At 31.7% G+C, this 72,089-nt stretch overlaps 3 protein-coding genes across 5 annotated transcripts in view; 1 reads left to right on the forward strand and 2 right to left on the reverse strand.

Moving 5' to 3' along the window:
- Positions 1–20,474: 20,474 nt before the first annotated feature.
- Positions 20,475–23,746, reverse strand: LOC133197866 (spondin-1-like). Its single transcript, XM_061334050.1, has 5 exons — positions 23,710–23,746; positions 21,462–21,590; positions 21,126–21,254; positions 20,715–20,885; positions 20,475–20,485 (listed from the first exon to the last, which is right to left on the reverse strand). Exons 1-5 carry the CDS (start codon positions 23,744–23,746, stop codon positions 20,475–20,477), a joined length of 477 nt encoding a protein of 158 aa, XP_061190034.1.
- A 1,036-nt stretch (positions 23,747–24,782) lies between these two features.
- On the forward strand, positions 24,783–44,035 carry LOC133197965 (ras-related protein Rab-27A-like). 3 transcript variants are annotated; one of them, XM_061334127.1, is made up of 6 exons: positions 24,783–24,869; positions 34,128–34,247; positions 35,905–36,011; positions 40,109–40,194; positions 41,465–41,692; positions 42,034–44,035. In XM_061334127.1, the coding sequence occupies exons 2-6, from the start codon at positions 34,142–34,144 to the stop codon at positions 42,224–42,226; spliced, it is 720 nt and encodes a 239-aa protein (XP_061190111.1). In that variant the 5' UTR covers positions 24,783–24,869; positions 34,128–34,141; the 3' UTR covers positions 42,227–44,035. The 3 variants fall into 3 exon arrangements, with proteins under 3 accessions (XP_061190111.1, XP_061190110.1, XP_061190112.1); XM_061334126.1 differs by lacking the exon at positions 35,905–36,011 and adding an exon at positions 38,717–38,823; XM_061334128.1 differs by lacking the exons at positions 24,783–24,869; positions 35,905–36,011 and adding an exon at positions 38,717–38,823 and having other exon boundaries at positions 34,120–34,247; positions 42,034–44,034.
- Positions 44,036–69,599: 25,564 nt separating this feature from the next.
- The window catches only part of LOC133197867 (uncharacterized), a 3,370-nt gene continuing 880 nt past the window's right edge, over positions 69,600–72,089 (reverse strand). Inside the window, exons 2-3 of the mRNA XM_061334051.1 lie at positions 70,728–70,861; positions 69,600–69,632 (exon numbers count right to left, since the gene is read on the reverse strand). Of these exons, the coding sequence (XP_061190035.1) occupies positions 69,600–69,632; positions 70,728–70,861 (167 nt within the window). The remainder of the gene's footprint in view (positions 69,633–70,727; positions 70,862–72,089) is intronic.

The raw sequence follows: 72,089 nt of genomic DNA on the forward strand, positions 1-72,089 counted from the left end.
TTTCTTTATTTCCTTAAGCCAACTGGCTCATTAGAATAATAATACAATTATTTAACCGTCACGGTAGCTCTGTTGGTAGATCGCTCTCTCAAAGATCGGAAGTCGGGAGTTCCAATCTCGGCCGCGACTGAGCTAAGTCAATAACAAAAATAGGTAGAACTGTTCCTATTCCAAGAGCTAGACACTTTGGAGTGATTGATTGCCATAAAACAAAGTAGCTCAAAATGTAAAAAGCAGCATTTGTGTTTATCTTAAAACGACTGTCATTCCTATTATTTGTTTCAGGAGCTTTCTAGAAAAAATCTTGATGGACGCACTAGGTTTGCAAAAATTGCGATGGCCATTAATGATGTATTAACGCAAATCTTTAGAGACATTTTAGAAAAAGAGATTCCCTCTTCACACATTTTAGGCAATGTGAAGTCAACAAAACGATATAAAGACCTCAATTCTGAACAAAGAAATCTTTTACAGGATGCCAAAAATTCTGGTTATAAACATTTCGATATTACACTTTTGTACACACTTATAAGAAATGTTTGCTCAAATATCCCGAAACCAACAAATTCTTGGGGCTTGCCTTCAATGCCTTCAACATCAGACACAACTGTTGGTGACGACATTGAGAGGATTCGACTTATTCGAAACAATGCCCTTGGTCACGTTTGTTCAGCTTCAACTTCACAGGCAGTATTTGATGAAAACTGGTCAATCATCCACGATATCTGCAACCGACTTGAAAACTATACTAGTAAATTCTACTTGAAGGAACTTGATAACATTAAAAACCTTTCCTTGGAAGAAAATAAGAGAGAGGATATAATAAAACAAATTGAAGATGAATACAAGCATAAAATGCATTCCATGGACCTTTGTATACATTCATTAAAGTCAGATGTGCAGTTCATGAGGGAAGACATGCAAAAAATTAAAGTAGCGGTGACCTGTGCGAAAAAAGGTATAATTAGCATTGCAGTGATACCTGTCTAATCCGAATTTGTGTATTCCGAAATTTGTATAAAACAAAGTAAGCTTTAAAATAAGTTTCATAAAAATTCGGTTATTTAATATGTTTTTAATCAGTTTCTGGTCAAATCTGACCAATTTCTATGACACCAGTAATGACCGGATTAGACAACTTGAACTGTACTTGTGTGTATGTTATGTCTTCTACATGTAGCAGCTGGATGCACTGGGAAAAGAGCCATGACAAAATGATAAATTATTGAAAAAAAGGACAAGCAGGAAAATTATTTGATACCGAAAAACAGATCATAAAAAGTTGATTAACTTATTGAAACAATATAAGAAAAATAATTATATATTTAAAAGAAATTCCTGTATCAAATTTTGAATACATATCAGAGTTCATGAAATTGGAAAAGATGTATTATTTCAATAACTTGCATCCCCTCTTACCTTCAGATATAAATAAAGTGGGATTTTAATGTTGAGATATTATAATCTCACAGCTAGGTTATATGTTCGGTTATTTTCAGACAAATATTCCCTGTGTTTGAATTGCCATGTATTCACAGAGTCACGTGGTCTGCTGTTTATTATGTCCTCTAACATAAATGATTTATCTTTGTGATTTTCATTTAAGATGAACTTTCAAATGATGATACATTTATAAAAAAAAAATATATGAAATATCTGACAATGTAAAACATTGAAACATGCAAAAAAAAAAAAAAAAAATGAAGAGTACGTGTTTTCCAATGTAACAAATTAGAACAGCGACTTATTAATTTCCATTTAAAATCTTTTTCCTTATACTTTTTGATGTATTATTAAGATATTTTTATCTTCTTTTTTCAGATGTACAACCGAAACGGCGAAAATGCTGTAGAATCCTCTGATTATATCCATTGTAATGTTTTCTTCACAAAGACCCACTATAGTTCCTTTACGTAAACATGACATCATCGAGACCTAATGAGGAAATACTGTTTTAGATTTTGAAATTTGTTAACATCTTTACTTCTTAAGAAAGCTTTCAAAACCTTCAACTTTAAATTTCTGATGAACAAGTGACCTTAATTATATACGTTTTTCTTAAATACAACTTAGATTTTAGTTCCCCTCCCCCTTTTGGTTGTTTTTTTTTGTGTTTGTGATATACACTTGAAGCAATTCCCAACTGATACATGATTTTGTTTTAAATGTATAATGTTGATAATATATATTTTTTTTATTATATTTAGTTCACCGACTGATTTTAGTTGATCTGGCTAGTCCACCTGTTTTGGCATGTTGTTCTTGCTAATAGCTTTCATAGGTGTCTGCTTTTGGTGGCAGCTTCTTGTTTTGTCATGTTTGTGTTTGTGTACTTTTTTATTTGGCAAAATAATTCTGCCATATTGATGATTGCTTGCAAAGGGGGAGATCCCATTGCAAAATTTATCTGCCTCTTTACTAAGGATATTTGTTTCTGATTTTATTCCAGTGATCTCCCCTTCACTATAACTTTTTTTTATATGTTTATTGTCTTTAAATGAATTCAAATTCTCATTTTTATATTGCTAGATTTTGTTATGTTTCAACTACATCTTGAACAGTAGCCTATTTCATCTTCTCAGTTCAATTCACAATACACAATATATTATGACCGTGCAAAATGTATATTTTGCATATTCGTAAAAATTTTGTATTTTCGGCTTGTTTATGAGTTAATATATTTTACATACGCAATCTTATGAAATTCTTCTTGATAGAACGTAAATTAATGTTTATAAAAAGTCTTAACTGTAACAATGAAATAGTAAATCAAAGATACTAAATATTGCTTAAGGGTAAATACTTATAAGATAGTGAGGTCAAGGTGTAGAGACACCACAAAACGGGCGGTTATAATAGCGTCACTTTACTGATTTACAAATGTCAACAAGATAACAGAATTTTTCAGAGTAATTTACACAAACTTTCATACCCCTTTATACTCCGTGAAATATTTTGTTTGATAACCTGTTCACATTTGTAATGTTGTATGTCATTAATGTCATTATGTCCTTTGTTTTTGCCATTTTACTTCTCAAAATAATTTTACAATTTTGTTTCGTTAACTTTGTGTTTTGTGTTCTTTTTATTTTGCAAAAATAATTCTGCCAAACTTATAATTGCTTGCCAATTTTACATTTCTCCATACGAAGGAAAATTTTTGCTGTCATTATCCCGGTGATATTCCCTCAACTATAATTGTGGTATAAAGTTATTGTCATTTTATAAATGATAACTCTCACTTATCATTGTTTGTCTCTGTAATGTTTCAATTACAACTTAGACAATCACTAGGATTTCTTTAATACAGCATTCTTGTATATAATAGCTTTTATGTAATTTGTGGTATGTAGAGGTTGTTAATCAATTAATGGAGTCTGTTCATGATAGAGAAAAGTTTTAATTTCTCAATCATAGTATTTGTTAAAATCACATGCTTCACTGATTTACACGTGTCGGTAATTAAGATTACAGAATTTGTCAGAGCAATTTACCCACACCGCTCCCATTCCCCTTCACTATCGGTGAAATATCACTAAAAATCAGTGTTTACATTTAATATGTTGTATATCATTGTGTTCTATGTTTGTGCCATTTTTCTTGTCAAAATGAATTTAAAAGGCAGCTTTTTATTTTGTCAACTCTGTGTTTTGTGTACTTTTTTATTTTGTAAAATAATTCTGCCAAATTGATGATTGCTTGCAAAAAGGGGAGATCCCATTGCCAACTTTATCTGTCTCGTACTAAGGAAAATGTTTCTGTTAGAGTGTACATGTATTGTCCTGGTGATCTCTCCGTTGCTAAAATTTTGTTGTATGTTCATTGTCTTTTTACATAATATCATTGTGCACTTGTCTTATATCTCAATTTAAAAATATTGTAAACGTAAAGTGCAAATTTTACTAAGTTCAACATCTCTGTTATATTTAACCACAAAAGAGGGATTTCTTTCTTTCGATTTCATCTTCTTGTTAATAAGTTGAATCTGATTCCTCAAGAAATATTTCTTAAAAAAACACTGTTATCTGAATGATGAAACCACGCACATACTCCAGCGGGATAGAGGTTAGAAAGCCAACATTGCTTGACGACGACTGATATTCTTAAATATATTGACCTTGCAAAATTTCTGTGCGCAAGTTTTATTGTTATATGTATTTGTAATAAACATTTAGGGTAATATAATAAATATTGCATGTAGGTAAGGGTATCATTGAAAAGTTTAACTCTATAAGAAAACCACTTTTAACCGAGACGCAGCCGATAGGCAATGTTGCCCTCAATTAAATGCAATATTTATATAATAATGACATAGAATATTGCTTTCTGTCTTGAGAGTTTTTACGGGTCAATTTCCTCACCATCTTTAAATTCTTAATTAAGCAGCATTAAAGAGGTATAGCCGCACATAGTATACAACATGGTAAAATATAAAATTTACATTTCCAAATATTTTTCCTAAAGATTCTTGGCAAATTAGAAGACTATTCATTTTCTCATGAGGCACAATGGATGAGCATGAATATCTCCATTGCTACGTCATAATACCGTACTTAACGTCAAAACTATAATGCAAACTGTTTTGCTTAAAAATGACAGTTGAATGATGTAATTTGTGGTAACTCATCAGATAAAACTTAATATGAGAAAGGAATTTAATTTTTGAAAATTCATGAGGTACGTGAACTACAACGCTTCACGCTCTCATATTTATCACGAAGTGCTAACGCGCTTCATGAAGTATGCCGGCGTGAAGCGTAGTAGTCCATGTCCTCATGAATCTTCAAAAATCAAATTCATTTCTTAAATGACCTGACTAGTTAACTGTGTTTATACTACGACTGCACATCGAGGGAAAGCGGACTTTGCTTATATCAAACACGGCCGTTGATCAGCGAATATACCGTGAAACGTGACAATTGAGATTCAATCAGCTGATGATCAATATCTTGATAGTTAATTTCCTGTACACATGCAATTTCAGGTAACGCCAATAAAGGCGAAATAACGCCTTTTCACTTCTCATTATAACCCCTTTTAAAAAAGCATAATTACTATTTCGAAAACGCGTAATTACGCCTATTAAAAAGACATTATTACGTGAAAAAAGGCGTTATTACGCTTTTCAAAAAGGCTTCAAGTCGTCACGGTAGCACAGTCCGTAAAGCGCTCGCTCCGTGATCGGAAGGTCGTTTGTTCGAATTACGGCAGCAACTGACCTAAGTCGATAAAATCGATAAGAAAAAGGTAGCAAATGTTCCTTCGCCAAGAGCGGGGGGGGGGGGGAGGGGGGGTATAAGTGAGGGCGGACTTTTTCTAACTTTTTAGTAAAACTTTTAAAATATAATGATTTGCCAGAGCTCGACCATAATGCAACAAAATGTGCTGGAGCCTAGCGGTCTTAAATTATTATTTTTTTTTTTAAATATTAAAACTAAAGCAATACTGTTTTCTCAAAAAGTTGGGTTAAGATTCCCCTCCCTTTTTTTACTACAAAAAATTGAAAGGAGATATTATATGTTAATAATTATGAGAATGGTAGAATCAGAGCCATCTTTATTCATGCAATATTTAGAGATATTTTCTATACTGTTGTACATCTCGCAGACAACTACTGAGTATTTGCATAAGTATTAAAAAACATCAACACTCTACTGGTGAAAATCCAGAAAAGGGGTTTTGTTGGTCGTAAATTTAAAATTTATTTCACATTTGGAAAACTTTATCTTTCCTCTTGGAAAAAAAAACCAGGAAAAGTATTTGCAAGGGTATAATGAGAAATTAGCCTCCACCAAAATTGTGAAATCCATGACCCTTACTCCAGGTGACTGCCATTAGAGAAGGACTAACTAAAGTTTGTTTAACATTGAAAATTTGTTACACATTTAAAAATCTCTCTCCTGAATATCTAACTACAATTTGTTGAAATTATTTTTTTTTTCTTTTTGAAAAATTAGTCCTTAGCCAAATCGTGGAATTCATGTCCTGAGGGTCAACATTTCAGCCCCCGGGGTGGGCTTAGTTTGTCATGTATTGAAAATAAGAAATAAAAGAAGAATTAAAAAATGGGAAGTATTGTGATAAAGCTGAATTCCATAACTGTTGTACACATCACAATAACGCAAAAAAGTGCAAAATATAGACACAAAGTACAAGTTTAAAGGATTTTATTATGGCGAAATTGTGCATGGCTGTAATTCCAGAAGCACAAATAATCATCAATGCTATTATGTTCTTTGGCAAACCAATAGATGGGCCAGCAAACACAACGGGTAGGCCCTGCAACACAACAATGGACGGACCTACAAATCAACGGGTAGGCCAAGCAACACAAAAAAGCAACATTAATTAAGGACCAAAATATATAGTAAAGAACAAATTTCAAAAATATTGACCCTGGGTCAAAGACGTTTGTTCATATACAGAAACTTTGCACACATACAAAATGGCGACACCTAAGAGAAAGAAAATGGAAAAAGATGTCAAAGTAAGCAAAAGTTGCATTGCTTTCATTACCCCCTATTATTGGGGGGAGGGGGTAACAACCATTCCTTGACAGGAAAAAAAAAAGATCGTCAAAATTAATTATTTAATACTCATGGGGTAGGGGGACGAGAAATTAGAATTTGTTTTTCTTCCTTTACGGTATATTGGGATTATGACAAAAATGACAAGAGGGTACGACCAATTCCCATCGGCCTGCTATGGAAAGAATAATAATTATTCTAAATACAATATTGTATGGACTATCACAACACATCAAAAATGAGTCTACGCTAATCACACAATAACTTGCTACGTAATTGTTGCCTCAAAAATCTGTATGTATGGTTTTGCATCAGATATAAGTAAGGTAAACAGCTAGGGGCGTAGCTAGAACTTTGATGAAGTATAGGCACAAACAAATTACCCTGTGTGCGGCGATGGGTCTGGGGGCCGCCCAAGGTCCCCAGCGGGTCCAGGGCAGCGCCCTGGTAGGGGGTTCAGGGGGGGGGGGAAGCTCCCCGACGGAAAATGGATTTCACGATTTTGAGACCCCTGGGTGACAAATTCTTGGCGTTTAAAATACAAAATTCTGGGTCTTTTTAAAATGAAATTTCATATCAAGTAGAAAAGCTAAGAAAGTGTAGTCACACTTTTTAACCAGAAATCTTAAGTTAGAAGAGTTTTCATATTTTTTCGGCGTAATCAAATTTAGAACACGAAGAAGAAAGTTATTTAAAAAGTTTTCAAAAATAATCAGACACAGAGCAATGTTTTCACAATAAATAATGAGCAGATATACTTTTTTCAGAAAAAAAACTAGTCTACCCACAAAGAAGTGGTAAATTCGGGTGGACAGCCATAAAAAAATAATTGCTGGTAATTCAAATTTATTAATTATTAATCAAAATGAAAATTAATACCTCACATAATATATCTTGTGAGCGTCAAGGAAGTTTAATATCTATATTTAATTACATATACTTATTACATATACAGTAAAACTCGGTTATTACGAAGTCACTGGGACCTGTGAATTTTTTTCGCTATATCCGTAGTTCGTTATATCCGTAAAAGAAATTCGTTAAATTTATATAGCTGGGGATCCAAGAAAAATTCGCTATATCCGTGAATTCGCTATATCCGTATTCGTACTAAACGAGTTTTACTGTACTTATTACATATATACTTGCATATAGAAATTTTCAAGATATGTTATAAGAAGTCCTACAGTGAAACAGCCGGTTAGCTATTGCAGGTTATTACTTTGCACAGATCGGTGGTTATTATACATTCATGATCTCTCTAGCAATGGCTAAAATGATATTTAGTCATTCATTTTCTTTCTTTTCTTACAGTTTTGTTTCTAAGTTGTTGTTTTTTTCTTCTGAAAATCTATCTCTGCATTCTACTAGACATTACTAGACAAAATTTCGCATTGCAAGACACAGCCAATCAATATGTCTACTGACTAAAAATGTATTTGGGAAGAAGAATGTGTGACAGATGGACAGGCCAGGATAAAAGCAACATATTTGATCATTCTTTTGAAAGCGTGGGCTGATTAAGGCTTAAATTTCAGCGTTAAAAATGACAGCCCAACTTTCTTACCTTTATTTTTTATTAAATTGTGTATGAGAGATAATAAAGAAGTATTCATCTTATCTGTATCTACAGCAGCAAAATATATCCAGTAACCTCTGGAAACATGCTAAAAAAATATATATCCTTAGAAATTCCATTCATATATGATTAATGTCCTAGGACCCAGAACGACCCTTTCGGTGGAATAATTCCACCCACTCTAAACGTCACGCCCTCTTTCCCCTTTCTAAAAAAGCAAACTCAACAAGTGAGGAACTCAATTTAATATTGTGGTAAAATGTGCAATGTGAGTCATACACAAGTTAGCATTATGGTGATTGTAGCCATATTCTCCTGATAGCTTCCTTTATGGCAAGAGGCCCCTTTTTTTTAAGTCTCATGCTGACAGTTTAACTTAGAATTTATGATTGTTTGGATAAACAATGGTCTGAGTCCAGAGAGCATTAGTCAACATAGTTTCAAAATGAACACAAAGATAAGTAATGATATACATGTAATTGCATTACTCAACAAAAGGCCCATTATTTATCTATTATTTACAACTCTGACCATCATAAACTATGGAAGTACTTTTTGTATTATATATATTAACATGCATTCTCTGTAAGCACCAAAAAATTTACTATAGGGCTTGGAAACGACATCTCTCCGATTTTGATGAAATTTGCACCATAGGTGCATCTTGGCACAAAACTAGGAAATATGGTGTTAGAAGTTTCACACGTGCACCCGGTTGCCATGGAGACGGGTCAATTGAATTTGGCCATTTTTGGCCCTTTTTGACCAAATAAAAACATGAAAATTGAGGAAATGTAAATGCATTTTTGTCTTTATGTAGTAAACTCAAACACAAATCATTGTATCATAAGAAAACATCAACTTTTAAGGTATACAGGGCATATAATCGGTTATTCCAGAATTATTCCCACTCTAAGAAAAAGGTCCTGTAAAATGACATTGTTTCTGAAAATGTGAAAAATGGGAAATTTGGTATTTTTTGAGAACTTTAAGGTTAAATAAAAAAAATTGTCTACGGATATTTTTCAAATCTTATGTGTGTTTTATACTTCAGAATTAGGAGTGTCACCTCATGAAAAAATTGGAGTGGGATCTCAATTCTATTTTTAGTAACATGTATCTATAAATAGACATATTTCAGAAAAATCTAAAAAATCAAATTTGGGCAGAGTTTAAGATGCCATTGGTAGGTATTTAAGAAATATACTGTAAAAGTCAATATGTTAATGACAGAAACTGGACACCAATAACTACTATGCATATTATTTGAAGGGAGTTCCGTTTTCTATTTATAGCTTCAAATGCCTTAAAATAGACTTGTCTCATAATATGTGTAAAAATGACTATTTTCTATCATTTAGAAGCTCCACTAAAACATAAGTGATAAACATACTGCTATCACCAATATTTCATCAATTAGAACATGGGATAATACAATAACTCACACATTATTGAGGATAGGCTCTCATTTCTATAAATAGTACAAATGTCTAAAATTAGACACATGGGAAATTAACGACGAAATGTAGATTTTTGCACTAGTTCTCACATTAGAGATGAACAATTTGCATACTAACTGTCATTAACTGTAACTGACATAATGTGACTGACAAGTACAGGAAAGCATTAACTGAAATGCAGAATAATAAGCGGAGGTTTCCATTTCTATTTATAGTAACAATTGTTTAAAAATAGACATTCTGCAAATTATCAAGAAAATGTAGAATTTTGCACTATTTTCTCACATTAGGGATGGACAATTTGCAGACAAACTGCTATTAATTGTTAATAACATAAGGGGAACAACAAGTACAAGAAAGCATTAACTGAAATGCAGAATAATAAGCGGAGGTTTCCATTTCTATTTATAGTAACAAACGTTTTATAATTATGGAAGAAATGTAGAATTTTGCACTGTTTCTTACATTAGGGATGGACAATTTGCAGACTAACTGCTATTTACTGTTATTGACATCAGGTGACCGACAAGTACAAGAGAGCATTAACTGAAATGCAGAATAATCAATGGAGGTTTCAATTTCTATTTATAGCAACACATGTCTAAAAATAGACATATTGCAAAAAATCAAGAGAATATAGATTTTCGTACACTAGGAATGGAAATTTTGCCGATTAACTATTATTAACTGTTATTGACAAAAGGTGAATGACAAGAACAGGAAAGCATTTACTGAAATGCAGAATAATCAGCGGAGGTTTCGATTTCTATTTATAGCAACATACGTGTATGTCTAAAAATAGACATAGTGCAAATAATCAAGGAAATATATATAGATTTTTGCCCTATTTCTAACATAAGGGATGCTCAATTTGCAGACTAACTATTATTAATTTAATGTGACTGACAAGAACAAGAGAGCATTAGCTAAAATGCAAAATAATCTGCGGAGATTATTTCCATTTCTATTTATAACACCAAATACTTAAAAATACATATGTCTCAGCATATGAGAAAAAATGAAAATTTCCCCCAATTACAACCTTCACAAAAATATTTAAAATAACATTGCTCTCCAAAATATGCCATCTTCAAGTGCATGTGGTCATACAACACTTCACACATTAATGAGCATGGGCTCACCATTTTTTACTACAGTAACAATAAACTAAAAATATATGTAATGTATATATAGGAACTCCCATGGTTTGTGCTTGAATATGATTTTTATCCAACCAGTTGTGTGGTTTTTTTACTCCCGAGCCTTAGCGAGGGGATAAAAAACTCACAACGAGTTGGATAGAATTCATATCCAACCACAAATCATGGGAGATTCTTTTTATCCTATGTTTTATACATCACAATCAATGTTTTACACTGTTTTTATATAGGAATCTACTTCATTTTACTTCTCCACTCTCACGCTTAAACGCATTGTGACGTCATTACTGTGGGATATCAAAAAAAAAAAAAAATCCAATGAGTGATATCCACGGGATAAAGGGGTAAACATGTGTAAGATCACCTATTTTTCGTGGGGTTATTTTTTCGTGGTTTGAAGAAAAAATGAGTTGGTGAAGGGGATTTTCTTTGTGAATGAAGAAAAGCTTGGTTGATATATATCTGAATTTTACATTTCGTGGAGGACATATATTTGTGGGTCTCTCTATGCCATAAAACACCCACAAAATTTAATGATTTTACAGTATCTCAAATAATTTAGAAAATGTAGGTTCTTGCACTATTTCAAACATAAGAAGTGGAAAATTTGCAGATTTTCTGTCATAACCATATTGTGACTTACAAGAACTAGTCAATATTAATTGAAATGCAGAATTACCAGTACTAGTAGAGGTTTCCATTTCTATTTATAGCAATAAACATCAACAAAAACATACCCCTCAGCATATAAGGAACCAGAAGTCTCTGACGAGACTGTAGCTCTACTGGTATTTATTTAACAAAGGAAGAGAAAAGTAGCTAGCACTTGGACTTGACAGTAAATAAAAAAAATATATCCTTATTTAGCTTCTTTTTGTGTCAAGATTGCAGTTGGTCAAAAACTGTAATAGGAGTAGCTTTTGAAAGAATTGACGAAATTTCCTTTTTTATTTTTTTTTGGTTACCATGACAACACTGTTATCTAAAACTAAAATCTAATGTGCAGGATTATGTGTCTTCTTGGAATCAGATCAAAGCAGTAGAAGAGGCTTCCTGATAGAATTTGACAGGAATTTTTAATTTTAGTCACCATTTCAACGCCATTCATCAAAACCAAAAACTGATAAGCAGAGTGATGTATCTCAGTGTAGTCTACTTGTATATAATTTAATTTTGGTTTTTACTCGTCATTTGATTGGATAAAAAATTAGTTTATACTATATAACCTGTGTTGCCTAGGTTACACTGACTTAAGTCAAAAACGTATCGATCCGCTTGATGTTACATTTTAATTATGTACAATTTGAAGGAGAAATTGTTATTTTTTCACACTTAGTGCCCGCTGAAATATGGCTAAAATAATAATGCCTTGGCATTAAACAGTAATCAATCAATCAATTACACTTGGTGAAGGAATATTAAATAATAAGGATTGAATTTAATAGCTACCCAGTATTAAAAGTAAGTCCCAATAAAGCTAAAAATGACAATCTTACACCAATTAGAAAATTCGTAGAAATTTTTTTTTTACAGTTCTACCAATCTCCACTATATTTCACACATTATTGAGAATGGGTTCTCCAGTCTTTTTATAGAAATATGTCTAAAATAGACATATTGTGATTTTTTGAAAGATGAAGATGCTCAGTATTTTAGACATTATGGATGGAAAATCTGCAGACTGTCATAAACATCATTTGGCTTACATGTACAATTATAAGTCACAGTTAATTGAAATAATTCAATAAACAAAAATAATTTACAAACATTTACCAATATCTTTAAAAAAAAATTAAGTATGGTCCTTCATGCATATATTTCCATTGTATCATTTTTAGTGTTTGGTGGCAAAATTAACAAGAGGTCCAAGAGCTTTGAATCGCTCTTCTGATAAACTGTACAACCTATCACTTCTATTTGAAGCCTCTAAGTATCCTGTATATTTAGATAAAGTCTTGAAATTCCAAATCGTCATCTTGACCTACATTTTAGATGAAACACTCTGAGAACCCAAGATGATTCTAAGCCCATTAGTATCCGAAATATTGAATTATAGTCATATAAATTGAAAAGTAGGTCACGGTGACTTACTTTTCAGTCAATTTACTCCGAGGACCCAAGATGCATCAACTGACAAAGTTTGATGATGCTAACCCAATTAGTACCCGAAATATTTAATTAGAGTGATATAAATTGAAAAGTAGGTCATGGTGCCCTACTTTTCAGCTGACGTTTTTCGAGGACCCAAGATGCATCAACTTACAAAGTTTTATGATCATAGGCCTTAAAATGTCCAAATTATGCCTCTAAAACGCTTTGAAATCGAATGCCTGCAAAGTTCAAAAAGTAGGTCACTGTGACCTACTTTTTAATAAATATGTTTTATGGCCCCAAGATGCATCATCTTACAAGATTTAATGATTCTAAACCTCTCAGTATTCGAATTAATGACCTTAATTGTTTTAAAAAAGATTAGCCATAAAATTCAAAAAGTAGGTCAAGGTGACCTACTTTTTAGTCAACGTACTCCGAGGACCCAAGATACATCAACTGACAAAGTTTGATGATCATAGGCCTTAAATTGTTCAAAATATGCCTCTAAATCATTTTGAAAAAGAATGGCTGCAAAATTTAAAAAGTAGGTCACCGTGATTTACTTTTGAGTCAACATGATATGAGGTCCTCAGATGCATCAACTGACAAGATTTGATGATCCTAGTTCTTAAAATAAACAAAATATCAACATTATAATATAATGTAATTTTTGGTCAACTTTGAAGAGACCTTGAGACCATGCCCTTTGCCCCAGGGTGATTTCCCGTGCAAATTTTAATCTACAACATATCCTTATCCTTTTGTGTAAGTTGGTGATAATCTGCCCAGTGGTTTTTGAGAAGAAGATTTTTTAGCATTCAGTACTTTTGTTTCTATTTTCCTAATTATCTCCCCTTTTTTAAGGGTCACAACCCTAGTTTTAGTAAAAATGGGAGTTGTTGGGCCAAGGATACCCTGTAACAAATTTGACAATAATTGGCCAAGGGGTTCTTGAGTTATGGCCCATATTCTATAAAGCTTACACACATCGCACAAATGGCCATAGCATTAGCTCTTTGAGCCTTTGGCTCAGAAGAGCTAAAAATGGAAACCTCCACCGATTATTCTACTTTTCAGTTAATGCTGTGTTTTTCTTGTCGAATACATAACCTTTTTAACAATAAGTCTGCAGATTTCCCATCCCTCATGTGAGAAATAGTGCAAAATTCTACATTTCGTCTATAATATGATTTTTAAAACATTTGTTACTATAAATAGAAATGGAAACCTCTACTGAATGTAATGCATTTCAGTTAATGCTGTCTCGCTCTTTTCAGTCGCCTTATGTTAACAACAGAAAATAAGAGTTAGTCTGCAAATTGTCCATCCCTAATGTGAGAAAATAGTGCAAAATTCTACATTTTCTTGATAATTTTCAGAATGTCTATTTTTAAACAATTGTTACTATAAATAGAAATGGAAACCTCCGCTTATTATTCTGCATTTCAGTTAATGCTCTTCTGTACTTGTCAGTCACATTATGTCAGTTACAGTTTATGACAGTTAGTATGCAAATTGTTCATCTCTAATGTGAGAACTAGTGCAAAAAATCCACATTTCGTCATTAATTTCCCATGTGTCTAATTTTAGACATTTGTACTATTTATAGAAATGAGAGCCTATCCTCAATAATGTGTGAGTTATTGTATTATCCCATGTTCTAATTGATGAAATATTGGTGATAGCAGTATGTTTATCACTTATGTTTTAGTGGAGCTTCTAAATGATAGAAAATAGTCATTTTTACACATATTATGAGACATGTCTATTTTAAGGCATTTGAAGCTATAAATAGAAAACGGAACTCCCTTCAAATAATATGCATAGTAGTTATTGGTGTCCAGTTTCTGTCATTAACATATTGACTTTTACAGTATATTTCTTAAATACCTACCAATGGCATCTTAAACTCTGCCCAAATTTGATTTTTTAGATTTTTCTGAAATATGTCTATTTATAGATATATGTTACTAAAAATAGAATTGAGATCCCACTCCAATTTTTTCATGAGGTGACACTCCTAATTCTGAAGTATAAAACACACATAAGATTTGAAAAATTTCCGTAGACAATTTTTTTTATTTAACCTTAAAGTTCTCAAAAAATACCAAATTTCCCATTTTTCACATTTTCAGAAACAATGTCATTTTACAGGACCTTTTTCTTAGAGTGGGAATAATTCTGGAATAACCGATTATATGCCCTGTATACCTTAAAAGTTGATGTTTTCTTATGATACAATGATTTGTGTTTGAGTTTACTACATAAAGACAAAAATGCATTTACATTTCCTCAATTTTCATGTTTTTATTTGGTCAAAAAGGGCCAAAAAGGGCCAAATTCAATTGACCCGTCTCCATGGCAACCGGGTGCACGTGTGAAACTTCTAACACCATATTTCCTAGTTTTGTGCCAAGATGCACCTGTGGTGCAAATTTCATCAAAATCGGAGAGATGTCGTTTCCAAGATTTTTTGGTGCTTACAGAGAATGCATGTTAATATATAAAATATATATAATATATATTTTGTATTATATATATTAATATATAAAAAATTATATATAACTCTGTTATTCAATTCTCTTACTGAACTGACCTTTCAAATACATTATTTATAATTTTATGATAAATAGCAAAAGGGAATATCTTCTCTCAATAGACTACAAATCAGTAGAGGCCAGCCAAGCACCAGAATACTTGACCAAGTGGTCCAGAATTTCAAAACAATTGGTAAAAATAGCCTTGCTTATTAGAACCCTGTGCTCTCTTTGCCTCCTAGTTGCCCAGGAAGAGAAAAGATATTCAAAGATTAATGCATATTCACTACTGATTCAACACAACCCCGCCCTAACACCAGAATCCTTTTCTTACCCAAAAGCCATGAAATACACAATTTTGGAAGAGGCACGCTTCCTCATCATAAATATGTTCAAATTTAGTTTGCTTAATACCAAGTAGCAGGAGAGAAGATTATATATATATATATATATATATATATATATATATATATATATATATATATATATATATATATATATATATATATATATATATATATATATATATATATATATATAAGAAAATAATGCATTTTCACTAAATAATCAATAATCCTCCTCCCCTGACCCTTGGACCACAAATTTCACAATTTTGGAAGAGAAACCTTTGCTCATCATAACCATGAAATATGTATATATGTCGGAAAAGTCTATGATCAAGTCATCAAGAGAATGTGTGCACTATCGGGGGGAGGGGGGAGGAGGGAACAGTGTCTTCATCTCTTTAATCTTATCGTAGGCAAAGTAGAATTTCCTGTTCCAGTGTTAACCAGTTGCGTCTATTGGTTCATTTATGCCCAATAAGAAACTTATCGTATTATATCCCAAAGGTAATGAAGATAACAGGTGACCTAAATAACTCAATATATAGAGGTTCTACAAGAAAATCAGTGTCTTGAGTTATTGAGTTATAATGAGGACTGCTATTAGTTTTACCATTTGTCTTGCATATGCAGGTAGGTTTCAAAGTTTTAGGACTTCAGAATGACGTTAAATTATTAAGTTAGAGTCTTGGCCTTGATTTTAAATGTCTTCATTAAAGATAATTCATGTATTTAGTTCTTAGTTTTCAACAAATTATTAAAAGCACATTAATTCTACAAACGGATAATTTTAAAAAAGCAACAATATACAATGATCTGCATGTAGAAATTAATATATATATATATATATATATATATATATATATATATATATATATATATATATATATATATATATATATATATATATATATATATATATATTAAAATAATTATGTTTTCATGGGTTTTTTTTCCATTTCTCTCCAATCTCTATTGTTTTTTTATTTGTTTTATACATATACCTTTTGGAATTAGAAATTTGTAAACATTGTAAACATTCATAATGACATTTTCCATAATATATGCAAGGGTTTTTAAAGTATTGCCATGGTGAAGCGTGCATGGATAAAATTCCAGACTGTGCAGATTATACTTTAGATTCGTGCAAACCTCCGTACGCCAATTGGGCCTACGAGAACTGTGCAGCTTTTTGTGGATTCTGTCGTAAGTAAAACATTAGTATTCTTAATTGTCAAAAATCGTTTTGGACAAAAACGAAAAATCATAAGGTATCTAATTTATAGTTTAATTCATATCTTATGTGCGTTTGCTCTAGAGTCGCGGAGTAAGTATTTGATCCCTACGTCGCGGGTTCTAATCCCACTGTGGGACGTGGAGACCGATCCTTCGGATGAGACCGTGTAGACAAGGTTCCGTACGCGTGTTGCAGTAGGTGCTGGCACAAAAAAAATCCTTCACTGCTCAATGGCCCTACGTGCCGAGTATAGGTCAAAATTTGCAGCTCTCCGTCATCAAGTGGTGGCGTCTCCATATGAGTGAAAAAATTCTCATATTCAACACGGATCCCCCGAAAACATCAGAGGGGATCAGATTTCTAGGAGTTATACATTTTGAAACCAACTGTTGTCGAACGTTCACGCCTTTATTGATTATCAGTAGTCAAAATTAACGTGTAGTAAACAACAGTCTAACAATTGTTATGAAATAAATCAGTTGAAATTCGACCCTGCAATTGGTTGTATTTGCCACCAAGGTCATTCAAAAAGCACACAGAGCATGTTTGCCTGATCCTTAAACTTGCATATTTTATTCGGTATCATACCATACAACTACGGTGTAAAAAGAATGGATAGGCAACCATTCGATTCTATGTGGGACAAAATGTATTCTTTGTATGAGAACTTGTGAAAGAATGACCATAGAAATATTAAAATGTTCTCTTTATACAAGACTGATAAAAAACCGCTAATATCAACTTATGTATTAGTAGCCTGTCTGGGTTTATAAATTAATCATACACAGAACTGAAAAAAATACTTATCACGCAAGGAGTGTGGAATTAACATAACAACGACCAATTAATAAATAGTGTTCATCCCAATTAGAACATAAACTTTTTATTCCACTAGGTAAGCAGTGTGAAAATAAGAGAAGTGATTGTCATGAGTTCAGTAAATCAATGTGCCAACCACTGTATGAAACATGGGCAAAGAGGAACTGTGCAGAATACTGCGGTTATTGTGGGGCAGGTAATGGTCAATTCTACTTTGCATTCTCATCCCATTGTGCTTCATGATTACTCATCCTAAAAATTTCCGTGCATTATATATATTTGAAATCATGGGATGCTGTTTTAATGACATTGCATCCCACAGCTGTAAAGGTGCTTTTAAAGGTGAACGACTTCATCGTGAAAATATCTGAAATTCTGGTATAGTCTGTAAAAAAAAGATGGAAATTTAAGAAAAGAAAAAAAAAATCAGCATACATATATTGAGGGTAAACATTGAGACATAAAATTTAGCAGATAAACGGTTATGAAAGACGAAAATTACTAATCAAACGTGAGTTATCTCTCTTATTTAAACGAGTCATTCAATTTTTATTGGAAAATTGTAGAAGGTAAGTGTTTGTACAGTCCATGGATGACACTGGCTCCGTGTTCAAAGTCATGTGGAACAGGTTTTACCATACAAAGAAGAACTCAACATCCAGTTCCGAATGGTACACCTCTGTCAAAGGATTGTAATGACACATTGTTCAGGAGCAAACCTTGCAACACTAGCCCATGTAACTGAGTTCAATGAAATGAGTGTATTTGTTAGAATGTTTTAATCTGATTGCTTACATTCAGGGATTCATTGTTGTGCTCAATATAAATTTTTTTTCATTATTGAAACTAAGTTGCAATGTTTTTGTCAAGTGAAACATGTCACTGTCTACTTTCGACATTGCGTTCATGTCAAATTGTGACTGAGATTGAGATGATAAGATGAAATGTCAACTCATGGTCTAAAATTTGGGAAGTATCAATATATCATATATATTAACAAATTTTCAATCATTTATATGAAGTGATAATTTAAAATCATCATTACATGTACATACATTTTTATGTTTTAAGTTTAAAATTAAATTGTTTGTAATACACATTTCAGGTAAAGTTTTAGAACCAGTTGTGAATCCAGATTTAGTAACAATAAAGACCCCCGTTACTGTCACAGAGAAGACACCGGTCTTCATACCTGACCCTGTAATTGATCACAATCCTAGGCCTCCCGCAATTGATCCAGTAGATGTCGGTGCAGCTGTGGGAACAGCAGGAGTTATCGGTGCTATCGGAGCTTTGTTTGCAGAAATGTTGCCCGTTCTACCCCTTTTTGCTTTTGGGAAACGGTCCGCATCCGATGAAGCTGCAGCTTTTCAAAATCTCATTGAGGAAATTATTAAAGCTCAAAATGTGGACTGAAGATAAATGGACTGGTACAATAAATTGTTAGATGAACGTGTACATTTCCCTCGTTACCTTCCTTTTTTTCATGTGGTTTTCATAACAATACATTCAGTATAATATTCAAAGGCTACATGTTCTTAGTTTCAGTAGGAAAAAAAAAATACAAAATGCTTTGAATGTTCATTTATCATCCATTATGAATTACATGGAGAGTTGTTTGAATATTATAATACAAATTTTAATTTATGGACATTCTATCCTTTCTGCTAGATTTCCTTCATTCTGCACTAGCATTATGTATTTATTTTAAATAAAAAATCGAACGAGGACAGGCAGACTAGAACTTTCTCTTCAGATGCAAATGAAAAAGAAGAAATCAATCTAGTCTTCGATGAATCTCCCCCCCCCCCCCCCCCCATTTTTGTGGTCCTTTCTGATCAGGAGTGCCGTTAATCCAAATCAATACTTGTCTCCAAATAAGGGTCATTTAAGATTAGAAGGTTCATGCTATCATAGATAAAATTTTAGATAATAGTACGAGTATGTTTTATATATATATATATATATATATATATATATATATATATATATATATATATATATATATATATATATATATATATATATATATATATATATATATATATATATTATTTTACATCAAAAACATTTCTTTCAGGACATTCAATGTATTTCCAAACAATTGCTCTTATGACAATCTTTTAACAGATTTGAAACCTCTCAGAAAGTACTAATGAACATGCTAAAAAATGTCAATGCTCCAATTCATCTTTCAACTTAAATTTTCTGTATTTGCTATCTCTCTGTTACATGTGATGTATAAAAAAATCACATCAATCACAACTTTTCAAGAAATATTATGTACTGTAAACTTGGATATTTATATACATGTATATTGTTAATTACGCGAATAAGAACACATAACATTACGCGTATGGAGTGGGGGTGCATGGTGTGGGTGTTTATTTCGCGATACCAGAATTATGTTTGTTAAAATTGAATAAGATGTATAAAGGCGTCATTACACAGCTAGGGGAATATTTACGCAAAATTTGTCTTTTATCGTAAATTAATCCCACTCGTGAATTTCCACGTTCCACTCATTAGTGTGTGTTGTTTATTTCTACACAATGAAATCCAATAAATTTGAACTTAAAAAGAAAGGACAATTTGATTTTTAACAGTTTTACTAACTTGAAATACAATACAATGAAATATGTACATATGAAAATAGAATACGATGTACATGTACTACAAGATGAGAAAATGAGACTGTCAAATGAAATGCTTTTTGTCTATTCAGGACCTGGAAAGACGAAACATGAGTATATATATATTATTTTTTTCAGCAAATAATACTTTATTCCTTAAAAAATGAACTTTCGAATGTCTTATAAAGTAATTCATGTCAAGTATTTAAAATAAATAATTTAATGTTACATGTATAGGATGTCATTACAAGCTATAGATAGAAATTGCTGTCATACTCCATGAAAATCGTCTAACAATTCCCAATACAAACACGTTGTACTTACATGGGTCAAGTTCACATTTTGTATATCGTTCAAGTTCTTCTTTGCAGTCCTTTGATCCTGGCGTTTTCTCCTTGACCTTAAGAAATGACCTAACTTCTGTTTTGTAGCCACTGCCACAAGTTACGGAACAATCCGAAACTGTCATCCAATCACTATAGCTACACTGTGCTTCTAAGGAACAAAAAAAAGAACATTAAATGAAAAATGAATAAGGATACACAAAACACAAGATGAACTAATTGACAGGTGATAGACAGGAAAATGATTTATAACTTCTCTGCTATAAGGGGTCAGAGTTGTCACTGTGAATGTTTAAGAAATACAAATTTATGAATAAGCAAATCATTTCCATTTTTTTTTTCTTTTTTGATAATTATATTTTTCAAGGATTTGAAGTTATTGAAGACGTACTCTGTTTATTTTGTTCACAAAATCCACAATATTTGGCACAATTACTTATCGCCCATGAAACATACGGGGCTTTACAAGCGCTGCTTCCGTACTCATCACAGTCGGAAATGACGTCCTCACATGGCTTCCCTGGAGAAATTAGAATCATCTGTCAGATCATTTTATAATATTTCAATTTTGTTTGCAGGAAATGATACTAGACTGACGATGGAGGATTCCATAAATACATAATTTGATTTTTAAAAAAATCACAATGTAGGAGCATTTTCAAAGATAAGATTATATTTTCTTATCTGAATTTATGAAGTACATGTATATTTCAAAATTAAAACTCACGACAAAAACCGCAGTAAGCAGCACAGTTTTGATACGCCCACAGCCGGTAGGGGGCCTCACAAGCGGTGCGAGTGTACTCACGGCAATCCGGAAGTATGTCAACACAGGTGTCACAAAAACAACTGGTAGCTATTCAAAAAATAAGAAAAATAAAATAAAATTGATTATTTCTTCTTTTGAAGAAGAAAGGTAAATGCAAGGTGTTCAAAACATTTCATCTTCACTGTATACCTACAGTATATCGAAAACTCTATTCCATGTACATGAAGGACGGAAAAAAAGGAACTTAATTTCTTTATCTTAAAGAAGGTTATACATATACATGCATTTTGCAAATGCTGAAGAATGTAGTTTTGCTTTTCGTTCTTGAAAATATATGCGAAAAAACTTTGAAGTGTAGCATCATTTTCAAGTTTGCTAATAATTCAAATGGAATTAACAAATGGATAATTTTATTGAAAAGTTATGGTTATCGCAAAAAAATATGCTCCTATTTGATATTAACAGAATCAAAACACATGCAGTTAAATTGTGATAGTTTGTACTTGAGAACATCAAATGATGCTTGTTTGATCGACAACCTGCATTCATTTTTATTTCAAGCTGAAACAGAGATTAATAAATTACATCAATTTAACTAATTTTGTTCATTCTGATGAAATTGTATACACATTTCAGTTCGGGGAACACAGATCACAAGCTTGTCTGAAATTTCATGCTTAGATGTATATGAAATATGTAAATTAGGTAGGTCGGAAAGCTTGCACTGTGTTTCCCTGAACGAAAATGTCCCGTAAAATTGATTTTAAAAAATGGAACTTTTTAATATCGAAAATTGACAAATTTGTGACCCCCAGTGACCTTTGACCTGTGTAAGCTATCACTGAAAATCAATATCCATTTTGAAACAGGGGTGACAAAGGGACATAAAGATAGTACGTAGCTACATATGTGTGAACTATTGCTTAGTGTAAAGTGATCCCAAAATCAGGGGCCAATAAATGATCCGAGTCCATCTTGTCTTTCTTGGACTTAATGTATATAAGTGAATTTGCTGAAAGTTTTTGACAGCGGAGAATTCCACAGTTATCTGATAGTTAAGAACTTCAGAATGATTGAATACATATAAGCAATAGGAGGAAATTATTTCAGCCAATTGAGGATAACTTTAAAATTGTTAAACAACCAACTCTCTTTTATCAAATAGCTCATACGACTTGATTTCCCTTTTTTTTATCTCCCTATTGAAGTTTTTTTTTTTTTTTTTTTTTTTTTTTTTTTTTTTTTTTTTTTAATGAAACTTTTTAAAATGAATTCAGTGAGGAGATACAAATATAGTCATTCCGCAAAAATATATTTAAGAGAAATAATACTTACTTATACATATCAAAATAATATATGTCCATAGAGCCATGTTTCAAGTCGGGATAATTGGTGCCAGAAATGTAACTGCAATTTGCAATAAAATCCAGATTTATTTATATATAAACATGTTGGAATGACCTTCTTATCTAACTTATAAGTCAGCGACATTGTTTTATTTATAATCTATATAAACATGCTTTCCAAGGTCTTTAGGATAGGACTTCTCTGGTATTTGTCAACAGTGAATATGATATCTTATTACGCTGAGCAAGGAGAGAGGTCTATTTTTCAATAAATTGAAAAAAAAATGTAAAAATAGAATAAATAAATCAGATCAATATTCAGCATTTGTGAGTATAGTAAAAATATAGTATATAAAGAAGGGCCCCTTTGTGGTCAGCTTTCATTGATTCTCATAGGAATGGATGAGTGAGGCTTCAAGAACAAAATCAAGTATGGCTTTGAGACAGTGAAAGCGTGAAAGTAAGAATATCTGGAGTATACTGGATAAAAGAAATTCCAAGTGATGGGAATTAATGTTTTCCCCGCAAGACTCTAATTGTATTGTATTTCACGTGGTTCAGTATATTGTTCTGTGAGGTGCAAACTTTGAGTCCGTTCGCATGCAGGGATAGGGGTGGGACCTCCTCGAATCATCATATCCTTTTTAGAATTTTCATTCAGTGCGGTACAAGTAACGTTACTATACATATAAACATAATTTTCAATTGAAGCTCCAATCAGGGTAAATATCCACAACAGGAAACAATAATGCTCTCCTGGAGTTTGGCGAATATTTTTCATTTAATATTTTACTTTTTTTATTTTATTATTTAATGAAAAGATTCGGTCGTGATAGACGCACAGTGACAATAATTCTTACTTTGACAGTCGTACACGTGAGGGTGGGGGAGGGGCATATGGGATCGTACCCTTTACATCTATATACAGATATCGGGGATCTAAGGTAGCGATTCTGACCCTTTGCTGAATTAAATATCGAAGATCGAGTGACATATATAATTACAAATGCTGAACGACTGGGTAATTCTATATTTAGATATATGCAAAGCGATTTTTTTAAGTAACTTTTTTTTCATTTTATTACTTTGACGGGAATTTCAGTTACCTGATTTTGAAGGGGAAAAAAGATTTTATGTAGATTGTTTCCACCGAATAAATGTTATTTTAAGAACTGCCCAAAAATAGTAGTATACTCACAGATTATTGATAAGGAATGGAATTTAGAGAACAGAAGAGGTCGCTGGCATTTATTATAGGTTGATGTACTTTACATGCATGTATTCACGTTGTGACCAGCAGATAGCCACTTCAAGAGAAACATGTCCCTGAACTTCGGTGACTATCATCTTTTTGCTGAATCGCATCTCTCTCTCTCTCTCTCTCTCTCTCTCTCTCTCTCTCTCTCTCGGTATGATGAAACCATCTTCTTCAGCAACAGTGTGGAATATATCTTCAGTTTTCTTTAGACATAAAAGAGATTTTTTTCTGGATTTTCTTTATAGTTAGTGTATAATATTTTTGCCAAAATTTAAATTATACAAACTTATTTGAATTGTTATCATATAGACTGATTTCGGATAAGGATATGAGTGTGGAGGTATAGAAAAAAAAATGATTTTAAGGTTCCTTGGAATGTTTATTCACGACCATTATAAATTTAAAATGTTCTACCGACAAAAGTGGTGTTTGTTAATTTTCGGCCGATGAAAGGGGGGGGGGGACTTCACTTGCATCCGTTGTATGAATTCAAGAGTTAGCTGATTACATTATGTATATTTAAACATTTAATTATTACTTTGGCATATATAGAAGATTGTATACAGATGGGCTGTAGATCAAGCTAAAAGTCTGTAATTTTCTCCCCCGGAATGTACATGTCTAACCTTACCGGTTTAAATTTTCCCGGCTTAATTAGTTCTCTTCAACAATATCCGGTTTGACGTGTCGGAATTTCTAAAAGTGAAAGCTCGCCAAATGACAACCCCTTTTAAAGATAAATAAAAGAGCATTATTGTTCAGGTAAGTTATTTTGTTATACAATCTGTTAAATTTGTTTTTTTTGTTTTTTTTTCAAATATGCATTGCAGTGAATATGATGTTCTCGTTTTGTATGTTTTTTCCCGACCTGTCTGTTGTTGCCGTGTGTTACAAGAGTAGGAAAATATCTCGATTAAGCAAGTTCAACTGTCACAATATTACTCTCTTTCTCATCGGTCGCATTTTAGAAATATTAGTTTAGCCGCGTATGTAATATGTTGAGCACACTGCAAAATATGTAGGCCCTATTTCATGCCAAGTATTCTTAAAAGTTGTCTCCCTTTGGTCAGTGTAAGCAGAAACTTATCTAGTGTAAGTGACACTTTTTTTCTCACGATATCCTTTGTAAATGCTTAAAGCCTTCAAACAATTTTGTAAAGTTTTGTATCATTCCTTTAATATATATATATATATATATATATATATATATATATATATATATATATATATATATATATATATATATATATATATATATATAATAGTATCATAGAATGGGGCAACATATTACACATTAAAATAATATAACACATTTCTATATGGGGATGAACTGTTCAACATGAATTATTAATTTGATTAAGAATTATTCAATTTAGTTCCTTTTAATCAAATTTCTTTATTAATATGACATGAGGGATGAGGCAACATATAATATTGAATTAGAAAAATCATCATTTACACAGTGGTTTAACAGTGTTTTCCCTTTATTTCAAAGTAAAAGGTTAGAGATGATATCAATTGTAACAGACTTTGGGTTGAAGTTTATGACAAATCTCTATGGACCTTACAACAATCTAATTTTGATATTTTTAAATTTATATATATATATATTTTTATTTCGAAGCGGCATTTTTATCAATTGAAGCAGCCAATTTGGCCGGTAGTTGGTTCTTTTGGAAAACACAGTTTAATTTGATTTGTCAAACACTACCCAAAAGTTGGTAAGGTTAAAGAAGGAAAACAGTAACGTACACAGGTTGACCCAATGCTCATAGACCTTGCAAAGGACATAAAGTTATTTAAATGTGAAAGCTATTCATTGGCTAAAATGACTCTCATCATGCTCATAGATTACAACTGTATATTGGCCTTTAAATATGTCAATGGCAAATGTATTCAAACTGAAATTAAAAGACATTGGCCAGGCATTAGAAATTTAAGAAACATGACTATTTGAAAGGAAATAAATGTATTTGATTTTGGATCTGGTGCATTGATGAACGTTAAATCAGGATGCATTAAGCTATCAATTCAGAAAATTGTCACAGTCATGCCATTTAGTGCTAATTCTTCCATTTACTAATTGAAATGATATACTGATATTTATATTTTAACAGAAGCTGCCCAATTCATTATATCTGACTTTGTTGGACGTGTTCACAATGCACATATATGAACCTTAGCAGGGTTTGATTTTAAAACTTTAAAACAATTGTAGCCTAGCTATTAGCCCTGTTTATGAATAAGTTGCCCAGCAGCCAAGTTGAAAAAGCGATGAGGGGTACATGTAGGTGCTGGGAGAGGGTACAAGAGGCTCCTCAGAAAATTTTGAAAATGAAGATGCCAATTCCTGCATTCTGGCTGTATTTAATAAGAGCAAAACTATGTCACCAAATGAATAAAAGTCTTCATTAATGTACATGTAAATAAATTCTGTATAATAAAATTTATGATGAATATGTACAATGTACAGTGTACCATATGTATTCTGTCCAAGAAAATGAAACCCAAATTAAATATGATGTTTAAGAATTCAGTTGTGAAGAAGCTTAATTCCTCATACAAACCAGGTATTATTTTTGAAACTTACTGTCCTTCTAAATCTTTACCATTATCAAAATTATAAATTAAAATAATTATATGCAATCTCTGAAATGCAGAAATAATTTTATTGAATTAATTAAATAGTTATTCAACTTTAAGTATGTATATAATTTTTAGGGGCCTATATTCATGTTATTGTGGTGTCTTTTTTTCTATATGTATATCATTATCTAAAAGTAAATCTTGATAATAACCAGTCAAGGGCATCATGGAAACAAGTTATTTTTAAAATAATTTGCTTAAGTTATTGAATGTCATTATTTTGGGTTATCTTTCCCTGATTATGCTTTTCTTCAGTAACTTATCCCAGTTATTGATACTTTACTATTCATTATTGTAAACCTACTGGTATCTGAAAAGCTTTATTCATGCTGTACTTGAGTTATTAAGTAGATGGAAAAGGTTCATGACAGTAAAAGTAATCTATCTTTAAGAATTAACAAGTTGAAATTCAACAGATCATAACTCATTTCAGTTATTTCAACCTTAACCAACCTCACTTTAGAACTCTTGCACAAAAATCTACAACTTTGCACAAAAATTGTAAGACAGAGAGATTGTTCAATAATATCCAAGAATTTTAGGAAAATTAGTCTCACTGTTGGCAAAATTGGCAGAAGTTGTGTAATTGACCTCTGAAATGTTCATGAAATGGAATTATTTTTCCCTGAAAATATCATGATATTTTGATAAATATCATCATATCTGCTCAGGAGATATGAAGTCTGTTGAGTCTATTAAAAGAAGTACAAATATTTACAACTTTCTCAGCCTTACATCATCTTAAATCAGCAGCAAACTCAAAATATTGATGTTTTTTGGCAAAATTGATAGGCATTCTACATTTTAAGAATTAACTCAAATGACTTATTTCTTTGTTTAGTAATAAATAAGTGAAGTAACCTAAAAAAGTTATTTTAAAGAATAACTTGATTCCATCATGCCCCTGACTGATAACCAAGCTCATATCCTACACCAGAGAAAACTCCCTCGAGTTTACCATGAAAAAGACACATCAACAAATGATAAAAAAAGTCTTGGAACTATACATCAATCTTGGCCATTGTCATAAAGATCACAAATTACCCTGTCAAAATTTGTCACGGGGGACCCATGGGAGTGCGAAAAAGTCCTGCCATTATTCTGTTCCCCCCAAAAAACAAAAGAAAAATCAATTTCTGATCCGATGAGAACTCAGAATATTTATGTAGATTATCTACATTAAATGCCACTGGCTAGGTACATAAGCTAGAGTGTTATTGCTGAGAACGATTATGACTCGGTGACAAAATGGAGAGATTAATTGATTTTTTTACACTGTGACAGTCAGAATGTGACAGAGCTTGGACAGACTCTATGAATGGAATCATATCATTACGTCTACTTGCTGTATCAGCTCTTGTCAATTCAGCCACGGGACAAATTTCTATGCTTTCAGTGAATCTTATTTGATTAATATATTGTCAAATTGGATTTAATTGAGGATTATTTGGTTTGCATTAGACATGCTGAAGTTCTTTAATTAAAGGAAAAGATTGTTATAAATACTTAACATCTTACAAGAGGTAGGGGTTTGCATATATGTTGCACATTGTTCATTATCTCAATATTTCATTGTATGTATAATGTTCTGATTATCAATTATGATGCAGTCCAGTTTGATTTGAATTTCTTTGTTTGATTATTGCTTGCATATGGGGATCTAAAAAAAAGTGGGGGTCAGAGGGGTCCAGGCACCCCCCTTCCTCCTTGGATTTTAAGAGTTTTTAAATATTTATGTCGCCCACGTGGCGCAGTGGTTAGAGCGTTTGCTCTAGAGTCGCGAAGTAAGAAGTTGATCCTTACATTGCGGGTTCGAATCCCACTGTGGGACATGGAGACCAGTCCTTTGGATGAGACCGTATAAACAGAGGTCCCATGTCGCAGTAGGTGCTGGCACAAAAAAGATCCCTCACTGCTCAATTGCCCTGAGTGCCGAGCATAGGTCAAAATTTGCAGCTCTCCACCGGCAAGTGGTGGCATCACCATATAAGTGAAAAATTCTCAAGAGGGACTTTAAACAATAATAAACAAACAAAACAAATTTCTGTGTAAATTTATTAACAGAAAAATGACCATGGACCCTATCCGTACCCCCTAGGAAACATGGACTTCATAATATTGTTAGGAGAGCTATGTAGCTGAAGGAATTGACTAAGGAAAGTGACTTATTAGACTGATAACATAATTATTCCAAATTTAAAAGGGAAAAAATCAATCATTTTTATGTCCTGTGATCTTGAATTTTGAAAATTTGCAAATTTTTTTTCATGAAATATGGCCACTCAAACAAATGAATTATCTTGCATGCAATTTAAAAACATTGAATTTCCATAAAGTAAACAAATTTAACTAATAATTAGAAACTGTATAAAAAATATGTGTGTATTGATTTGGTATATTGTATATACATTGAATTTTTGTTTGGCTGTCATTCATTTGGTGAAATTGATACTAACTGCCTTGATACATTACCCAAAGTCAATACAATTCAGGAGTTTAAGCATTTAAACTTCTGTTAAAAGTTAGTTTAAGTTGTACATAGCATCAAATTTGTATGGTAGGGTATGATTCTAACAGACTGAATTTAGAATTGTTGGTAGACTTCTGTGTCTTGTATTGTTCTGTATAATTATAATTATGTTGTTTTAATTTTTTCAATAATCAGACAATGATGGATTAAATTAATTTTTTTAGATGTATATGGACTTGACATATATATTAAAAAGGAGATGTAGTACATGTACTCTCTTTTTTTTTTTTATGTCATTTGAATTGTATTAAATTTTCTTTTTAATAATTTTTTTGATAAATTCCCAGTTTGATAGAGAATTTCTCATATCATATGTGACAGCCATAATTGTTTTAATGTTTTAGCACATAGTGGAAAATTAGATAACCAATTGAAAAAAAAAAAAAAAAAAAAAAACTTCAATTACATTTAATGAAATTGACAGTATTTTCCATATTGATAGATTCAGGGAGTTAAATATTATACTCTTTATCCTGAAATTCATTATTTATTCATCACAATTCAACACACGGTTCTAAATGATATAATTCCATTGGAAATCAATTATGCCAGCAATTGTCTGCATTATCAACCACTTGTGTAATCAAGTTAATTAATCACCTCACTTTGATGTAGGTCTCATTTGCATATAGGAATACAGTAATTTGCATATAATTGATGTGAAATAACAATTGTCTTTTTTTTCTTTTTTTATGAAGTTTTTAGCAAGTTGTACATTATATGGAATATGGTAAGAGGAACATGAGGAAAGAAGGGTATTTCTTTTAATCACAAATGGTTAGATGGGTTTCTTGGAAAGATATCTTGTTGCAATAAATTATTTTCTTTGTATTTGTCTTGAATTGAGGGAAAATTAAAAGCAATAGCATTAGATCTTATTTTACTTGCAAAGCTTTGTTTTTCATGACAGCTGCAGACACATTGTAATGCAATTCTTCATATGGACAAGATACACTGGAGAAAATGATAGTCTAAGAGACTTCTTTTAAAAAATCTGAAAGTAATGGGGATTTTCAAATTCCATTTAAAATTGATTTTAGAAAATGCAGTGCATAAGTGTTAATCATGATAACCAGTTTATTTCTTAGGCTATGACTTCAGTTCTTCTTTCTAAAGAAAAAACAAAAACAAAAATTAATGTCTTGATGAATTGACAATGTTTAGTGAATGCTTGGTGCATTGACAATGATTTGTGAACATTGGTGAAAGCCACAATTTCTTTACTTTAAGGTTGCAGAGACAATTGTCAATGTAAAAGTTTATGGTTCTGAATCAATAACCTGCATCAACAATGCATGTATCGTAATTGCACAAGCCAACAAATTATTTTTAATTTAAGCATCATTTTATTTCTATAAAGGAAATTGGATATGGATTGGGTAGCACATTGTATAGCTGCCTATTTAAGCCCTCTCTGAAACAATTAAGGTTCAAGGTATAACAGAAGTATAAAGTAAACAATGTGCATTATATAGTTTGAGACAGGTGTATCATGTAGCCCTGTTAGTGGTGTACTTTTTTTTGTATGAGTTCAAGAGTTTGAATCCTGGCTTGGTCTGATTTGTTAGGACTTTACAATAGGCTTGCTCTGCATTTGAATTTTTGACAGCAAAGTTTGTTTCCAAAATTTTTAGCAGCATGTGCAAAATAGAGTTTCTTTTAATAATTTTTAATGAACCTTCTGCATGAAATGCAAATCGCATCTTCTTTTGTATTGGAAATACACATCAAATGTATTTACACAACTGGATGTTAAAATTTAATATACAATATGGAGTCGCTTCCAATTGATAAAAGTATTGGCTAGACAGAGTTGATTGTTCCCTCTGAAGTATATTTTCTGTGATATATCAATGTTTTCAATGAAGTTGAACTCCAGACTCTACAGATAAGAAATGTCACTATATTTATTTCCATGTTTATGCCTGTTATTTTTATGTACTTGTTGGATTGATCGATTGATTGTATGTTGTTTTCATTCGAGAATTTATAGAGACGTCACCATATACTATTGAAGGGCTTCAAATTTAGACCTATACTCAGCACTCATGGCCATTTAGCATTGAGGGTTCTTTATCATGCTAACACCTAACATGGGACTTCGGTTTTTTAAGGTCTCATCGGAAAGTTGCATGGCTTTCACTTCTAGTGACTGTGCTGGGTGCTTGACGAAGGAACAGTCACTACCTTATGTTTGATGCAGCATGACAAACAAGAATCAAACCTGGCCTTCCATTCATGAAGCAAATGCCCTACCACTAGGCTACTGTCACCTCTTTCACTTCTTGGAAATGCCAGTGGAGTTGCTATTGCATCAGATACACATACCTATTCGTTACAAATTAAATAATCCCTATGTCTTTATGTCAAGGCTTAAAATATACATGGTCACCTATTGATTTTTTCTGTGACCATTCATAAAGTTCTGGAAAAAGAGATTAAGAATAGTCTCAATTTTAATTAAAAGGTTATACTCCACCAAGTCACCCTATCATGCCTGAACAATAGGTTTCTTTGCCAAATAATCAACATAAAAACAATAAATTAAATAAAACAAAATTCTATATTATATTTAAATGGATTTTGTTAAGTTCTGATTGAAGTCTTTTGGAGGAAAATTATCATACAATGTACGTATACATTTTAACTGAGTGGTTAATAATAACTTAATATTTTTTTCTTGCTCTTTCATTCTCTCTTACCCTAAAAATGTAAATTGTTCCAAGGTGCAGTATTTTAAGGTTCTTTGATACTCTGATAAGAGAGATGACTCTTAATGGGATAAATGTCTATTATTCCTTTATAAATTTGTTAATTTTATTAATAAATGCCTTTTTGTTCAATTTTTGCCCCGCAAGCTATGCTAAAATTGTTGCATTTTATTCATAAAATATTTTTCTTTTGGAAAATTATAAGCATTAAAGCAACATTTTATGTAGGTGAACAGAGGGATAATATTTGAATGTCAGTGCAAACACTTTCATATCAATTTGTTGTCCAGCCCTGCACCGTGTGTTAGAGAATCTTCCAGCGAATAATTCATTGATTCTGTATTACTATTAATTTTTACCACTCCCCTATGGTGTACCGTCAGCTATTTCCAGTGTTTGTAACCAATACTCCTGTGCCCTTTGGCCACCATTTATTGGTGAGGAGTTTGATTAAACCACCAACAAACTGCTACAGCATTATATACTGTATGGCCAGACACTAAGATTTGAGCCAACTTTGTTAAAGGTTTATGTATTGAACATTTATCATGTCTGTGATGTGACTTTAAATGGAAGCTGGGATTTCATTTCCTTGAGTGTAAGGTAGTATTGCCTTGAAGACCCTGAAGTGTTTTGTCTGCCAGTTTTGCCTGCTTAGAATGAATAATAATGGATCGTTAGATTGTGATAAGCTCCCTACTTGTGGAAGACTATTTTTTTTTCTTTTTTTTTTTTTTTTTTACTCTTTAAGATTTCAGATGTCAATACATTTGAAACTTAACAATTTTGGATTGCTTAATTTCAGAAAATTACATGCTCTGGGCAGCATTGGCCAACCTTTTTGTGAAAAATGATGCTGGGGAAATCATGCAGCATTCATTCTTAATTACATGTCATTAATCATGTTAATTAAGGAATACCTACAGTATTTAATTCATATTTCATATTAATTTTTTGATGAGATACAACATGTACAATATGCTTCTATATGCAATTTATTATAATTTAAAAAATATTTTATTCAAATGATGATCAATTTTTATTTTGGCTGAATCTATAACCATGTTGCTGTCAAAATTCTCAATGCTGTTATGCTAGATATATATGGTGTTGCATGCAAATTGCAATTTATTTCTGATCATGTCTGCCATACTACAGTTCATCCTGTTTCAAGATTTCTTCACAAAGAATCTTACTTTTTATTAAATGACATCATGTTTTTAAGCACAGGGATTAACAATTAAACCTTGTTATCTTAAACTCAGGGTGGGGCTGGGGAAAAAATAAAATACTGGGATATTAGAGGATTCAAGATACCAAGGTTAAATACTTATAGGAAAATTGGTTGGGAATCCAACTCACTTTAACATTTAATTTATATATACATCATATTCAAGATACCAATTTTCCAGATACCTAAGTTCATCTGAATTTAATCTTTGCATCCAAGCTACATGTTCCCAAATTACCAGGGTTGTATATTGTGGAATCACACATATTTTCTGTGGACAAATTTTTGAGATTTGAGGAATAAATAATTGTTTGGGGGGATTTGATTTTGTGGTTGTTGAAATGTTAAGTAGTAATGTATATGAAATTTTATATTGTGATGGACATGAATTCGTGGGTTTCATCATACCTCAAAAACAATGAAAACCCCCACAGAAATTAATGATATCACAGTATTTAGTAGTTAAGGCATCTCCTGGTTTTGTGCATGCTCTGGGGAGTAGGCTTCATATTTATTTTTAAAAATTGGTCATGCATATAGTTTGGCAAAAATTGTGGTTCTGATTGAAATTTGTACACAAAATTTTTCTTTCAAAAAGCAGTATCCTTGAACATGTAGTCCTAGAAGCATTTAGAAAAATATATGTCTATTGTTAAAGGCAATTAAGTTATAATTTTGTACACTTTAAATTGAAGATATATATGTATTCACATTGATCCTTGTCTTGTTGTCTTATATGCTTATAGGGCAAAGATCATATACAAATAAATGAAAGGAAAAGTTGATTCTACATTTGAGCCATTACCAAGGGCATTTTTAAAAAAATGATGATTCTTAAATTAAATGATATCCACTTAATGAAATTTGTCCATGTTGATTTTAATTTCCTCCTTTTATTTCAGACTTTGAAGTGGCCATGGAGGACATTGGTCCCCCTAATGGTTCCCCCGCCCACTCTGGTTCCCATGGCAACCTGGCTGCTGCAGCAGAATACGACTACCTCATCAAATTTTTGGCTCTAGGTATCTATAGCAATACATATTGCGACATCTTTATTGGATTTGCAATTGTCAATTTTTCCTCTTTTTGGGATTAAAATGAGATATTTTTTTTAGTATTTGCCACAGGTACTTGTGGACATTTTACTAAATAAAAATCATACCCACGATATTATAATTTTATAATACTGCGGGTTTGATTTTTTAGGAAAACGTTAATTCTGCGTTATTTTTTGGATTTTTCATATGGAATACATTGTAAATGTGTACTAGAAGAACAGTTTATGAAAAAAAGACATAAAAATATTTTTTGACCCGGGGGGGGGGGGGTTGTTGTGTTCCTGTTCACAAGTATGTGGTATTTGCCGCCATAAAGGCTTTTAAAATGGATATTAATTTTCCATAGAAGCAGATTTTGAAACCCATTGAAAATTAATGGATATTTTCTTCATGACCATATTTTGAACCCCTTTAAAATGGGTGTATTCTTTAAAACCTGATTTTGGTTGAAATCATTTGAAAATGGGTATTTTCTTCAAAAGATGACTGTTACCCCTCTTAAAATGGATGTTTTCTTCACAACCAGATTTTGAATCCATTTATATTGTATGCTGGTTTATGGATGCTTATTAGAAACAGAGAAGACTAATGAGCATGAAGCTAAAGGCCATTTGAGACCCTCTGTCACCCCACCCGCAACCTCTGATAAAAAAAGTTTAAAGATTTCATGACTTTTTGCAACATCCTCTTCTGCTTTCTCTTCATTGCTATACAAAGTAGTCTTTCACTTTAATGGAGAACACAAATGAATTTTTTTCATCATTATCCCCCCAGAACTGGTGAATATAAAGAGACTGAGATCAATAGTAAAGATTTAGCCAAGATTAACATGGACCTTTAGCACGAGACAACCAGTGTCGCAGAAAATGAATCGGAATTTACTTGCGTGGATGAAAAGAGATAACAAGCATGGCTCTAATAGAGTCGGAGAGATCTTAGGGTTAGAAAATGTATCAGAAATCTGATATATTGGAAAGAAATTGTTTGTCATCTGTGTGTGCAGTGCAAAACTGTACAAAAGTAATATGCAATGTAGTTTTCTTTGATGCCTGTTGTTTTTCTACAATTACAGGTTTAGTGTACTCAGAGGTAGACTCTATAACCTACAGTGTAAAAGCAGTTTCTCTTTAATTTAACTATCATTGCATTTGTTTTCCAATGTTTTGTGACAGACGTTAATTTAATAAAATGTAATATATGTATATGCACCAGAAAACTTCATGGATAAAGTACAGTTTTTTCCTAACTTGTGTCTGCTATTCAGTTAAAGTCAACAATTGGTTTTCAGTTATTGATTTTTCTGTGACCAGTGTGTCATAACTGAAAAGTGAGTAAAATCATCTAAATGGTAATTCAAAGGTTAATCTGATTGGCCAATTTGTCATGCAGGGACAATATTCATGTATATGATGAACATGATGAATGTCTAACAAGTATATACCTTCACTCAAATCCACATGCCAATTTCAGTTCAGTAATCTCATTATCACTTATTAGAGCTCTGCATTGATTGCAATATAGTGCCAGAGTTTCATTTTGATTCAATGTTCCCATTCTTTATAGATTATAAGCATGGAATAAGATGCTTTATCTCATAAAATCTCTACCAATATGTTTACAGGTGATTCTGGAGTAGGGAAGACAAGCTTTTTATACCAATATACAGACAGACAATTTCATGCCAAGTTTATATCCACTGTGGGGATTGATTTTCGAGAAAAAAGAGTGGTAATCCCTGCAAAACTATTTTCTATTTGCCTGTTACTTTAAATGTTGCATGAATGTCTGTATGTGTGTGTTTATGCCTGACAAGTTGAAGCATGAAACTTGCCAAAAACATTATTTTAGGGTACCAATTTAAAAGTGAAGACATGGATTCTCTTCATAAAAATATATGTTGTGCAGGAACTGAGTGATGTTTTCTTTGTATTATCTTTTTTATGATAAAAAACTGCAGATTTATATAACAGTGCTAGGTGGATACTTAATCAAAGAAATATATTGTTTAGTTGTCATTCACTGACTGATTGATTATGTGTATGACATTAGTCTCTGAAAAGCATGTGGCTCACTTGTACAGTCTTCGCCAAATCTTTTTTTCAGCACATGCCCTTTGGGCAGGTTTAACCACTTATTATGCTAGCCCGAACAAATATTTACATGCCCAGAATTTTATCAAGTAATTTTATTCTTATTTGCCTTTTCATGCCAAGGAAATGATCCGAAATCCATTTTTATCGATCTATTGTCTTGCCATTAATATTGTTTTCAACCTGTACATTTTTTATGTCTCCTTTGCAAAATAGTTCCTTGGAAGTCACGTATTATTTTCAATGTGTATACTTTTTGTGTCTCCTTTGCAAAAGAGTTCCTTGGAAATCGCGGTAGAATAAACTATCGTTAAAATTTTATTTGGTGCTCAACTTTAGATGAAAAATTAGACTTTTAAGTACATTTTATGTTATTAGTATTATTTAATTTGATAATACGGAGGCTTAGGCCTCAGAATTTACATGCCCTTCGGGCTTGTAAGTATGCAGTTTCCACATGCCCCCTTCCAATTTTACCAGGTCCCGGGCTTCGGACTCCCGGGATTTGTCGAAGACTGCTTGTAAGTATGTTTCCTAAATCATATAAATTGTTGCATAAACTTGGACATACTTATAATCATGATATTTTGATGGAAAAGGATAAAATTAGAGTAATGTTCAAGATGATGTAGACAGCTTTGATAAAAAGAACATCTTTATGATCATATATACAGTTATGCAGGCCTCAAGTATTTTTGCAAAAATAGGGTTATTTATATTATTTCTTTGTGTATTGATGTAAGAAATACCACTGCTTTATTTCAACCTTGTGTCATAAGAATGGACAAGGCTATTCCATGTAAAGTACTACTATATTCAGTCCTTGATGATTTCGTACTTGTACTACGCTGATACATATGAAAGAATTGCATGTATTAGCTCAGCTAAAACAGAACTTAAGTACTGTTACAAATATATTTAATCATTGATGATGTACAAAAAATGTAGTACATGTACTTCACTGATATGTATAACATTATTGACTCAGATGAAACAGAACTAAAGTACTGTTACAAGTATAATGTAATACATGTACGAAGCTGTTGTGACAGGATTTATAGTTTTTAGTACATCAATATCCATTTTCCTTCATTTATTTGTCAGTACATGTGGCAATCAAAAAAGACACCAAAGCATACCAGCAGGAAAAGTAGTAAAAAATGCAATGTCTGTTGTTATAAGGACAGACTGGATTATATTTCCTATATAAATAACAGATGGATGCCCATTTCAGTATAATTGTTTTTCTAAGGCAGTGCTCTCAGTTTATAAATCAATAGTTTCTTTTTTTTAAAAAGTGAATTACTGGTATTATTGATTGAAAGACTAGCAGATTTCAACGTGGATACATTTATGATTGACACATTAATTAGGAGAGTGAAAATATGCAAGTTAGCTTTAGAATATATTTCTTTTTAAGCTTTAAATGTTGTTAATGAGCTGATGTTCCAATTAAAATCAGGAGTGTTTCAAATTTTTATTTTTTCCTCTCTTCTATATTTCTCTACATCTGAGATTATAGATATGCAATGATCCTTGAAAAGTGCACTGGTAATGATAATATTCTGATATTAATATTTTTATTTCATTTAAACTACATGGAGTTTGTTTACAAATATCTTTATTTACTTTAGTCCTGAAATGAAAGGTTTCTCTCAGAGACTATTTGGATTACGATAAAAAGAAATTATTTATGTTGGCCTAACTACAAATTATGATTATGAACGAGATTCAAGCAAACATGAGTTAAGCATGTCACATTTCAAGATTAGATAGACTTTTTCCTTCTTTGATATATACAAGCCATGTATATACTCTGTGTAAATGAAAGACCTTAATGTTTTTATTTCATAAGTCTGAATTGGTTGTCAAAATGCCCCATGTTTGCCTGCAGTAAACCTGTCTAACCCAACATGCACCGGGTCTCGAATTTTGTTTCAGAATAGGTTGTCAGATTGCACAGAGGAAAGAACATGGAGAATTCATAGTAAGTTAGGGATGAAGGGGTCAGAATTCTCAATGAAATGGATTGCACAGGTGTTCTCACTGTGTAGGATTAGACAGTTTTTACTGTTATTGTAAAAAAAAAAAAAATAAATCACTGATATGTAATTTCTCATACGCATGATTCAATAAATGAAAAAATTGGAGTTGTTTTGATCATTCTCTGGTTTTTGATCAATTTATTTCCTAGCTTTTAATTAGTTCATTACACAGTGTTTTCGAGTACATTATGTAAGTAATGTTACTTCCAGTCAAACTGTAGACAGCAACAAATTATGATAAAACTAACCAAACACAATAAACTGGTATATTTGAATGATGTATGTTTCTTCCTCACAGGTGATTCAGCGGTGGGGAAAACCTGTTTTCTACATCAGTATATTGACAAAGAATTCAAACATAGCTTCGCTTCCACAGTAGGGGTGGACTTTCGGGAAAAACGACTGGTACATACATAATTGCATAATTATATCCATGTATTGATTGATGTAAACTATAGCCATAGAATTACCATTTTCTGTAAGCTATTAACCTACTGTGTCTAACTAGCTCTAACTGCAAACTTCAGCTACTAACACAGTTAATTTTGGCAGGACATTCATTTCAAGACACATTTATTCAATTCAACAAAAAGATATATTACAAACACACATGTATCTCCCCTTCCCCATTTTTCCAGGTGTTTACAATTCTGATTTTATGACAAGCAGTCTTCAAAAATGTTGTTAAGGATATGCTTTAATTTCTTTCACGTTTTTGTTTTTACGCACCATTTTGTAAATTATTTCCGTTCCTCATTTTATAGAAATCGTCACTGCTGATCACAGAAAGTTTAGCTGTATTCATTAGCTTGTTTAACTATGAAATCTTAATCCATGGTGCAAGGACTTTTGAAAATAAACACATGATTAGCTCCCTTTTTGACCTACAAACTTTTACCATCTTTATATTATAACAACCTTTGGAGAAAGTATATTTAAAAGGATGAATTATTAGTTTTTATTACTGGGTTTTGAAAACCAAAAGTATTCAAAACATTCTGTCAGATGTGCAGTGTATTTTTATCTCTTAAGATATATTGTAATTTGATAAATAGGAAATTTCATTATCTCTTAACAAGTGAAAAAAGACATTGATTGTTAGATTTTATTTCTTCTTTTCTTATTCTCAAATAATTTTTATGAGCACTTGCAAATAAACCAAACTGAAGATAAGGAAAGTGTATTGTAAATTTGTATGAGTTTTGCATGCTTTCAATGTATAGATATACTCACATTGCATGATGCAAGATATAATCGCTATCTATACAACACCAATAAAATTTAGTTTATTGCTTATTTAATATGTTGTAGCAGATTAGGCTTTTGTCTGTATACTATGTACCAATTTATATGTTACGAATGCATATTTACTATAGCTACCACTAACATGAGGTTTGAAAGAATAAAGATTACATTTTAATGTTCTTGAAGCATTTTTTTCTTTAATGTTTGTTGACTTTTAAGTAATAAAATTTCAGACTGATTAGATATTTACACTATCATGAATATATTTTTTTTCATCTCTCTCTCTTTCTGTAAATTTTAATAAAATTGTGATCACCTCTTTCCAAAGCTCGCTGTCTATATTGGAATTGATTTCTGAAATGAAACAATGATTACCCTATTTGAAGGCTTCCTTTTTCCCAGTCTTCTTAACTGTAGACTGTAACATGTATGTACTGTTCTGTAGGTGCACCGTGTACCAGGGGCAGATGGAGTTGTTGGAAGAAGCCACAGAATCCATCTACAGTTGTGGGACACTGCAGGTCAAGAGAGGTGAGGACACATTGACACAGAAGAGGGGATTAAGGATTTGATATGAAATTAGATAGAATTAGTTAGCACTGAAGAAGTGATTAAGGCTTTGAAATGAAGTTAGCACTGAGAAAGGGATTGGGGATTTGATATGAAATCAGATGGAAGTAGTAAGCACTGAAAATGGATTAGGGATTAAAAATGAAATCAGAATAAGTTAACATTGAAGAAGGGATCAGGGATTTGATTAGCACTGAAGAAGGGATTAGGGATTAGATTAGCACTGAAGAAGGGATTAGGGATTTGATTAGCACTGAAGAAGGGATTAGGGATTAGATATGAATTAAGAATAAGTTACATGTAGCACTGAAGAAGGGATTAGGGATTTGATGTGACATAAGATGGAATTAGTTAGCACTGAAAAGGGGAATAGGGATTTGATATGAAATCAGATAGAATAAATTAGCACTGAAAATGGAATTTGGACTTTGATATGTAATGGGATAGAATAAGTAAGCACTGAAAAAAAGGATTAGGAATTTGATATGAAAACTGATAAAATTTGTTAGTACTTAAGAGGGGATCAGGAACTTGATGTGAAAACTGATTAAGGGATTAGGTATTTGCTATGAAAACTGATAAAAGTAATAAGTACTGTAGAATGTATAGAAGGAATAAGGAATTTGATATGAAAACTGATAGACTTACTGTAATTGTGGATATTCATTCGTTGTGTTAATATACACTAAATATGGGATAAGAAAGATTTTGCATAAATATTCTCTTGCATCCCGACACCTTTTTATGTTTTATTCAGTTTTAACAATACATAATTCTTAATTGGAATAATCTCCATTCATAATGTGCTTAGTTTCTAATTTGTAATAATTTGTAATAAACAGCAAATGTTAAATATCCATGTTAACAGTGCTTAGCACTGAAGAAGGAATCAAGGATTCGAAAACTGATAGAATTAGATACATGTAGCTGTGAGGGTAGCAGAGAAGTTGAGAATTACGAGCTATAAAAAAGCGTGTTCATTAATTTTTATTTAATTTTTACAACTCTGATATTGCAAATGCAACATTTACAATCTGTTGATTGATTGAATTGTTAAATAAAATTTTTGCAGACAATTTTCGTATTAGCCTTTATACTAAATCTGACTACAGATTACTTTATACTTGTATACCTGAGGGCTGTGTGACTTGTCAACAGGCAATTTATATGTCTCCTAGGCACCTGATCCCACCTCGTTTACTGAGCATGAGCAATATGTTCTTTTCTTCAGGTTCCGCAGCCTTACAACAGCATTCTTCAGAGACGCAATGGGTTTTATTCTACTGTTTGACTTGACTAATGAGCAGTCGTTCCTCAACATCAGAAACTGGTTGACCCAGCTCCAGACCCATGCCTACTGTGAGAACCCAGACATCATTCTCTGTGGGAATAAAGCTGATCTAGAGGACCAGAGGAAAGTCACAGAAGAACGAGCAAGGGAGATGGCTGAGAAACATGGGTGAGAATATTGTAAAGTACTTTTATTCTGTGAAATATTTAATTTATGTTATCTATGGGGTTGCAATTTTTCCACAGAAATTTGTCCCAGCGTATTTAAAGTAAACTCAAGTCATATATTGGGGCAGTCTAAGAAATCCACATTATTTTCTACTTGCAGATTGGAAAAAAGTTGCGATTCCACAGGATTATTACTTGTGGAAAAAAATATGCTACAATATTGTCCAAAAGCTTTTCTACTTTAAATTTGGAAATTTTGCACAAAAATTACGATAATCACAATAGTAATAATGGTTCATGTATAAAATTTATGATTTTTATTTCTGTTTTGTATAAAAACAGGCTTCCATACTTTGAGACCAGTGCTGCCACAGGACAGAACGTGGCCAAGGTAGTGGAATGTCTGCTGGACATGGTCATGTTGCGTATGGAACAATGTGTAGACAAAACACAGAGACCCCATGCACAGAATGGACGACGCCTACACAAAAATGAAATGGATGAGTTCAACAGTGACTCTAAGTGTTCATGTTAATCACATTGTTATAAGGTCAGAGGTCATTTAATGAACCCTGTTTAAGGTCAGGTGCTCTTGGTCTTTGGTGATTCTCTCTGTTTGTCTTGCAGCTTCTTTGATTGTCTTGTAATTACAGTATTTTACAACTATTTTCAAAAGTCTCTTAATTATTAGCTTTTACTTTCTGATAATGAAGACAAATACCTATATCTATGTGTACTCCATTTATTTACAAGTGACATGTTATTTAATTGTGATGGAATTGCAGTTATTCATCAAAGTGGGTCAAAGTGTTACATGATGGAAGTAACTTAATGTTTGTTAAAATGTTGTTGAATGCATATTTTATCTAAGGCTGTGTCAGATATTATTAACATTTTCAATATTAAAGTATACCACAACTACTATAATAGCTAAATATTCATTGAAATTGTAAATATATTTTTGTGAAAATGGATAAAGTACAATATTTATTAAAATGCTTCATGAGAGAGATAAAATCTTTAAAGCCCCACCCCACCTTCTTTAACATATACTAGTATTTTTGTTCAATTTATGGAAGAGAAACTGTATTCTGTTTTGCATGTCTGAATTAAATGTTTTGAAATGAATTGTTATATCTGTTAAACTTTCTCTTTAAAAAAATATTTCTTTTGTACAGAGTCATTCATGAGACTAGTTTAGACAACTAATCATTAAAATTGATATAATGCTATGATTTTGTCAAGATGGAGTACCCAATTGATGCAGATGAAAGATGAAAATACAAAAAATGAATTATTGTTAGTAGTGGTGTTTATATGTTATGTTATTTCCATATAAAATATCAAGCATTATGAACATGAAAAGATTCATAATTTGATGTGTCTAAATGAAAGCTCCGTGTATTTTTTGTTCATTTACTTTGTATATTGTAATCTGCATCACAAAAGATGTTATTTTTTTTTTACATATTGAGTTTCATCTCCCTAGATTCGCTCATATAAAATTTGGCTCTATTGATAATGCATTAAAAAAAAAATAAAATATACAAATTTTAGTAAACCCTTCAGTGCAAAATGTAAATAGTAATTGCCTGTTTTACGAAAGGTATAGTTATTCAACCCAGTACCTTTCTAATTAGATAGTAAATGGACCTTAATTTTTACATATGAAAATAACTTAATCAGTTTTTCTGTTTAGAATGGATGTTTGTTCTATTATGACGATGCCTTTTTTCAAAACATAAAGTGGCTTAATACAATAATCTATTGATTAACAAAGGATAGGCAAAACTATTTATTTTAGTTCTCCTATATAAGTAGGAAAAGGTAGGGAAATTCCTTTTTTGCCACATTGCCACTGCTGTAAAATGATTAAAGTGTCCGTTTATTATGTGATTTGCACTCAAAATTTAAATTTTGTTCAAAGAAAGTAAACAAAAATATCTACTGTCAGTAGATATTTTGTTTAAGTAGGCAGGAATGGAGAGGTGCACATAATATTGATTTGGAATCATTATAAGTGTATGTTTTGGATGGAATAGTTCCCATTACAGACTATGACAATACAGAAGAAGCATTTACTTTTTAATTTACCTATATATTTCTATTTTCTCATAACTGATAAATTGAAAATTTGTTTTAAAAAAATGTGATCAGTGAATTCCATAATAATTCGTCCAGTTTTATTATATATTTTTTTTTCTTTTTTTCTTCTGATTAGAAAGACATTCTATATATACCAAGGTTGTTTTTTTAATTGAAAGATATATTAGATATTAGAAGAAAAAGTTCTGTAATATTTCTTTATAATTGAATTAAATCTTACTGTTGATATTTATTTTACATGATGTGGTTATATGATTTTTTACTTGTTGTCTCTCTGTGCTTCAATCTTTCAGTAATGTTGTTTTCTGTGCAATTATGCATTATATTCATTTTCATGTTGTAAGTTTTGTTAAATGATTACATGTATAATTATGTATTCTAATTGGTAGATACAAAAGCCAAATTATTCTTTATTTTACCAATTTATAATATACATGAATTGTGAAATCAATATTGAGTGTAATTACACTATATACGTGTACATTTGTGAAGACTAACTAGTATAGAACAAGGCTTTTTAAACTTCTGTTTTGTTCTATATATATGACATACTTGTTGTCATTGGAAGTCCTTAGGCATTATTTATATTATCCTGTCTTGACCATCTCTTTCAATTTTATATCAAATTTGCATAAATTTATATTTTTCTCCTATATCTTATGTAGACACTTAATGAATTTTACTGTTATCTTCTTTATAATGTTTTCTAGAAGTTTTTGCAAAATTAATTCTTTATATTATGCCATACACTATTCTGCAATTTATTTTTGGTTTGGATGACCAAAAAATATATATATTATCAATAAGTTTTCTTGAAAAAAAAAATCTTCATTTTTTTTTTTTAAAAAGAAAGTGAATTTGGAGTACATTTAACAGTGGAATCATAATACAGTCCTGTAAATTAAGTTTTATGTGAAGTAGGTTAACTTTCCTTTTCTGTGTTTAAAGTATAATCAATATATTTTAATACATATGTATTTATGAATTTTTCTCAACTACATGTATAATATATTCTTAGGGGATTTTCTTGTCGTCATATACTGTAGATCTTCCACAGCTGTTTAGGTATTTATTGCCCTGTAATTAAGCTTTTTAGTATCACATGTTGTTATATACATATTTATATAATTATGGTAAAGTGAAAAATTATAAAATGTTCCCTACATTTTTTTTTTTTTTGCAATAAATGGTATTCTATATTTTCAACACAGAGTTATATTTTGATTTTCTGCATAGCATTTCGGTGCTTATTTCATTTTACATCAGTGAACTCAGATGTTGCATTTTTATATTCTTAAACTTATTGTAAAATATTTAAGGTTAGATTTACAAAAAAGTATTCTATATTTTTAAAGTAATGAGGCCCAGAAATTGGTCGAAGTTCATAACTCACAAGTGCTGCAAGGAATATAATGTTTTTCTTTTCTCTTTTTCCCTACTTGCAAAAACAAATCCCCATTTTTTTCAAAAAATTTTCTTCACATGTCTTCCAGAATTTAGGTTAGGTCACAAAAAGAGTGTACGAGTATATACGATGGTTTTCTCAGAAAAACGCGAACTTTTTGAATATTTCGGAAACTATATGACCAAAACTAATAATTTTTTGAACGTTGTTGGAAAATGATATTTTCGGTATTTTGACAAAATATTTTAGGCTTGTGATGTCACAAGTATATAAAAACAGCATTTAAAGGGTGTTAAATATCGTTGGTCGGCGCACGGCAATTTTTTGACTTTTAAAGGTAGCATTGTCAATGAAGTTTTCTTTATTACCAGGCTATACGGAAATATAATATCAAAAAATTTACCTCCATAAATACTCTTTGATCTGGTGTACTCGTGTATAAAAATTCATTACATTTGACATCATTATTGCCCAATATATAACGTTATATGCCAAGACACTTTTAACCAGATATTGTCAAAAATGGTGGCGTTTGGTGATAATGTAGAGCACCAAATTATTAAGCAGTACTGTGTTGAGCGGGATATGAGTCCTATCCATATTATAAAAAAGATGTTAACGATGGAAAACCAGAAACATAAATCACAGGTTTATCCCTAGTTGAAGAGGTTTGAGGATGGATTGACTGGTTATCCAATAGAAGAGGCGTTTTGTAGACCAACAACAATGAAGACAAACTGAAAATCAGGAGCTGGACGTCGTAGGCCTAAGTGAAGGCCGCCGTTAAACAATACGAACTGTTAGGTTTATTATCGGGATTGAGAAATTGTCTATTAAAAGAATTAACTCTGCAATCTTTTGGTAACACTAGTATTTGAGATATATTACTTGGTAAATAAAAGAAAATTAAATACAGTGCCGAGTTTATGTTTAAACGACTTTTATCAGAAGCACATTTCCAGAACAAATTCACAAACGCCACAAGCTACGTTTTGACGTCGTCAGTGTTGCGCCGACAACTGATTTGTAAGATTCCTTTACCTGAGAGAAAAATGTTGTTTATGGAGATATTTCATTGAAATTTTTATGCATTATTCAAAAATGTTGATTATAATGTATTAGTGAAACAAAAGATATTGAAAATGTTCGCGTATTTCTGGGACAACCCTCGTAGATTTTAAAAGAGTGTTTTACATGGAGATGTACAGGGAAACAATCTTCAAAAGTCTTCTTTTTTTTTTCAAACCACTATTGAAGCCCACAGTCAGTCCTTCTGGTGAAGACTCAAGGTTTTAGAATTCGATCATTATTCTTGGGGGCTGGGAAAAGGTATGGTGTGTACATTCCTCACTTCGGTATACACTTCCTTCACAACACTTATAGCATTATGAGCTTGAAAGGAATCATAGAAATTCTCTAAGCAATACATGTACTAATCCAAGGGATTAATGTTTAGAAAAACTTCACAGATTCAGTTTATCTACATATTCTTTTAACACATTTATGATAAGCAAAAATATCTCTCTTGAATAAACTTGCAGTCCCATGATGTCGTATTGATCTTGAGTATAAATCATTGAACAGAGCTTTTCATTACAGATTCAATGTGTCACTTTCTAATAACGTTGTGGTTTGATTGGTGAAAAGAACAGGGGTATTGATGAAAAGAATGTCGGACTCGTCCCTTTTTCTATATTTTACTGTATGATTTATTGTACATCTCATAGTGATTATATATGATGTACAGTTATACCTGTCATAACCACCACCTGTATTAAGTGACTTCTTGTCATATGCGACCGTTAAATTTCACCATCATTCATATGTTACCATTATTCAGCGACTTCCTGCCTAACGCGATATGCAACCATCATTTTCTGTCCTAAAACAAGACCCTATATTTAGCGACTTTCAGTCCTACTTTCGATAACAGACGTAATAAAATGCTTTGTTTTTGTCTTCCATCCCCTCCCCCTTACCCGAAAAAAATTGCAGAGATATGTTTGCAAAAACATACTCATTTAGGGAATATTTCAGAGTGTTTGATTTGATATTTAAATAGAATCTTATTTGAATCAGAAATGTATTAAAAGTGACCGTAGATTAACTTTGATGAAAAAAAAATTGACGAGAAGTGTCTAAAGTTTATATCCTTGTTGTTTTTCTTATCAAAGTTATTTTTCCCTTTTTGGGGGCATAATCTTGTTATAAGTAGTTTTTATCCTTGGCACTGTCGTAATAGTGTGAAATACGCTAAATCAACCCTGTTTTTGAAGTTTTTTTCAAAAACTAAATTATTTTACACTTATCACAATAAGTAATAAAAACAATATGTACGAACATTTATTTAATGAATAATTACTTCTTTATCAAGAAGGGAGAAAATTCTTTGAAACCAATGAGAAAAGATAGGAAACAGGAAAAAGTAAAGAAGTGCATGTATTACTTTTTAGTATCGTTACATTTACTTTGATTAGATATGATTCCCTGCTTTAAGAAAATGCCTCTCATAGTAACCATTTTAGAATTCCCTTGACGGTTTGGCTGTAATTTAAAATTTAATTTTAGTCGCAAATTCATGAAACTGAATATAATTACAAGTCAAATACTCTTTGATCTGGTGTACTCGTGTATAAAAATTCATTAATTTGACATCATTATTGACAAATATATGACGTTATATGCCAGGACATTTTTAACCAGATATTGTCAAAAATGGTGGCGTTTGGCAATAGTGTGGAGCACCAAATTATTAAGCAGCACTGTGTTGAGCGGGATATGACTCAAAATAGAACAAGAAAACGTGATAAAAATGTTTGGGAAATTAGTACTGGTAATCGAGCTTTTTGACGTAGAAAAATCGCACCTTAATGAAATGTGAACCCAACGAACCACATGTAGAATATTAAATCCAAGTTAGCCTAAAATGCAATTGTAATAATGAATCTTACAATCAAAGACTTTTTGTCACGTATGCATATGCTTCCAGACCTATAACATGTAAAAAAAATTTACAGGCATATCAACTTATTGGTTTGAACATATTTTATTGTCTATAAACTTTACAACCGGGATTGGGCAAAAGTTCTTAAAACTTAATACGCCCTTTCCTTATCAATGTATTGTTTTTCGAACAAGAAAAAAAGTATAATCCCTTTTTTCAAACCCTGACTTATCATAAAAAAAGCCTTTGAATTTGTTACTGCGTACTATGCTCATTGTATTTGTTTAATTATTAATTTATTTATTTAACTGTCGTTTATTCATTTAGCTATTACTTATTTATTCCGTATTCTTTTGATTAAATATTTTCTTATTTTAATTGTTCTCACTGCTTACCGTCCCAATTAGAGTGCTGGTGCTACCTTGTACCCTCTATTTATATCATTTTGGGTTGGAAAACATTGTTTACAGAGATATTCAGGAAAATGATCATCCGTCACGTGATGAACTGTTTACCCCTTCATTTTTGTATAAAAGACCAGCTTTACGATCTACCAATCACTTCGGGCATTGTCATCTTCAACCGCAGATAAAAATGAGTAATCAGCCACCCAAAGCACCAAAACTTAAGCCACAACCCTCTCCTCCAAATGATCCTCCGCCACTCCAACTGCCACCTCAGCACAATCCCAATCATCAGCAAGGGCATCAGGGACAGCAGGGTCACCAGGGTCATCAAGGTCAACACGGACACCAAGGTCAACACGGACATCAGGGACATCAACAACATAAAAAATAAATAATCGAAAAAAAGATGGTAATATTTGGACTTAGAAACAGGGTCCAGTTTACAAAAAAAAAAAAAAAAAAAAAAAAAAAAAAAAAAAAAAGAAAAGAAAAGAAAAAAAGAAAGAAAAAAAAGACCAAAATGTCATTGTGCGAATAACGTCTTTCTTTGCATTAGCTTAAAACAATTTGACTTTGTTTTTCATAAAATTATTTTGAGTGATTGTATTAGGCGATCTAGTTTTAACACCACAATGAATTCTCAAAGATTATAATTTTTTTAATCTGCTAAAATTTTGGTTTTGGTCTTAGTCACAAGCTGTTTTGTAAAGAGTGGCCCGGGTGTATGAAATTGTTAATTTGGAAAAAAAAAATCCCTCTTAAAAGAAATGTTTCATATCCTAATTCTTCAAATTATATATGTAAATTGTTTTTTCCAGATTGGAAGTCAACAGCGAGGAAGAAAGAATGCATTTCAGTGAACTTTTACACATTTTGCCTGCTTTATGCTGTGGCCTATGATTTAAATTAATTTATTGTTATATACTAGTATATCTTACAGGCAGTGATGTTTTCTTTATAATGTTCTAACTCTATCTATTAAAAAATCATAATATATTCAATGTATCTTAATCATTGGTCAATTTTATGCTGTTTGATGACCAAAAAAAAAAAAAAAAATCAGTAAGAATCAATATTTAAATGCAGTAAAGTGAAGCTGAAAGGATTTTCATTTTCATTGATTTATTAGTTAACTGTACACCATGACCCCTTAACATTCATGGCGTGAGCTTGTTATTTCAACATGTCACTCACTTTGACTTCATATACAACAACAGAAACTCTCATGCATAGGTGTTATTATGAATTTTGCTGTCTTATTGTGTTCAGAAATGGACACCTGATAAAATATAGATAACTGTTTAATGGAGAACTGTTCAAGAAAAAAGTTCACAAACACGATTTATCATACCTCATGTGTTTGTATGCCTATCACTCGAATTCTAATATGTTCTTTATCTCGAAATGGTTCGTATCAAGATAGATTTATTATTACTTTGAAAATTTTATTAGGTGGTTGCTTGCATGCTCTTTATTTTTGCTTCTTGTTTTTATTGTTGGTTTTTGTTTTCTAATGTGTCTTTATTTATTTATTTTTTTATTTTTTTTTATTTTTTGGTTTTATTTATTTGTTTAATAATAGATATTTGTATTTATTCATTTATTCTTTTCAGTTTTGATTAAATTATTTTACTTTAGCTTTATTTTTTTCTTTTTTGGTTTTCCTCGATTTATTTTATTGCTCCTAATTCTATTATTGCTGTTTTATCTTTCACGTCTTCTTTTTGTTCTATTGTTACCAGTTTTAATTATTTTCAAGAATGTGCCATTTTAGATTTTACATTACTAAAAGGGGGTCTCTAATTTTAAAATATGACTGTGTGCATACGGGAAGGAAATATATATTCAATTAGAAATTCCATACTGACAGTTATTCAGTCAAAATAAAATGAGCCTTTATACCTCATTTTATCGCAAAACACAAATTTAGTCGGCAATAGCAACGAAAAGGATCATTATAGCAGGTATTTGACCATCAACTATTGCGTTGTTCTGTATCCACATAATGACATCCACAGGAGAACCCGAGTTCTAGCACAGAGGAGTTCAAAGGGACAATCTTACTCTATGACACCTGATTCTATTACTGATGTCTTTATGAGTTTATGTTTGCTCTGCTGGATCTCATTTTGTATTGTTTTATTGGATTTTGAGCTTGATGTTTGTCATCTTCCCTTTTCACACAACTTTTTCAATTCTCCAAATCACATTTTGTGTGAATGTAGTGTGCTTTTTCATAGATGCTAGATACTTGATTAACTCTCTTGGCATTATCACATTAAAAAAAAACTGTTATACGCAGTTGGGTTATCTTTCTTTGCTTTAAAGTTTTAAGCATCCATGTTTTCCATCTCAACCTGCTGAAAACTTCATCGAATACCTATTCCTAAATAACAACTCATTCTTCAGAATTTATTGGAATCATAAAAAATGATTCCAAAAAAAAAAAAAAAAAAAAAAAAAAAAAATCCCAACTTGACCGACATCTGTTGGAGGTACAAAACAAATACTGATGGTGATTAAAAATCAACCACAAAAAGAAAAGGAGAAGCGACAGGAAAGACAATCCCAATCTGTAAAGCTAGTCCTTTTACTTACTAGCTGGAAATTTTGAAGCACCATGTTTACAGATTTAAACTTGCTGAGAAAAATCAAATTGAATGTAACATAAAATATGGAAAATTTTAATATTAAAGTCGGTCATAAATTATGGACATGTACTCATCTTAGAGAAAAAGATAATTTATTATATTTTTATTTATTAATTTGATTAACAAAAAGTACACATGGTATGCAGTTGTAGATTTACTGATCCGTAGTGGTGTAAAAACAAAAGTAACACGGATGCTAAAAATATATGTATATTTAAAGTAATGAAATATGCATTTCGATGCTTTAAAAAGCTTTTTGGGGAAATATATTTACAGATAGACAGTTGTTGCTTTCATTTACTGAATGCAAGGTATTCTAGTCCTTAAGTTGTCTTTTTGTTGGCATAAAGGGTGGAGATTTGTAAGCATCATCGATTTTTATAATCTGTTTCCATTATAACAGCAGCAATTTGGGCATTAGACTGAAGAAGTCAGGACACAATAAATGGGAAGAGATATCTGTTTTTAAAGTATTATGTATTTTTAATTAATTCATATATCTGCAAAAAAAAAATAAATAAATAAATAAAAAAAAAAAAAATAAAAAAATAAAAAATAATTTCCTCTCAACAAGAAAATTTATTATTTGGAGAATCTTACTCTTGCATATTAATTATTTAAAAAAAATCTTTTAAGTTTCATTTTTTGCGTGGAAATGCTCGTATTGAATGGAAAAAGCTTGTAAAAAAATCTTCTGCAATGTTTTAAGAATCATGCATACAATTTCAGAATAACGTGTAGATATGAAATTTGTATGATGTGCCCAGTCCATTGAATGTTTGTATTTGTACTTGCATGTTTGATTTAGTTAACCCTTAGAGAAAATGTCATGAACTAAACATACTATCTCGTCTATTGAAAAATAAAGATCGTACACAGATCTTGCTCTTCTTTACGGAATCGGTTTAAAGACACCTGGAACATATGCATGTAATAAGGAATTGTTAGCGATATTCCACATTAGCGATCTCAACATTTTTGCTAATAATGCAAACATGAATCCTCGCTGAAAATTCTTCTTAAACGTTTACTTAAAAGACCTGGTCTCCAAAGACTAGAAATATATAGTCAATGATCGATGAGGAACTCAAGCATCTTTTTAATATCAGATTCTGCTTACTTGTGTGTAGAATCTGGTTATTTTGTGGGAATGATAGTATAAAGCGCGCATAAAATCAAATATTTCGATGCTGTTATTTTTTTTTTAACAAAAAATGTCTTTTAAAGTTTAACTGTTCTTTAAAGTTTTTAAGAATCCTCATTTGATTTATACCACTTCTTGAATATGTTAATATACGTCTGAAATTAATATTTCTCTTAGCAGTTGTTACGCTTTGACGAGTTAGGATAAGGGCCTGATTGAACATTAACTGGACCCTGCAGTATATCTTTGTTCGTAAGGATGTTTACCTCTGGAATTTAGCATAGATACATTCAATCAAACCCACTTCCATTGTCTGTAAAAAAGTTTTCAAAACATAAAAGTGATCGGGAAGAATTTAATCTTTTGGAATGGAACTATGAGTGAAAGTAATACAACCAGATGGGTAATTAAAACTTTTTTTCTAAAATGCAGTTGTAATAATGAGTCTGACTAACAAAGATTATATTGTTACCAAGCTTTGTCAGCTTGACCTTTTAGATATTTTATTTAAAGATGAAGAATGTTGCTTATGTTATCTGTGTTGGCAAACTAAAGCTTAGGAAATCGATTGGATTACTCAATTTATCATTTTCCATAAAGGATTGCAGTTTAAAAGGCATGTGTTGGGCAATTTCTATTATCAAAAACTCTATTCTGCATTCTGGTGTTAAAAATCCAAGTATGTACTTGTTTTTTTTTTTTTCTCTGAATATTTTTTTTAAGTTTCAAATGAAGAGAGCATTGTTTAGTTTGAATGTGATTGGAGCTTATTGCCTAATGACCATAGATATTCTGTTTATTACATGAACGGTCTAGATGGCTACCCTTATGTCTTAGTTTACTGTTAAAAAGTCTAATCACATTCACCTTGCCACACTGTTTGGTTAAAAGATGTCTTACATTTTTGATGTTGTCATTGCAATCATATGTAAATATAGTGCCTAATTCCCTAATCCACTTTCTTTTCGTTATCAAAGAAATTCAGAACGTCATTTAGGACTATCTGTGGAATAATATTTTCCCGATTTTGTAACCGTCACTCAAAGAAGACAATGGTCGGGGGAAATAAAAATCAATAAAGTTGTTGAAAGACCCCCATGATTTATTTCAAACTTTTGTACCGAAATTCTCTGATTGAGTGAAACCTAGATTTCTACATCAAAAATAAGGGAGTAAAGATTGCATACTCCCATATATAACGTTTGAATCTGTACAACTTAGTTCTTCTTTGATATAAAAACTTTGCCCTGTATGGTTACTATTAAATGAATTTTTGGTTACCAAAATATTCGAAATTAACCATATCACATACTTTTCTTTAAATACATATCAACATCGATTAATATTTTCCTTGCTGAACATTTTTATTATTTAGACATACGGTAAGGAAATTCATCAGATTAACATTCATTCGAGTGATATCCTTACAATGTCAATGCTAACATGTAACTTTTCAGGATTATTTTTTTAATGAAAATATAAGGAGATTTCATATTATAGAAAAAAATGAAAGTGGACACTTGAGAAAGCTTGCACAGTAACCAAATAAAATAGGCCAGATGGACTTTAAGGAAATATTAATAACTGAACATCAAAAAAGGTCGTAGGAAGTTGTGCACTACTAGAAAATACCGACAGGAAATGTTTAAGGAAATCCGCTGTTCACATGAAAGAGAAATGTTATAGAATTGTAGAAATACATGATTTTATCACTAAAACTTGTTTATAAGAATTCACACGAACATCAAGTATACTACTCTTATAAAGAGATAAAGAAAAAAAAATAAGCATTTTGAGCAGATAAAAAAACTTTAAGAAACATATTTAAAGAAAAATCTTTCCAGATTTTTTTTTCTTGTTTTTTTTTTCATTAAAATTGTCCGTTGCATTTCAAATACGAGAAATTAATGGACTTTTCAATGCCATATTACATTGGAGTATCTTTCAAATCAACACATCAATTCATACACCCACTTGCTAGTTTCAAAAGTTTTGTAATTATTTAAATCAAATGTTGAATATGTACTCTCTTAGATTACCATTAATGATGCTTCCTACATTCTCAAAAATATATGGTATGAAAATGAGATATGATTAAAATTATTTAAATTTAACTTCATATCTCCTCAATATACTTTAATTAGAAAGCTTTGACTTAGTGAAAAAATAAGTTTTATTTTTTTCTATTTAGTTAGCCTTACAGAGAAAGAAATAAATATGACACTAAGTAAACAATCTTTGTTCTTTGTATCGCATTATTTTATTAATTTTTCAAGATTGTTACAATAATTTTGAAATGAAGAAAAATTGAATATACATTTTATAAAAATAATCGTCTAAAGACTTTTCATGTTGAGTTTGCAAACTCTTGTAAATTTTCAAAATGAAAATCTTCAAACCTTTCAAAGACTACAGAATCAAGAACGAAAAAGAGAAAACAAACAAACAAACAATACAGTTATTTACACTTAAGCATTAAACCTACGCTTGTAATGATATAATGCGCATTTGTGTTCACGAACTTTATGTCCGATTGAGCTTTAGTATATTTATATCACTTAAATAAATCTACAAAACTACTGAATAAATTCAGCAAACAAACAATAAAAGGAGATATAATACGTGTTATTTTTTATATATATAACCACTAAAATTGTTATGTTGCAAAATGACTTTAAAAACAGCTCTGAGAATTAAATTTGATTAGTAAAAGCAAGAAAAGAAGTAGAATGTGAAATAAACAACCATTTTTGGTTTTTAAACATTTTTGAACAAATACCAACAAGGTACTTAATGCATATGTTAACGATTCCCTACCTGAATTGATGAATTAACAAAAATGTATGAAAGAACATTTCAATTGTCTGCCTTTCTTTGCTCAGTAAGGTAGAGAGTATAAACAAATAACTGTTAGGATAAAAAGAAAATTAACATTGAATGGAAGTAGACAGGTTGAGGATTATACAGTTTTGATTGTAATCCTTTTTATTTAGAAATATAGTATAATCTAAGTTTTCCAATTCATTCTTCAGCGATCGAAATGTCATATTATTTTAATACATCATGGATGTACATAGCAATCAAGAAAAAAAAAACATTGCAATAAAAATGTGTTTCAGTGCAATCTAGGTGAAGATAACAAACAGTGATCGATCTTAAAATAACCTACAAAAAATACAAATCCGTTTACAGGGCATGAAACACGGAACAATGGAAATTTCTGAGATGGGATCGGGTGCCTAGGAGGAGGCACCCCCTTTGTTAACCGGCCACATCCACCCGCCGTGAGCCCTATGTATTGATCACATAGACAAAGTAATTCGTAGTCAAATTTCTGGTTAAGAGCCCTCCGTGAGAAATTCAAAAAGTCTTCAATCTGAATTCTTTTACAACAATTTCACTTGAATACTTTTGAACAGTATTTCAAAAGATTATTTTATTTATGTAGCAATATACCATTTTCACTTGGATTTCATGTCTCCTAGTTGATTTGGTATACAAGAGCTTTCTCTACGTACGCAATTTCTAAAATAGCTAAAGGCAAGCTATTTACGAATAAGCTGATGAAACAAGAATATCAACAGTCTCGTTTAAAGGCATCCTTTTAAAAATTCTGTCATCGATAAATGACCTTGTCAGCACACATGCAATCTATCATTAAGTAGAATGTTGACTGACTTTTTCATACATATTGTAAGGCCATTATTTTTACACTGAATAATCTACGAATTTCCGTTTCCCCGATCATGACAAGGAGCACACTGCGGATGTGACCGGTCGTCAGGGGATGCTTACTCTTCCATGACACCTGATCCCACCTCTGATGTATTTAGAGGTCTATGTTTGCTCTGCTCCAAATTCGTATTTATAATTGTTTCAATGGACTTTTGTGCTTGATTATTGTTCGTTATGTTCATATTAATGATATGCATATATGATTGGTTAGAACTTTGTATGATATAATAGTATATCAAAAGTCTTTGCTATAACAGAATACACATTTTATATTGCAATGATTATTTTTTTCTAAAACTTATGGAAACTTTCAAGTTGTACGGTAAATCAATTATCTAAAAAATAATTAAATATTAGCAAGTCTTATTATATCCACAATTTAGAACATTTTTTATCGTCAAAATATGAATTACATAAGATTTATTCTTAAATCTACCTTTCCTTCTTGAAAGTTATGACATGTACAGTTAATTTCTTTTGTGAATTTGAAGACACATAATGAAAATAAACGTCCTTAGCCAAATTGAAGGCATTCACTTAAATAAATATCACATGTCCTTAATTAGAAGAAGATATTATATACACATATATGTATGAAAATTAACAAGCGCATACTGGTGCTATTATGGCGACGTTCTTAAGAGGTGTTTTCCCTTCCTAAGATAACCGTGTACTATCTATATCCTTTTATTTGAAACTTTAAATAAATTCCTTAAAAATGATATAAATGTTTCAATGGAAAACAAATGAAAAAAAAGTACTAGATTCCCTTCAGAACTGTTTTGATTACCTCTTGTACGGTTAAAGAGACAATTTATTTTTCTTTAAATAAATACGATGAAAAATCCGTTGACGTCTTACCCATGTTTTGCTGTCAAAACAAATATCCTTCCTTCGCTTTCAGGAAGTTAATATTTTCATCATGCAAGTGCATGGAACACATGTAATGGAAACTGTAGTGGAGTTGAAACTTTGTTGTCACCCTCAGCTATGATTAAATCATTTTTTTCCTTGGAGGTATAATTATTAAATGGATAACCTGGGTTCTTAGATGCGATTTTAAGGAAAATAATAAGGTATTTTATTTTATTTTTGGTCCATCCAAACATTTAACCCAAATAAAAGCTTTTTCATTACATTTTCAACAGTTAAATACTGTAATTAATTTATTCATTGAGTAGAATTTATATTTTGTCAGAGTGTGAAAGGATACCAAAGTGATGTTCTGTAACAGTATGAAAGCATATCAGATGTGCACCAAACTCGAGATTTTCCTTCCCTTACAGAGAGTTAAACTGTCCTATCGATCTATCAATGATTCAGATGGGAAAAAATAATTTGATGGAAAAACCCTACTTCAGTCAAATGTGCTTCAAATGAAATGCACGCTGAGAGACGACAAAATGAGAAAGTCCAAACGTCATCCAAATTCAAGTGAAGTCAAAGCCAAAGTTATGTTTTATAGGCGAAGTTTTACTTATAATTTCCTGCAAACCCTCATTTTCAAGTGTTCTTGTCGTAAACATGTATATATATATATATATATATATATATATATATATATATATATATATATATATATATATATATATATATATATATATATATATATATATATATATATATATATATAATTCCAAGTATATAATACAACAAAAATAGATGTAAAAATAAATGTAGATAATGGGGGAATCTTTTTAAGTTCTGTGTGAGTTATTGATAGGTAAATCACACATACTTGTCATAGAGGCATATTTCATGAAGCGCGCTAGCGTTTCACACTAAACTTAAAAACAATCATTATATTTACATTTAACATGTTTAACAACACCAAAAGATACTCATTGCTTGAATTTTTCGCTGCCCTATATCGTTGTATTTTTATAACGTTTCTCTAACCTCACTGTGATGTCACTTTAACGTGAATTTCTCTGTGTATATTTTCACGCGTGAGTATCCACGAAAATGGCATTCAAATCAACTTCGTAGTTAGTTCAGTAGAAAAAGACAGCAAATGTAAATATATATAATTATATATCTACTTCACTATGAGGTGATAAGATTAAACCTTCAAAAAATGAAATTACATTGAAAATTTGGAAGAATACTAATTTCTAGGCCCTTTATCTTCAATTTGCGTATGTCCGTTAATTGCGATAAAATAGATCTATTTTATTCAAGAAAAGGGAAACCTTTTTTTTAAAAAAATAGATTTTTCCCTGAACATAAATATATAATTTTGTACATCAAAAATTCAAACAAAACGGTAACATGTTTCATTAAAGATATCTGAACATCTTATTCATCACATCTTGTGAATAATATGGACATCTTGTTTCCTAATGGTTTTGCCTTCCGACAAATTAAGAACGGAAATAAAAACATCCTTCCGACACTTATGGCGTATACAAAAATATGTCCTTACAAAAATCAGTAAACATTTTTTTATGATTTACAAGAAAGACATTAAAAAAGACAACGGATGTGTAAAAATAACATGTATATACATCAGAAGATTATGTTACTATATTTTTTTCTCCAAATTCAGAGATGATAATACTATGATAAAAAGAGCAATTGAATACAAAGTTGATCAATCCAACAAATATCAATAAAGTAAAACAGAATGCCAAAACGTCATTTAAATGTATAGCAAAAACTGATTGTCTAGGAAGGAATGGGGTCTATTGGTATTTCTGAAAATTTCACTGCTAAAAGAAAACGAAAAATTATACCTAATGAATAAACCCCCAAAGCAATTCAATTTTTAAACATTTTAACTGAAATCAGAGCTTGGAAAATGAACGCATAATGTAGAATCTTTTGTTTTCAAGGACGAAAGCCTGTGAAGATGTACTTTGAAGTAGACCTTTATATTCTGACTATTCTAAGCGTTGAGATCCCTCATATTATTCGAATCGATTCCTCATTTAAAGAGAAATTGTGAGACACCCTGCATAAGATAATCTGTAATGAGGTTTATATCTATATTTATTGACGCATAGTGAATACTTCTCCTTTGCCCAACGGTCACTGGTAAATTATATGTATAAAGTGAAAAAAAAAATCGATTCAATAAATGGAAGCAAAAAGAGCAAAAGGCAAACCATTACATTATTTTATATAAAAAATAACAGGCATAAACGATTGTCAAATGTGAGATGTTGAAAGTTAAATCAACTATGCACGAAAATTGCATACAATATAAATCGCAAATGCAATTAATATCTAGAGTAAAATTTTGTTCACATAATCTTAAAAAGTAAACATTTCTAAAGTACCTGAGAGTATTTAACATCTATTTCTTTAAAAGGGAATCTCTAGGGAAGTACGCATGTATTTCTCTCTCTCTCTCTCTAAAGAAAAATTACCCAATAGCACAGAATATACATAAAATAAAGAAAAATCTCATGGACGAATGAAGTAAACTCACTTGATCCATTTGATTTTTAAAGATAGAAAGAATTATGAAAAAATGAAGGAATAACTGAAAAAAATCTTTAAAAAAAATTATTCTCCAAGAGAAATATTTTTATTTGTATTCTTAATTTTTAGATCCAGCGTAACAGTTTGACAGTGTATATACTGAAATAAATGCAATAACAGAGCTATCTTTAAAAATGGGGAAAATACAATTGTACTTCACATCTTGTACGCACAAATGCCTATATTGTCAGTTTGACTTTGATGAAATAATATTTGGACCCCTACGAAAATATTGTTAAAGCAAATCAGAAAAAAAGTGCCTATATTGTCAGTTTGACTTTGGTGAAATAATATTTGGACCCCCACGAAAATATTGTTGAAGCAAAGCAGAATAAAGTGTTACTATGCTTCTTCTGTATCTTGAACATTCGACTTCATCAAACGGAATCAACATTCCCAGAATTTTATAGTCGATACAATAAACTTGTTAGCAAATACAACCTTAACTTAAATGTTGACTGAGATTTTTTCTTACAAATTGTTAGGTCAGTATCCTCACACCGAATTGTTTACGGAGTTTTTCGTTCATCCGATCATGAAAAGGAGCACACGGCCGGTGTGACTGGTCGGCAGGGGATGCTCAATCCTCCATGGCACCTGATTCAACCTCTGATGTTTTGTGCTCCTTACTCCTCCACTGCAGCTGATTTCACCTCTGTTTTCAGAGGTCCTTGTTTGCTCTACTCACAATTTGTATGTTTTAAAGAACTTTTCATATTTCACAAAAAAAGGAGAAATCATTTTGTTCATCTTAAAAAGGATTTGAACAACCACTTTTAACCAATGAAAAGCATAAGATGATGAATGTGAAAAGCGGAGAACAAAGACTTAAAATCACAAACCAAAGAAATAGACAAAACATACTTAACATGATGAAAAGTACCTCTCCCTGGAAATTACAAATGAATTATGCATGAATAAGATTAAAAAATATTAAAACCAGCCGCTATTGAAGTCGATTTCACCGAAAGAAACCATAACAAGATCTTAGTCTGAGTACTTCATATCATGCGGTCATTCAATTTAAGTGGCACGCAGTTTAAGTACGTAAATTCGGAAACACTTGTCCTACGAAGTGGCTACGTAAATATTCTAATTTCTAAATACCTTTTCTGCTATTTAATCAGTATTGATAATTACCATCATCAAAGCCAGGCAGAATAAGAGTAATTGTGACAGTTCAAACATTTCTGGTATATGTTTCCTCATCGCACAATACAGAGTAACAGCAATTATACCCAGCAAGAAAGCCGTGTGTCGAGGTGAACGTGGGACTTAGTAGTCCAATAAAGGCTGTAAAGAGCTGGTATTTATACATGAAAGACAGCTACGTCACTAAGAGGACACAGAAACCGAGATTCTAAATATGGTATAAGAGGAAGCTACAATAAATATATGGAAACTAAGCATTGTTGATGCCGGAAAGAATACTGTCGGAAGGGATAGAAAGGAAATGTAAACGTTCTAGATCTATGTTAAGGGTAAATGAACAACTGTTTAATCACCTTAGGAAAAATACCATTGTGAAGTTGTAGTTGAAGCTTGTTTTAAAAAAAAAAAATATCAGATTTTCATTTATCAGTAGTCACGCGGGAAACTGGGTACATATACTGTCAAAGTAATATCTTTTGGACCCCCCCCCCTTCCAAAAAATCAATATATACATATACCAATAACCAAATTATTAGATCATTTTTAAAATATGTAAACGATACTTTTTTGTTCAATAGCACACACCAAAAGTGACCATGTTTTACCAAGCTTCACTTTTATTATGTAAACGTATGTCTTCGTTCAGAAGATTGTAAATTCCACAAATTAAATGAAGGAAAAATTAACTCTTAAATTAAGTATTATAAATTAACAAGGAGATTTAGATAAAAAGTCTGAATAGATTAAAAAAAAAAACAATGATTTTTTAAAGTAATTTTTTTTTCTTTTAAATATATGTCCAACCAATGAGTGAGCGGGGCATGAGTTTCAAATTGGCAGTGGAGAATTTATTTTATAATAACATTTATTCATGTCTGGCTGCATTTCTCTACCCAAGGAGGAAAGAATGACCATTGAATGTACAAATCTCTTCCTCCTTCATTATAGGTTATATACTCTTCATAAAAAGAAACACATATTAAAATTTTAGTGACTCATTAAGAAATTATGGATACTTAGTAGAATGATATATTGATAACAAAGAAATGTGGTAAACACAAGGTCTATTATCTAAATGTCATAATCATTCAAGATTTTTTCAATCATAGACATTTCAAGGTCATTCAAGCTCACTATCTTGTATGCCCCCCCCCCCCCATACACCATTGATAGCCTAAAACTCAATTCCAATGGACGCAAGTGAGTGTATTCAAAACTGTATAAGAATGCTAACCTACTCTAAATGTAGAGTTTGGATTAGCTGTTGCAGAGTCTGGGGATGCGGATATCTTATGGGGATATACTTATCCATTTTGTGCAATGCATGATCAATGGTATATAAATTTGGCGGTTTAGATGGCCAAGCAGAACAAAATACTGTTGCCTTGCACGGATGCACTTGTCAAACGAGTTGTATGAAGTTGTGTATTGTCAAAATGAAATACGGCTCCAGAATTCTGCATTATTAGAAAGACATGTGCCAGTAGGACATCTTTAGAGTATCGTTGGGTCGTCAAAGTCCTTCGAAAATAAACCAAAACAGTCCTGTTTGTATACGATACCGTTGTCCACATCATTTCAATACCACCACTAACTCTATCAACTTCACGAACGCAGTTTTCTGCAAAAAACAACCATTACGAAGATTATGCACCCTGGCTCTTCCATCAGGATTTGCGGAAGAATTTTGGAACCGAACCTAAACCAAACTGTTCAGCCGTGTTGCTGTGACCATATTCTGTTGATCTGACCCATTTGAAGTCGATATTTGAGTGATGTGGGGTAATAACAATGAAATGAAGAAGTCCTCTGGCTCTAATTCCAACATCCCGTAGTCAATTGAAAATGGTCATGTTTGATATTATGTGCAGTTCAGGGATAGTTAATGTTGTAGACGATGTCATTGTGGGAAATTGATGAAGATTACGCAAACCAATGAAGCGTTCCTGTGATGCTGATATCACGCATGTTCTGTCATATTCTTAGCAATCAGTTGTTGTACCATGCTGTTGGTATCTGTTTTATAGGATAGATATGGTGCTTTGTGCAACATTAAAATCTCTTGCAACAGTAGACTGTGGTACACCTGTTTCCGGTCACCCAATTTACTTTTTGCCATATGCATCATTCAGATGCAGCTTTTTAAAATAGCGTAAATTTTCAAAAATACCAGAAACAAAACATCGAGAACCCTTACCTTTGATAGACATTTTGGATCATAAAAGAAAAGTGTTAAAAAGACCACATTTTAGGATTTTGCAAAATTAAGTGTTTTTGCCTGTGACTTTCCTAGATTGGCTGTCAAGTTGGCAATGGTGTTAAAAAAATATGAATTTTATGCTAAAGAATCATATTCCCTTAAAAAATTGAATGACAAAAACCATTTTATACTATTCAGCGTATTATTGTGCGTTTCTTTTTTTGAACAGTATATATCAGAGTCCTTGTACTTCGTTCACTCATATCTGAACCTGTAAAAATTCTAAATTTCATTAGCATTACTATACAGAAGGGAATAGATATCAATGAGCTTAAGTCAGGTTACCCCCAAATGTATGAAAACCATATCACTTACATAAAATAAATGTACTGTAAACTACTTTCATTTTTCTAATGTAACTTTGAACATATATTAAAATGATGCAAAAAAATTCATTAAACAGAATTGATGTGTCGTATGTTACTTATGACTTTGCATGTATTTAAAGAACAAAACAATTTTTAAAAAAAAATCAAGCAAAAATGTTTTTTCTTTAAACAACTTCAAACAAGAAGCTCATGGGAATTTTAAATGATTGTTTAAAGACCTGGTTCCTAAGCTTTGAGAACCAAGTCTCTAACCAAAACTGTTAGAGTTCCTTTGTGTCTAACAGTGGTTATTAGCCGATCTGTTTTTGTGAAAGACTACACAGGCATGTCAATCTGATATTCTATTATCCTTTCATATCTACTTCAAAATCATTGTTTAAGGAATCACAATTACATAAAACAAACATTTTTTTATATTTTTAATTTTTCTATCACGAGATATTTATATTCTGAGTGTCAAGTAAACTGAAGATACATTAAGGTCAAGATCCAGTAAATGAGTTTAGAATGTCTTTTTGAAACTAGATCCATTACGACGTCATAATTGATTTAGACTTAATTTTATCCGTATTTTATGGCTGTAATAGAATTTTGTATAAAATGAAGCATTTTCATGGAATTCAATTTGAAATCATGTCAAAAGTAACTACGAAACCTATATTCAATTTAATATCATTTTAAGGTAGAGGCCAAGAAGATACTGAAAACCCTTTTCTGAGAGACTGTGGGCAGTGTTGATATATTTCTTTTTTCTGAGATGAAAAAAAAAAACTCCGAAATTTATATCCGACTTTTTTCATTTTAACTCTTCCTTAAAAAATATTAAATTGAAAACAGGTATTGGAGTTACTTTTGACATGATTTCAAATTGAATTCCATGAAAATGCTTCATTTTATTCAAAATTCTATTACAGCCATAGTTTAAAACATGTTTTTTCGTTCAGTTTACCTGAAAATTATGTCCCGATACACCTTATTTTGCCAAGCTATATTTGTAAAGGATCATTAAAACTAGGATATATGGATAAGTAGTACCGGTAAACATTTGCATACGACAAAGGGCTGAAGAATTAATGTGCAATGCTAAAGAATATGAGGAAATTTGGAGAAATTCTTTGTACTTTTTGTTATAACTTTTGGACATGTAGACAGGTAAACAGGTTGAAAGGATGACAAGTCGACGCGCTGACAGAATGTAGGGTTGACAGGTCGACGGGTTGACAGGTTAACAGGTTGACAGGATGTTTGCTTGATAAGTCTACCTGTATTCAAGAAGAAAGGTCGACCGGTTGACAGGTCGACAGGTAGACATGTCGACGAGTTGACAGGTGGACGTAGACTGTTCGACGGCTTGACAGGTTGATAGGTCGACAGATTTTATCTCCAGTGGGTTTGAACACTAACCCTAATCTCTCGGTGGGTTTGAGGTCATACTCTAATCTCTCAAGTGGGTTAGAGGACTATCCCTAACTTTCCGATGGGTTCGAGGACTAAACCTAAACTTTGGGGAAGGTTCGAGAATCAACCCTTATGTCTCGGGTATGTTCGAGGACTAACCCTGATCTCCGATGGGATCGATCAATCGAGTGGTTTTAGAAGACTTAACCTAATGTCTTGTGTTTGTTCGCGCAAAACAAAGTCTATTAATTTGAGAGGATGTTATGAGGGTAAAAGGAATACCGAGACCTTGTCAACTTTCGACCTGTCAACTTTTGTTTTGAGCTATAAAGGTAACCGAACGGTGATAAGATTTAGCAATTTAGAAGAATTTAGAAGTCTGTTGTCCTTTATTTTGAGGGATAACAGTCTACCAATTAGGTGTCAACTGTCGACCTGAAGACCTTTGTGATGACAATATAGGTTAAGTTTTAAATTGTCAACTATTTAGGGAAAAATTCTTCTTGTGGACTATTTTTTTTTTCGTGTGGACTATTTGATGTAATAAGGCAAAATACGCACTTTTTTGTTTTATAAAGGGAACTATTTCTTTTCTTGTTTTTAATTGAAAGATGTTAATCGGTTTTACGGATCTACTTTTCTGTATACCCTATTTTAACCGAACTCGCTTCTCAAAGAGCTAAGTCCACGAAGTGGCTAAATCGGCCTATTTTTTCAGGAAAATTAAACTAAGGGGAAGAAGAAAATTAACAATAGAAATATTATCCTTGGGTATCAAACTTTTATAGTTTATGCCAATTATTTATTTGATGACGTCATATTTGTACAGAAAACGTCTAAATACGTGCACTTTGATAGTTTTTATCAAAAAAAAGCATTGTTTTCGTCTTTGGTACAAATTTTTGCTGTGGCCACACCCTTCGAACAAAATAAAATTTATACCATTGAAAAGAGGATTAAAATATGAATAAATAAAGTACATTTTTATTTTGTTCGAGGGGTGTGGCCACATCGAAATTAATACTTTTCGTTCGATTCAAATATCTTAGCACCGACTCACACAGTGAAAATAGCGGGGATTACCCTACATTAAAAGGAAAGAAAAGGATTCTATATTGTTTTTTGTTTAAAAAGTTTCGAAATGCGAATGTTATATTTCTTATAAGTTATTTTGTGTTGTGGTGCAAAAAAGTACGAAAAACTCTCGCTAAGCATGACTGCATATAGATGCAATAATGTCGACATTTTGTGTACTATATACGTGCCTCAGTCCTGAACCAAGACTTTTCATTCAAGTAGCTGATCTTTATTTATCTCATCACAATGCTGAAATGTTAAAAGAAAATAATGTGTTCTCTTTTTCTCTGACAGCCTATTTATTTATGCTTTGAATTTGTTTTCCAAATCCCGGCTCCTCGTTACCATGGTCACTATGTAATCAAAGGGAGACCACCAGAGAAACATGTAGACTACATTATTTTCTCCTGAGTTGACATTTTGGAATAGCCTAGAATATTAAACAAATTACATCGGATGCAACTACCAAGACGTATTTATAAAGATTGTTTTGCCACCTTACAAAACATAAATGTCGACTCGTGAAGTCTGCATCGACAGCATACAAATTGTTAATGTTACGCAAATGGAGTCTATTATAAAAACATGTATATTAAAATTATAACCCTTACCCAACATGCGTTTCAGAAATCGCCAGTGGTATTTTAAGACAAAAGATTAATTAATATTTATTAGTGAAAACCTTTACTGATCCGAGACCTCTTAACATAAATTATGTAACATAAAGTACTGAACCTAGAAAATTTGAGTTGACAAATCAAATAAACAATAGATTGATTTTATAGATCGCGTGTAATTTTTATGATAGGCCTCTATAAGAAAAATGCCAAAGGGAGGCTATACATTGCTATCTCTTTCTATTTTGAGTTACTCCGCTTAAATGTAACAGGTCCAAGGGAGAGAGGGCAACCAAGATTAGCAAGCATACATGTAGTAGTGTAATTTCATAAAGGGGGGATTAGAGCATTGATATAAAAAAAGAAGCAAAAAAAAACCCTATTAAATTTACAAAAAAAGTCAGGGGTTATTGGGGGGGGGGGGGGCAGAGAGCGGTTTCGGGATTCCCATCTTCACTCATTAATACGTGGGACAGTTCGACCAATTACTGCTGCCATTTAAACAAGAAAGTAGGTTAAAGAAAATCTCATATTCAATATGTATACGACATTATCATTACTTTATCGTCTTCTGTACTCATTATCGCCTATCTATTTGTAGTTGTGTTAGATATTGCACATGGAGAAACGAAACGTAATTTTAAATATATGAAAATTATGAGTAAAATGTTAAAACTGGTTTTGAACTATATGAAAGTCTTAGATGTTGTTATGTTTCAGTTTAATTTTCAATTCTCACCAGATAATCATTACTTTATTATTTTATGAAAGAGTTTATAATAGGTACTCCCCATCATGGGAGTGTGTAAGATATGATAATATGATAAGAAAACGATTAGTTAGCAATAATTAATTCGATTGTTTTTGTCATCTGAAATCTCTTTTCATATCTATTGTGGGTATATAAAAAACGTTTCTCTTTGATGATAACATATTAATCATAATTAGTGAACTTTATTTCGATTAAGTAATTTACATTGAATAAAGTGGTGTACGTGCCATTTCCGTTTATCTTGGTTTTTTTTTTTAAACTTAAGGTTCTGTTTTGAAATTGAAATTCAAATACTTTGGAAATCTTGTGTTTTCGTTGGTCTCTTACTTTTTTTGCGGCATATTATCTATGTTTACTATAGTAATCTATATATCGGCAAAATTATTGGGAGGGACGCCCCCCCCCCCAAGTGCCCCCCCCCGGTTCCTACGGCCATGCAAATATCCGGGAAATGCCATAAATTTCGGAAGTGCAACGAAATTTTCAAAATGACAATAAAATAGATGGTAACTTCAAACGTATTCATTTTTAATACAACTTTTCATTTTAATTTTATTTTTTTCGTTATTAAAGAGTATATGTGTTTATTATCTGAAAAAAACGTCTATTTTTGCTTGTACGCCGTATGACCATACAATAACACATTTAAGAATGTCAAAATCCTTATCCTTGGCTACTATAGTATATATTTTACTAGATTAATTCAGTTTTACTCAAACATGATTAATTAACAGTTTGTGTTTGTTTTCAGCTTAACGTGTCTCTTATTATCCTTTAAAAGGTGTTACATGTATCAACGATTATACCAGACAACCGTTGTATATAACAAATATTTGGCATTTCTTTAGAGTACAAATAGCTTTAATTAAAAAATTAAACCAAAAGTTTTCAGAACTTCTTGAAAAATTCATAGTAAAATTTTCCCAAAATTTTAAAGAAGAGCCTATATTGGTTATTTTTATTCCATTAACATATGTTACTTTCTTATAGAAAATGTTAACGTCACGACATTAAAGTATGTAACGTCAACGTAATGACGTGATAGTATTAATAAGGAAAACAATACCAAATTTAAACGAATGTAAAAAGAAAACCAGAAAAGATATTGTTAAAAAATAAATTGTTTTACAACATACAAATCTTGGAGTTTTATATGAAAAAGTTTCATTTATTTTGATGAATGGGCCGATTTAGCTCCTTCTTGGATTTAGCTCTTTGAAAAATCTGTAGGCACCTTTCATTTACTAGATCTTGATCTTAATCTACTACATCAAACAGTCTCTTCATCCTTAAATATTCTAAAATGCTTGTATAAAACCGTCAATTGATTTAGCCAATTTTGAAAAGTTTTTAGATTTGTTGAAGTTTTGAAAAAAGCGTTTTTGGCGTTCTTAGTATCAACAGTCCTCAAATGAATAAAAAAAGGTGAAGAACAGTGGTCGATCTAAAAATAAGGCCTACAAACAGTACAAATCTGTGAACACAGACCCCTGGAAATTACATAGGTGAGATCAGGTGCTTAGGAGGAGTAAACATCCCCTGTCGACCCTCACACCTGCCGTGAGCCCTATGTATTGATCAGGTAACGAAATATTCGGTAGTCAAATTTAGAAGAAAATCATAGGCCTAACCATTGGTATGGAAAATGTCAGTTGAGATACGACCCAATGGTAGGACATATTTGCTAAGAAGGTCATTATAATGACCATGGATTTATGAAATGTTAACTTTAAAGGAGGCTGCTGAAATCCCTGTGACGTCAATTTATTTTTCAGTAGTCTGCCTCGGTTGCAAAATTGATCATACTCAGATCATGGTCTTGAGTATCGAATAAGTGGGAAGAAATAAATACCATATTTTCATGTTTAGGTGTTAGTGGAATATTACTAAATAAATAAGGAAAGTTGACGATTTAAAAGCTTAAGACATCTCGTTTGTCATACAGTTTAATTGCTAAACAGCCCTTATCATCTATAGTCGTTAAACATCCAAATATGAAGCAGATGTGACAGACTTAGTGATGTCTTTTATCTCGAGTTCACAGGGATATATCGAGTCGACATATAGAAAAGGAGCTTGGTTGGATGCTGCTATGCATCTTTGTTTCTACTGTTTTTCTGTCGTTTTCGAATCCAGTATATGCATGGTAATTACATGTACGATTCATTTCGATGTTGTAAATATCAAGCATACATGTAGTTGATGAAATAATTTGAATTATCCTTTTCTTTAAAAGGGAAGTGCACGTAAATGTTGGATTATCAGTTAAAGAAAGGAAGCCAAGTTTTAATAAAATCCAATTGTAATAAAGAACGTTTTAAAAAAGGACAGAATAGCTACATTAACTATCGGCTTCAACAGTTACCTGTGATGTAATTTTTTTTCATTACTTCTAGATTACTGTAGACAGAATGGTAAATGGTATTCACATCATTAGGCGTGCCCAGGAAGACTTTTTCTGAAAGAAAAGGAACATATACACGTTTTCATTTCAAATAGTCGATATCGTTTTTCATCCCACGCACTGAGGATACACAAAACAGTTAAAGGTGTACGACGAAGAAACTAACAGAAAGAAGACATGCACAGTAGAAGAGTGTTGACCCAAATCGTCGTAGACAGGATAAACAAATTAGTGTCTGTTTGCTAACAGAATTTTCTTTTATTAAAGACGATGAAGACAAGCATAACTTCTTTTAATTATTTATTTTTGAGTTGGCGTTTGTGGCCACGACCTACATAATACAATATATACTTTATTTAATCGTATATAACATTAATCCTTATAAACCTTATAATCCTTATCCTTATAAACCTTATAATCCTTATCCTTATAAACCTTATATATCCTTATCCTTATAAACCTTATAATTCTTATCCTTATAAATTCCTTAAAATGTGAATAGTGACAACATTCATACTGGTACTGGGTGAGCAGATACTCAGCAGAAGTTGTGAAAAAATACTTGTATCATAGAAGGCGTCTCGAATAACCGCCAAATGGTTGTCCGATGAAAAGGACAACCACCGCCAACAAAGTTAGGTGGAATGAGAGACGCAAAGTATATGTAGGTGTGGCCACATCTTGAAGATCAATCTACATATTTACCATTTTATAGTAAAACACACTCTTGCAGAGTCCTTTGTAAGTTGAATAGCAAGAAACAATTACCGAAGTATGACAAGTGAACTCCGTCACTACTAAACATTTCTTTTGAATCCCAAGTAATCTCTGGGTATTTGATAAAGAACCCACCATTGACAGTGATTAAATGATTCATAAAATTATTGAGTCTGACAGTAGCAATATTTTGCGTTTTCGAGTTTGAACTAAAACGCCATGAAATTCTTGGCAACATATTTGACCAAACAAGTGTAGTTTTGGGGAGTAGTTGTTTAAGTTCCTCGAGTGTTGAACTCATAATGGACCGTAGTTGCAATAATGGAATTTTACCTATATCATTACCTCCACAATGAATAATTAAAATTTCTGGTGGAGATTCATACCTTAACAAAAGCTTTATTTTTGGAATAAGGTCAAACCATTTCATACCTCCCTTTCCCTGCCAAAAATTCTGTAGCTTCCTCGTCTTAAACCTAAATCCACACCATCTAAGGATTTTCTTGCATAGTAGAACGCCCACTTAATAATTGAAGAACCAACAATCCAAATAACCTTTTCACTTCCTATATAAAAATACGAAAATCAATTGAGGACATCACTTAATCCTAATATACCTTTTGAAGGCATTCGAACTCCATCTACCTTGCTTTTTTATTTCTGTTTCCGAATGACCGTAAGAGAAACTATCTGACGCGGCCCCAATACGGAAAGAGTGAGATTTGTATCGTGAGTTTGGAAGGCCGGCTACTTCAAGAGTCTTATTTAATAACGAACAGAACTGAAACCTTGTGAGAGGACTACCGTCCATATGTATAAATAACTGGCCGTCAAATTTTGGCCTTGTAGCAATGTACCTTTTCAGCCACTCAACTGGACAGATAGAATTCTTTGTTTGTTGCAAAAATACGGATGTCCTTTTCCCAAGTTGGTCAGTTTTTGAGAAAGGAACTAGAAGCTCTATGAAACTTTCCCCAGAATCTTCATTTTTTATAAACTTTATATGTTTGCAAGAAATAATTGGATTTGCTTGATTAGAACAACTAAAAGTAAATTCACCGACTCTAAGAAAAGCATGATATGCTACTGAAAATGCTGTTGAAAAAAGGATGGCCTCGAAGTTTGACGAACAAACTAAAGATGTTTTTATGAGTTTCTCAAGAATGTGTTTTGTGATAGGAAGTCTACAATCTTTTGAATGGTTTGACCTTTTGATTCCTTCCAACAATTTTCTAATTAAAAAATTTTTGTGTTGTCACAGAATCCCAATATTTTGCATTTGAAACTTATTCCTGATATATAGGATGAAATGGTAGCATGAGTCAAACCTTGCAGGGATAAATGAGCGATAAACATACAGATGTGTGGAACAGGTGGGGGCCAAATAGAACGCAGTTCATACAAAATTCTAAATTGCTCAAAACTTCTTAGACTAGTGGAGTATGTTTGTCTTGTATTTAATGATGCCGAATTTAGCGTCAGGCGTTTAATTTCAGCTCCAAGATCATTTTTATAAAATCTTCTGGAATAGGTGTTGGGTGTTGATCGGATTTGGGGGCGAGAACACGAAATCTGGTCCACTGTTTGCGAGAAATAGAATCAGCTATAGCATTGTTATAACCATCTATATGACAAGCTTTGAAGTAAATATTGTTTACCATAGATTGCAAAACTAATGGCCTAACCAATTCCATAACCCGAGGTGATCTTGATGATTTTTTGTTTAAAATGGAAACCAAAGCTCTATTGTCAGTGTGTAGCAATATCTTCTTGTCGAGGAATTCATTCTTAAAT

This window comes from Saccostrea echinata, unplaced genomic scaffold (genome assembly GCF_033153115.1).
Source record: "Saccostrea echinata isolate AGI-Se365-2 ecotype Australia unplaced genomic scaffold, CSIRO_AGI_Sech_v1 ptg000032l, whole genome shotgun sequence".
Taxonomy (NCBI): Eukaryota; Metazoa; Mollusca; class Bivalvia; order Ostreida; family Ostreidae; genus Saccostrea; species Saccostrea echinata.

Coding starts and splice junctions, on each gene's coding strand:
- LOC133197965 (XM_061334127.1), top strand. CDS start 34,142: ATGGAGGACATTGGTCCCCCTAATGGTTCCCCCGCCCACTCTGGTTCC. Junction 36,012..40,108: donor ATTTTCGAGAAAAAAGAGTG/GTAATCCCTGCA, acceptor ACTGTTCTGTAG/GTGCACCGTGTACCAGGGGC. Junction 40,195..41,464: donor GACACTGCAGGTCAAGAGAG/GTGAGGACACAT, acceptor TCTTTTCTTCAG/GTTCCGCAGCCTTACAACAG.
- LOC133197866 (XM_061334050.1), bottom strand. CDS start 23,746: ATGCCCCTCCCCCACCCTCACGTGTACGACTGTCAAA. Junction 21,255..21,461: donor TGCTTACTGCGGTTTTTGTC/GTGAGTTTTAAT, acceptor TAATTTCTCCAG/GGAAGCCATGTGAGGACGTC. Junction 20,886..21,125: donor TTGTGAACAAAATAAACAGA/GTACGTCTTCAA, acceptor TTTGTTCCTTAG/AAGCACAGTGTAGCTATAGT.